This window comes from Pseudonaja textilis, chromosome Z, assembly GCF_049901715.1.
Source record: "Pseudonaja textilis isolate UNSWEBS1 chromosome Z, rPseTex1.2, whole genome shotgun sequence".
NCBI classification, from domain to species: Eukaryota; Metazoa; Chordata; class Lepidosauria; order Squamata; family Elapidae; genus Pseudonaja; species Pseudonaja textilis.
Genome location: NC_142008.1, coordinates 110,750,675 through 110,822,763, shown reverse-complemented (window position 1 = coordinate 110,822,763; position 72,089 = coordinate 110,750,675). Strand labels below are relative to the sequence as shown.

General features: G+C 38.8%; 5 protein-coding genes across 5 annotated transcripts; all 5 read left to right on the top strand.

The window, feature by feature from the left end:
• Positions 1–10,107: 10,107 nt before the first annotated feature.
• LOC113451186 (vomeronasal type-2 receptor 26-like) lies at positions 10,108–19,172 on the top strand. The gene is made up of 6 exons (XM_087916127.1): positions 10,108–10,113; positions 10,773–11,129; positions 13,351–14,211; positions 15,901–16,128; positions 17,064–17,190; positions 18,271–19,172. Exons 1-6 carry the CDS (start codon positions 10,108–10,110, stop codon positions 19,170–19,172), a joined length of 2,481 nt encoding a protein of 826 aa, XP_087772253.1.
• A 16,097-nt stretch (positions 19,173–35,269) lies between these two features.
• LOC113451184 (olfactory receptor 2D3-like) lies at positions 35,270–39,503 on the top strand. Its single transcript, XM_026722547.1, has 2 exons — positions 35,270–35,280; positions 38,561–39,503. Exon 2 carries the CDS (start codon positions 38,574–38,576, stop codon positions 39,501–39,503), a length of 930 nt encoding a protein of 309 aa, XP_026578332.1. The 5' UTR covers positions 35,270–35,280; positions 38,561–38,573.
• Positions 39,504–45,596: 6,093 nt separating this feature from the next.
• LOC113451196 (olfactory receptor 1D2-like) lies at positions 45,597–46,541 on the top strand. The gene has a single exon (XM_026722563.1). It carries the CDS (start codon positions 45,597–45,599, stop codon positions 46,539–46,541), a length of 945 nt encoding a protein of 314 aa, XP_026578348.1.
• A 3,369-nt stretch (positions 46,542–49,910) lies between these two features.
• On the top strand, positions 49,911–50,651 carry LOC113451197 (olfactory receptor 5V1-like). Its single transcript, XM_026722564.2, has one exon. The coding sequence runs from the start codon at positions 49,911–49,913 to the stop codon at positions 50,649–50,651; it is 741 nt and encodes a 246-aa protein (XP_026578349.2).
• Positions 50,652–62,459: 11,808 nt separating this feature from the next.
• On the top strand, positions 62,460–63,404 carry LOC113451198 (olfactory receptor 5P76-like). Its single transcript, XM_026722565.2, has one exon. It carries the CDS (start codon positions 62,460–62,462, stop codon positions 63,402–63,404), a length of 945 nt encoding a protein of 314 aa, XP_026578350.2.
• The last annotated feature ends 8,685 nt before the right edge of the window (positions 63,405–72,089 follow it).

Genomic DNA, 72,089 nt, shown 5'->3' with positions numbered 1-72,089 from the left:
GATGGGCTTTCATCTTAACACCATTTGTGTCATCTTGCTTGTTATGACCCTACTTGAATGTACCACTAAACTGGTCTCTTGTTTTAGGAAGTCACATTATTTTGAAACTTTTTAGGAAAAGAGAAAACCTTTGCTGAAATCACGGGTTAGAGAATTATTTTCTGCTTCTACATAGGAAAGAATTTATAATGATGATGAGTAAGTGTTTGAATTCCCCAAAATTATCCAATTGATGCTAATTATTTGGACAATTCCTTTAGAGGACAAGGGATTTCCTGGTAGTGACCTGGTAGCAAAACAGAGAATCAAGATTGAAGAACCTTCTTAATCTGGGCTTTTGAAATAATTGGGTGCCCTGGATATACTAATGAAGTTGAAATTGCTGGCCATGCAAAAACAACAGCAGTTGGATGATTGGAAAAAGAACAAGTGACATGAAGTTAAGGAGAAGATGTGTATTCATGATGATGAAGTTTATTCTTTTGATATTGCTGCTACTTCCTTGGACAACATGTGACATTCCAGTTGCTAGATGCATAATCAGTGACCCTCGGAAAATCAATCATCAATATTACCAGTCAGGAGATGTTATCATAGCTGGCATTAATTTGCAGAGCTACATGTTTTCCAATCCTCTCAATTTTGAAAGGCATCCCTTTTCTGAAGTCCTTGATGAATTCATGTAAGCAATTGGTGCCTTGTACTAAATGTATAAGGTTGTGAGAATCTCCTTGTTTTCAAATTTTCAATCAAAAAGGATAGCAACACACTATTCTTAAATTTAAATGGGCCAGAATTTTCATCCATTAAAATTATGAACAGTTAATACAGCAATTTAGACAGTATTCCCAAGCAAGTTATCAGCTAAAGATTCACTGGGTGGAGAAATTAAGATGGATTTAAATCCCTTCATTGTGCCATATTATTCTCATACTCATTATTGTCTTTCTGTAACTTACCATTCATTTTAAGAGAATTTATTTATTTATAAAATTTGTTGGCTTGCCCGTCTTACCATAGTAATTTTATTTTAATTTTATAATTTTATGGATGTAAGAACTGTCAATTTCACATTCCTGGTACAACAAAGGAAGACTGACAATTATTTTCTCTTAGAAAAAACATCCTATCTTTCAGTAGGCATGGTGAAATGAAGAGTTAAGTGAAAACTGTCAAAAATGTAAGTTAGAAAAACAATCCCTAACAATCTCAGGGTGGTATTTGAATATTGTGCATGGAATAAACTGAACTTGCAACTAAGTAGTATGCTTGGGTATTGGTTAAAAATGCAGTAATGGGAAGCTCACCTGCCAAAGGTAAGGTGCTCAATTAAGCTAAATCCTATCTCTACACTATTAGTAGGCCATGCTACTAATGACTACACTGTAGTTCCTACTAAAATATACAGTTGTAGAACTCTCTATACATAGCTAAGATCATGTCCCATTTCCTTTCAGATATATTCCCTTAATAGAAATTAAAGTTAACATGGAGTTGATTTTTTTGAAATAAACATCCAGACATTAATTATTACACAGAAGTTTAAGGTCACTTCATTGAAATGTAAACATTTTTGTACCAATTTCTTTTTAAAGCACTATTTTGACAATGATTTGGAAAGTCCTCAGATGGTGGAATACATTTTTTCAAATGAAAATTGTGGAGAACATGAGCCTGGGTGTCATCACTAAGTTGCCCAGATTTCTTATTACCCAGCAACCTTACAAAATACAATGCCTAAAAATTTTAATGTGAATAGGAATTTAGCAAGCCTTAAATCTCTTAAGTAGAGACAATTCAATGGTGTAGGTAAATCTCATTCCAGATTTTTGACTCAGACCTACCAGCATGTCTTAGCTTTTCTATTTGCTGTAAAGGAGATCAATGAAGATACACAGATGTTGCACAATTTCTCCTTGGGTTTCAGCATTTATAATGACTACTTCACTGGAAGCTTAACTTATCTTGCTTCTCTGGAGCTCCTTTCCACGTGGGACAAGTTCATTCCAAACTATAAATGTGATGCCCAAAGTACTAACGTGGCTGTGATTGGGGGACCTGACTCCCAGACATGTCTTTCCATGGCAACCATTTTGACCATCTGCAAGATGCCACAGGTAAAGTGGACATTTGAAGAATGAAATTGTAACAAACCAGGTTGTGATGGAATGTAGTAGGCTAGATTTCCAGGAGAAGGTGAAATCATTCTAGAGGAATAAAAGGACATGCAATTGAGATATTTTATGTGAGACAAAGTGGGTGAAGGTAATTCTTCTCTAATAATTCTTGAAGTTTATAGTAGATGCAGATAGTAAAGTGCTTTTCTTTGGCAAAATTGTCAAAAATTCTGCTGAGGAACAATAAAGAACTCTGCTTGAAGTATTACATGCCTTTCTTGGTTTTTATTGGTCTGACACAGGTAGACCTTACCTGTTTTGTTTAGTAAGTCATTGTATTAACAGGGACAAAGAAGGTGTCATCAACCTAGAGGTGATGAGATTTTTCTGTTCCTTGAGTGTCAATCCTAACCCCAAAAGGAAAACTGCTAGGAATAACATAGGTTACCTAACGTGGTTTGGGTAAAATAATATATGTAAACTATGATAGTAAGTTTAAGTGTGTGTCACTTTAAACTGCAAAGCATGTAATTTTGGGTGCGGTGTGAAACCGCCATAAGAGGGAGCAAGAGAACCTGATTGATTGCTGATGATTCCTGACTATACTGGCTTGATGATTTGTTAACTGCGTGTTTCCCTACTGCTGAGTTGCTGAAGGAAGAGAGGAGTTTTTGACTTCTTCATATCTCTACTGCGAGGAGATATATTACTGGACTGATATTTGTAAGTTTACTGACCTCTCTTTTTCGACACTGGAATTTGCAACTGAATAATCCCTGGATGGACTGAACTAGTGAATGATATATGGACTGTTTGACTATGCTATAACTCTTACTGGAATAAACTATTTAACTAGCACTGTGTATCTGTTTTACTGAGGGTAAGCTACAAAAACGTTTATCTCACATATTTTGCCTGACTGCCTGACTGCCGTGCAGATTCTGCTAGGGTGTATCCCTAACACTGGTTATGGGCCCAGCTGCACAGTCAGACTAACCAGGATATAACAGACTTATATAAAGTGAGAGTTAGTGTAGTTACACAATACTGTAAACAGACAGCTGTGCTTTATTAATTATAGTTTAATATCCAGAGAAAGATGGCACAAGTCAATTTACCAAGTTTGTCTCTAATATCCAAACTGGATGGAACAAACTATGTTTCATGGTCTATGAAATGCAGCCTACTTCTACGCAGAGAAGGTTTGTGGAGTATAATTCAAAACCCACCAGAGGTAGATGCTTGGGATCCGGAGAATGAAGACGATGCCCAGAAAATACAAGAATATAAACTGAAGAATGAGCAAGCTCTCTGTATAATAGGACTGACACTCTGTGACCAGCAGCTTGTCCATATTCACGGAGAAGAAACAGCTGCTAAGTGTTGGGAGAATTTAAAGAAGATTTATGTTCGAGACAGTGTAGGAGCACATATAAATCTTACACGAAAGCTGTTCAGAACACATCTTCAAAAGAATGGAGACATGTTGACTCATATAAACACTATGAAGAGGATTTTTCAGGAACTGCATGAAAAAGAGCTTATCTTCACTGAACTACATCAGGTTTATATAATTTTGTCTTCGTTAGATGAGAGCTATGATGACTATGTAACTTCACTGGAAGTTCTGCCAAAAGATAACCTCACATTAACTGACATTACTGGCAGATTAATTGAAGAAGCCAGGAGAAGGCTTGAAAGGGATCAACTGAGAAGGGAACAACCACAAGAAGAGAAATTATCTTCATCAGCCTACACAATTAGAAAATGTTTTAATTGTGGAAGAAAAGGACATTTGGCTAGATTCTGCAAGAAAGAAAAACGCCACAATGCCAGCCGGAATGCAAAAAGGCATCAAAAGGATAAAAAATGCTTAGAGTTAGCCATGTATAGCAACGAAACTGTGGACAATAATAATTTTTGGGTGGTAGATAGTGGAGCATCGCACTGCATAACAAAAGATAAGAAAAGATTTATTAAGATGTCCACGAGTTCACAGCAGATATCATTAGCTAATGGCTGGAAACTTAAAGCAAAAGCTGAAGGTACTGCATATTGTTCTTGCATACAAGAAAATGTAAAAATGTTATATGTACCACAACTTAAGTTTAATTTGCTTTCGGTTAGAGTTTTGATTAAACTAGGTTATGTAGTTACCTTTAGGGGAGAAAACTGCATAATAGAAAAGGAAGGTAAAAAAGTGACTGCAACTTTAAAAGCTGAATTGTATATGTGTTAAAAGATAATCAGTTAGAGGTGGCTAACACAGTGTATAATAACGTTAAACCTCATGATGAATGCATACATTTGTTACACAAACGTTTAGGGCATATAAATTTTAAAATGCTCAAGCAAACGGTTGAACTGTCTAAAGGTATAAAACTGAAGCCTTGCAGTAAGTATTTGCACTGCAATGCTTGCAGTCAAGAAAAAAGCAAGGTAATCGACTTCAATGGCACCAAAACCCTAGCCACTATTGAAAACCCCAGCTACAGAATTATCAGAGAAGCCATAGAGATTGAAAAAAGACCTGAAAGCATGAATAGAAGAGATGACTCCACCAGACTGTCAATTACCTGGAAGCCTGCACTCTCAAACAAAAAAATATCCACATCACAAGTCAGGCAAACACCTGGGCACAAACAGACTCCCCCTGATACCTCCAGCTCAAACACACCCCAAACAGGCAACAGATGAAACCTAGTTTCCTAATAAATGATAGCCATCCATTTACTTGGAGCCAAGCCACACTAAAAGCCTCCAATACAGGGAATATAATGTTGCCAGCCAATCAAGATCAAAAAAAGTTACAAAACAGACAGAAGATATTAGAAACACCAATCAAGCAGAACACAGCAAACTACAAGACCAATAAACACAGACCAACCCAAATAATTGCCAGTGAAATAGAAAAGAGAATTTTACGAAACATGGATTGTAATACCCATAATGTGAGTTCTAAAAAGAAGAGCATGATTCTCAAGCAATTGTGTTTTCATTAGCTATTATGCAGGACTTAACATCAATTTTGTAGTGCTTTCCTGCTCTTTCATTCAAACTAGTCTCTGTACTGTGTGGCTGGTGGTCTCTGTTCCCTTCCCAGATCTTGACATGCATTCTCTGCCTACAGAAATGGTCCTAGAGTGAAATGAGGGCTCCACTGTCATGTTTTATTGTGTCTTGGGTTTCATTGGCCTCTTGGCCATGATCAGCTTTACAGTGGCTTTTCTTGGAAGGAACCTCCCAGACAGTTTCAATGAAGCCAAATTTATCACCCTCAGTATGCTGCTCTTTTGCAGTGTCTGGATCTCTTTTGTTCCAGCTTACCAGAGCACCAAAGGGAAATATATGGTGGCTATGGAGATCTTCTCCATTTTAACCTCAAGTGCTGGATTATTGGTCCTCATTTTCTCACCCAAAGTTTACATCATCTTGATAAGACCTGAGCTGAATAACAGGCAACAGGTCATGCAAAAAATCCACTTAAAGTAAGTTATAGCGATCAGTTTTCTATACACAGTAGGATTTAGATTTGTGACCAAACTCTGATTTAAGTGCTCATTTAAATAAAAGACTGGGCATCAGTGTAATCATAACATATGTTATATTCTCTGTTTCCCTATTTCATCATGCCTCTGATGTAGTACTCATCAATAATTGTAAGCTATAAATCATCTTTTTCCTTGAACCTATAACATTCATGAGTCACAATATGTAAACATTGCAGTTCCTGAACAAAACAACTTCCAAACAATTTTCTGAGGATTGTAAACAGGAATAATTATTAAACTATATATGTTTGTAGTCAACCAAGGGTAATTGTTCCATTTGAGAGGATTTGTCTCTTCAGTGATGGGTGCAGATGTCCAAGACAATCAAAATATAAAAGAAACTCAAGCCTGCCCAAATTGTTAAGTTGTCTAACAGCTGATAGTTAAGAAACTCTCTTCTGGTTGCAGAAACCTAGACCTTGATGATCTAGAACTTCTAGTTACCTTTCCCTGCAGACCTGGGAGCTTTTTAAATTAGGATATGAAGAAGAAAGAGATTGCAACCAAAACTGCATGGAGGAAAATTGAGGAACTTAATATGTTGGTATATATTGATGGTATATATAGATGATTTGGTGGCTAGGAACCTGAATTTCTAGCAACTCCAGGAAACAATGGAGGACTGGGTGTGCTATGGTTTATGGGGTCGTAAAGTATCAAACATGACTTAGCAACTGAACAACAAAGTTCTAAATACGTGTGATTACTAGCTAACTTGCACTAAGTGAAATAAACCACCCAATTTGGGCCCTCAATCTGCAGGTCACATCTGCAATCTGCAGATAAGGGAAGGCTCTTAACTGAGTCTACTTTTTCTAGTTCCTATCTTCAATCTCCTCAGGAAGAAAATGAAGAGAATTATTGGAATATCATTTCTTATCAAGTTGATTTCTGAACTTGGATCTGGGAAACAGTAGACAGTTGCATGCAATCTTTATTCTTTCCTGAAGAGCAATAACAGCAAGCTGTTTAGATTTGGATACCATTGATGTGTATCTTTCTCTCTCTCTCACTAGTGTGGCTGCAAAATTAATATTCCGACTCAGCTCCAGATCTGGATACTATTGATGTGTGTGCGTGTGTAGATATATAGAATTAAGAGAGAGGGTGGAGAGGGAGAGGGAGAGATAGACATAGATATAGTCATAGACATACTGGTAGATAGAGATGATAGAGATAGTGATATATAGATATGGATGGATGTAGATATGATATAAAGATAGATAAATATAGATAGAGATACACTGATAGATAGAGATAGAGACAGAGATGATAGTGATAGAGATGCTAGAGAGAAAGAGAGAGAAAGACAGGGATGATAGAGAGAGAGAAACGGAGAGAGTCAGAGACAGAGAGAGACACATACACACACACACACAGAGAGAGAGAGAGAGAGAGAGAGAGAGAGAGAGAGAGAAATAGAAATAGCACGTTTAGTTTAGTTTAATTTAGTTTAATTTATTGTCATTACACCTTGTACAATGAAATCAAACACCATCTTCAGTGCACTTCATGACCATGACCATGAAAATAAACGCAAACACACATCTTTCACCCTTCACACATTGAACCAGAAACCCCCAACACCACACCAACACTGGCAGTAGTCAAGCTGTAAGATGTCCAGTGCAAAAGTGAATGTCTGAAGGACCCCCAATTTAGGAAAGGATACTACGGGAACATTAGAAAGTATTAATGCTAAATAAAATAATCCTAAAATAACCCTGGCCTCTTGACACTTTAATAAAGTGAAAGAAAACTTCATGTTGAAATATGCAATTAAGTTGTTTTCTTCTATGATAGTACCAAGAACCCCTAATTTTGTAAAGGCAATCATCTCCCCTATAGTTACAACCTGACTTCTACTTCACCTCCCAAAGGATAACAAATACACCTTGGCAAAAAAGAACCAAGATCAAAGTTATATTACTAAAATAGGTTTTGCAATTCAAGAAAGGAGCCCAACACAGATTGTTTGGTGACTTTTGAAGATTCCTATTGCAGAGAGGGCATTAAATTCATCCTGAACTTCTTAAACACACTTAAGACAGGAACTGATGTGCAAACGATGTTTCTATCTATTGCCACCCTTTGTGTTCCTGATATTACTTCTACTGCCTCAGAGTGTTTCCAGTATCCCAAGTCGTACATGCCATATTCGTTACCCACTGCCAATAAGTCATCAGTATTATCAGCCAGGGGACCTGAGCATTGCTGGTATTATATCTCAAGTTTTCACATTTTCCAACCCTGTGACTTACAACCAACATCCATCTCATAACCTCCTGGATGAGATTGGGTAAGTTAAGAGTTTTGTTAACTCTTAACTAAAGAGTTAACTTCATTTTCTAAACTTCATTTTCCATAAAGAACTTTCTCATTTCAAATTGTGTTATCTCAAACAAGTGTTGGGATACAATTGTATTGTGAAAGCATGAATGAGAAAAAATCTCATGCTTTCTTTGGAATAGGATAGGAGTCAACTCCAATCTTCCAGCATTTCTCTCTCCCTCTGTCTCTTCAATAAGAATGTCCCAGTTTTGCTGCAGAAGTTACTTGTTGCAATCTACTAAATGCTCATTCAGTCCTTCCTGATCAAATAGATTATCATCAATTCCACTAGATCATAATCAATCTGCTTGTTATGTTCATTGTTTGTATATTAAGTCCCTCATTCATTCAGCCTATAAGCATGGCAATATTTTTATAATTGTTATGTGTAACTGCTACTCTCATTGGAAAAGACCCTGAGGTTGGGAAAGATTAAAGGCAAAAGGAGAAGACAGCAGAGGATGAGATGGTTAGATAGTGTTGTGACCCAGTGGACATGAATTTGGGTGAAGGGACACAGAGAGGACTGGTTTGCTATGGTCCATTGGGTTGAGAAGAGTCAGACATGACTTAGCAACTGAACAAAAACAATAAATAACAGCTACTATAAAAACCGCTTGTGATATAAGAATTTCCTGTTTGCCAAACGTGAAAGAAAGTTCACTGCATTGTACCGAGAGTAAACCTCAGTTGAATTTGCCTTGACCTGCTATTATTTATTGAGACTATATTCAATGTTAATTTTTTTTTTGAGAGTTTTGATATTTTCTGTTCTGGATTTTGTGTTTCATTTCCTCTCTCTTTCACAGATGATGATGGGATTTATTACATGGACATAATATTTTATGGTGCATTCTTTGCTAACATGTACTAGTAAATAATAAGTACTAGGAATGAGTGGTGGTACTGGTAGCTATAATGCTATCTTTGCCTAGTTTTCTATGAGTATTGATGAACCTTCCTATTGGAGTATTTATCCCCCTGCTCACTCTACATAATATTTCACACTAGGAAGTCCAAATGTGTTCTACCTCAAAATCTTCCATCCACTAGATTCAATATCTTGTGTAGTTGATCTTCTAAAATCCATCAGAAGGTACTGGTTCTGATTCACCAGATACCAGTTGCATATGTCATGTGGAAGTGTCTATATATCTTCAAAGAACTTTGAAGAAATATAGATTTATTTTTTATTTATTTTGATTTGTCAATTGCTTACAAAATGATAAGTATAAGTATAAACATAGTTATGAATACATGAAATGTATACATATGAGAAAAATAAAAAGAAACAATAGGACAGGGATGGTAGGCACTTTGGTGCACTTATGCATGCCTCCTACAGACCTCTTAGGAAAGGGGTGAGGTCAAAAGTAGACATCTAAGGTTAAAGTTTTTGGGGTTTGGGGAAGAAACCAGAGTCAGGTAGAATATTCCAGACATTGACCATTCTGTTGCTGAAATTGTATTTCCTGCAATCGAGTTTGGTGTGGTTAACCTTGAGTTTGTATCTATTGTGTGTTCTTGTATTGTTATGGTTGAAGTATTCATTGACAGGGAGGACATTGCAATATATGATTTTATATACTATACTTAGATCGGACCGAAGGCGGCGTAGTTCTAGATTTTCTAGGTCTAGAATTTCAAGTCTGGTAGCATAAGGTATTCTGCTATGAGTAGAGGAGTGGAGAACTCTTCTTGTGAAATATTTCTGGACTTTCTCAACTGTGTTATTATCAGATACATAATATGGGTTCCAGACTGATGAGCTGTATTCGAGTATTGGTCTAGCAAATGTTTTGTATGCTCTAGTTAGTAGTGTGATATTACCAGAGAAAAAGCTACGTAAGATTAGATTAATTACTCTTAATGCCTTTTGGGCTATATAGTTACAGTGGGCTCTAGCACTTAGATCATTAGAGATGAGTACTCCAAGGTCCTTGACAGAGTTTGGATCATCAACAAGGTCTTGACTGTTCAGCCTGTATTTTATTTTCTGAGTTTTTTCTTGCCAGTATGTAGGGCAGAGCATTTATTTGTTGAGATTTGAAGTTGCCATTTGTTTGGCCATTCTGATACTCGAGAGGTCTTCCCTCTAAGATGCAGAGATGAATGTAAATAAAGCAAAACAATAAAAGGCTGTTCTTTCCACACTCCAGATAAGAATATGAGTCCACTTATAGTTTCTCGTACTCAGGGGTGGGATTCTACCAGTTCGCACCTATTCGCTAGAACCAGTTGTTAACATTCTAAGCAGTTTGGAGAACTGGTTGTTAGAAAAAATTACTGGGCTAATCTTGTAAGGAAGGCAGGAAGGAAACATTCCGGTGTTGCTTACAGAAACTGCCTCTCCATTAACTCTTATTACATTCTTGGCAGGATTAGACTTCCTGTCTCAGGAACTTCTCTGGAGTTTTTTTCTCTCCTTTGCTGGTTGCTTGTGTGGAGTGACCATTCAAAGTTATGGTGGCACTGAAAAAAGTGACTTATGACCATTTTTCACACTTACGACTGTTGCAGCATCCCCACAGTCATGAGAGGCCAGGCGAGGAGATGTGTGCCTTGATGTGGGTGAAGTTGAGTTGGCCACACCCAGCCAGTAACATGACCACCAAGCCATGTCCACCCAGTCACATGACCACCAAGCCATGCCCACCAACTAAGCCATGTCCACAAAACCGGTTGCTAAATTTTTTTTAATCCCACCCCTGCTCGTACTGTATAGCATCTCTGTTAAAGATATGTTTTAACTTTGGACACCTGTGATTTATAGGTATTTGCTCTGAGTGACAAATTAGCAATTCTCTGCACTTATTCATCTTGTAAATCACTCGGCAGACTTGTGACTCAGATCTATCAACATACCCTGGCTTTTGCATTTGCTGTCATGGAGATCAATGAAAATCTTCAGATATTACCCAATATTTCTCTGGGCTTCCACATCTACAATAACCATTTTCTTCCAAGTGGTACCTTACTTGCTTCTCTAGAGCTTCTCTCCACATGGAACAACTTTATCCCAAACTACAAGTGTGATACTAAAGATAATGCTATGGCTGCCATTGGGGGACCCAATTCTGATGTGGGTTTCTTTATGGCAACCATTCTGAGCATCTACAAGATACCACAGGTAAGATGCAAACATGGGACTTGGCTCCTGAACAAATCCACAATATGTCCCATAAATCTTTAATGTAGTTTTGTATGTGTATCATAATATTGTTAATCATTAAACATCACCAAATAATTTGGGATAGAATATATATAAGTAGTTGAACATTGCATGCAGAAGTGATACAATCTATGAATTACATCAGTAGAACTCCATAATTTTGAACAATAAGGAGCCAAATGAATCAAAAGCTTGATTCATTCATTAGGTCTTTATTTGGTAATCATGTCAAAGTGAGATTGGCAACTGCACTTAGACTTACATAATGCTTTACAGAGCTGTACAGCCCTTTCTAAGTGCTTTACAGAGTCAACATATTGTCCCCAACCATCAATTTACAATCATAATTGAGCCCAAATTTTTTGTTGTTAAGTGAGAAATTTGTTAAGTGAGTTTGCTCCATTTTATGACTTTTCTCACCACATTTGTTAAGTGAATCGCTGCAGTTCTTAAATTAGTAACATGATTGAGAAATAAATCTGGTTTCCTCATTGATTTTGCTTGCCGGAAGGTCACAAAAAGGGAACACATGACTGCAAGACACTGCACCTGTCATAAATATGTGTCAGTTGTCAAGCATCTGAATGTAAATCACATGATCATGGGGATGCTTCAGTGATCGTAAGTATGAAAAATGGTCATAAGTCACTTTTTTCAGTGATGTTGTAACTTCAAATGGTCACTAAATGAACTGTTTTAAGTCAAGAACTACCTACACACACCATACTCACTGAACACTAATGCACGAAGTTTTATTAGCACCATGAATTCACAGAGGCTTCTTTTACCGAGATTGAAAGACATTTAAAAGTAGACAATCTTACAGAAACATGATGTTGGATACCATTTAAGCTGCTGACTCCTATCCCTTGTTCAGTTCAAGAATCCATATCGTTCATACTTTAACAAGTGATTCCACACTTTCTGCCTCAACACATCAAATTTTCACCATGCATTTCTCTGAATTATTAGCTCCAGGGTTCAACTGCTCTTATCATTACTAACCTTCAATTAGAATGTACATTCCTGTAATAATGAAACTATTAGTCAGATTTTTATATCCAAGTCCTGACTTTTAACTCAGGACATCATTTCACATACTTCAGGACTGCTACCATGTCCTCCCTCAATCTTCATTTCCCAGGTGTAAGCATTCCTGGTTGCTTCCATATCCCACACAGTATCTGATTTCTAAGGGGATACAGTGGTTCAGTGGCTAAGATGCTGTTTGTCAATCAAAAAGGTTGGCAGTTCAGCAGTTCGAATCCCTAGTGCCGCATAACGGATTGAGCTCCTGTTACTTGTCCCAGCTTCTGCCAACCTAGCAGTTCGAAAGCATGTAAAAAAAAATGCAAGTAGAAAAATACCACCTTTGGTCAGAAGGTAACAGTGTTCCATGCAACTTTGTCATTTAGTCCTGCTGGCCACATGAGCACAGAGATATCTTTGGACAGCGCTGGCTCTTCAGCTTTGTAACAGAAATGAGCAGTGCCCCTTAGAGCTGGAAATGACCAGCATGTATATGTGAGGGGAACCTTTACCTTACTTTATCTGATTTCTAGTTCCTTGATCAGGAACTCAATGTCATCATAGCCCTTCTTTGAAATTAATATTTCAAGCCTATTTAAAGTGGGATGTCCAGAGCTGGATTGATGATGTTTACAGTAGCTAGGAGACCACAATGTTTTTGCAGAGTAAAAGTTTGGCTTCCAAAGTACCAGCCCTTACAGGAAATGCTTGTGTGCTTTCCAAAGTGAGCCACAGTAGGTGAGAGGTTGCACACCAGAGAGAAAGACAAGTGGCTCTTCCTACAGCATCACCCAAGGTCCCCTCTCAAGCAGATGCTGAAACTGGGAATGTTCAGAGCCATCAGGAATCTGACTGACTGTACAGTCTCCCCCACCAAAGTGGTACCTATTTACCTACTCACATAGAACACGCTTTAGAACTGCAAGATGACCAGAAGCTGAGGCAAGTATTCGGAGCTCATCCCACCATGCAGAATTAGGACTCAAATCACTGGAGACAAGATCATCTCTAGCATCATTAAGTCACTGAATCAGTCTCTTGTATTCCATAAACAAAACCATTTATTTCCTGTGATTTGGGTATTATATTTCTTCTGATTTGGATAGAGATTGGGAATTAAATCTCCTTGTTTATTTTTTTTCCATTTCAGTTCACTTATGGTTCTGCTCCAGTAATAAGTGACCCATCCCAAAATGTTTTTTCCTTACGGATGTTCCCTAGTAGGGAGCATCAATATTTGGGAATCCTACAGCTGCTGCTTCTTTTCAGGTGGATATGGATTGGAGTTATTTTTATGTATGATGAGAATGGATTGAGATTTATACACACAATACTGCCCAAGTTTTCCAAGAACGGCATTTGCTTTGATTTTATAGAAACTTTGCCTAACTTGGATTTTGCCTCTGGTGTTGATGAAATGGTGAATAAATGGATCAGAGTATACAAGATACTTGGTGATAGCACAGCCAATGTAGTGCTCATCCATGGAGAAATTCACACTATGATCTTTTTGAGAATGTTCCCTCGTGTTACAGAATTTGAGAACATACCCATCAAGACCAAGAGCAAAGTCTGGATTATGACAGCCCAGATAGAATTCACATCAATTCCCTTTGTCAAAGACTTTGAGGTTGATGTTATTCATGGTGCTCTGTTGGTTGCCCTTCATTCAACTGATGTGAAGGGATTTCAAACATTTCTTAAAAGAAGAAATCCAAATGAGGAAAATGGAGATGGGTTCATCAAGGACTTTTGGCAACAGGTCTTTAACTGTCACTTCTCTTCTTCAAGAGAGCACAAGATTGACACAAATGTCTGCACTGGGAAAGAGAAGGTGGAGACGCTCCCTGGGTCAGTTTTTGAAACCACTATGACTAGTCACAGCTACAGCCTCTATACTGCAATTTACACCATAGCTCACGCTTTGCAATTCATGGATTCATGCCAGTTCCACTCCAGAATGACAGCAGAGATAAAAAGAAGGAATTCTATCAGTAAAGAGCCATGGCAGGTAATGTCTTGAATGGAGAAATTCAGAAGAACTTATCAAACCTCCAAATCACTTCAAATGTTTCTGCTTAGCATAGAAAGCTTTCTCTGCAATAATTTCAGGGGAGTGTCTTTTCATTTTGATGGGGTAATTTGAAGGTGAAAAAGAGTGACATGTACTCTTTAAAAATTGTCTTACTTTCTTATAAAGGAAAGGGATGCAAACAATTATTACAATTGTTTTTGCAGCTTTCTCCCTGTATAAAAAGGTAAAGGTCCCCCTCACACATACGTGCTGGTCGTTTCTGGCTCTAGGGGGTGGTGCTCATGGTCCGTTACAAAGCCAAAGAGCCAATGCTCTCTGAAGATGTCTCCATGGTTATATGGCTGGCATAACTAATCGCTGGAGACGTATGGAATGCTGTTACCTTCTGACCAATGGTGGTCCCTATTTTTCTACTTGCATATTTTAACATGCTTTCAAACTCCTAGATTGGCAGATGCTGGGATAAGTAATGGGAACTCACTCCATTACATGGTGCTAGGGATTCAAACCTGTATAGAATGATGCAAAAGGACCAAAAAGCAGGAAGTTCACATTATGAGTTGAGGCACATGGCATCAAAAATGAACAAAAGTTTTTCTTGATGTGAGGAAGATGCAAAAAGATTTTCTTGATGAACAAGTGGCTTCCTTTTCATGAGTTTATTGCTGATAGAAATTTATCAGCTGTAATCCTAATGTTAAATGCTTGATATAACCTGACTGAAATATTCAAAAAGAATCAGAAGATTGACACAGCAGAAAAAGGCAGCAAAAGGAGGACCTCATAATGAGCCCTAAAATAAACCCTTGTTCCATGGCTGTCCTTTATTAGGAACCCATTGAAGTCAGACTCAGAAGGATCAAGGAACTGATCCCTGTTCCTTAGGTCACCTGATTGATCATCAGTTGGATGAGTTTATGTAGAGTTGCCCAACCTTTCTGGCTTCGCGGACTGGTGTGGGAGGAGGGGATAATTCCATGTGAGCGGTGGGCAAGCATGCATGCATAACTCCATTTGCACAGGTGGAGGGCATGATTGCCTGCTGCTTGCACAAATGGAGCTGTGCAAGTCTATACTCACCCAACACTCATGCAAGTGGAGCTGCACATGCATGCCTGTCCATCACTTGTGCAAATAGATCTGCATGCACATTCATGCAGCTGCTTCCGTGGCCAAGTTCTGAATAGACTACAGCCAAGTACTGAGTTGCAGCCTTGAGGTTCTGGACCCCGGAGTTAATGCAACTGTCTTTTGGCATTTTTCCTTCCTCTGCTCTTTCTACTCAACTCAGTATAATTGTGTAAAGCTTGAAACCACAATGTTTCTTTTATATATATACTGTATACATTTTTTTTATTTATACATAAGGAAAAGGGAACAAGAACTACAAATGAAAGGAGAAAAAAGTGTATACAACAAATATAAGATTAGCAATTTTTCTATCATTTTTCTTCTCCCACCTTTCTGGAGTAATGTATCAGTGGCCAAGTTTAGGAAAAAAGAATGTGCACTGTAGATGAATTAGGTCAGGCATAAACAAATCCATAGGTATTAAGTAAAAGGGCTTTAATATGGTTACAAAACAATCTGAATATTAGAAATACATCATTTATACCTCTTAATGTTGTCGTGTTTTCCCCCTTCTCCCTTTCTTCTTCCATTTAGCTCCATCATTATTTAAGAAGCCTGTCATTTAATAATAGTCTTGAGGAAACTGTTTCTTTTGATGAAAACAGGGAACTGAAAGCTGAGTTTGATATTATCAATTGGGTGGCATTCCCAAATCAGACTTTTCTTCGGGTCAAGGTGGGAAAAATTTATCCCCTTGCTTCCAAGGACAACATCATATCCATTTCTCAGGATTCCATTGTGTGGCCCAGGCCATATCATAAGGTAGAATCGATATAGTGAACCAGGACCATCTAATTTTATTTATTTTTCTAATTTCTAATTTACTGATTCAGGGAAGTTTACAAAACTGACCCTGGGAAGTTCTTCAGGTAAATATTTACTCATGAAAATAACCCTGGTTGCTTGGAAGGCCATTGTTTAATTTATTAATTTCTTAGTGATGACTTCTGATAATTCTATGGAGGAAATGACTTCAGAAAACCTGACCATCTAAAATCCTGTTGTCACATTGCTGTCACATGATGTGTCATGACATTTTTCCCGGTTGCAGAATGGGTGGACGTGGCCTGAGTGTGATTCATCCAGCCTGCGGGCTGCCAGTTTGACACCCGTGCTCTAAAAGATGCCAACATTTTATTATCTCCTTTCCCTTCTCTTTATTAAACCAACAAAGGAGTTTTCTGTCTTCATGAGGACTCAAGAATACATCATAGTCATTGTTGTTAGTTGTGAAGTTGTGTCCGACCCATCCTGACCCCATGGACAATGTTCCTCCAAGCCTTCCTGTCCTCTACCATCCTCTGGAGTCCACTTAAGCTCGTGCCTATTGCTTCAGTGACTCTTTCCAGCCACCTCATTCTCTGTCATCCCCTTCTTCTATTGCCCTCAATCTTTCCCAGCATTAATCTCTTCTTCAGTGAGTCCTTCCTTCTCATTAGGTGGCCAAAGTATTTGAGTTTCATCTACAGGTTCTGGCCTTCTAAAGAGCAGTCAGGGTCGATCTCCTCTAGGACTGACTGGTTTGATCACTTTGCAGTCCAAGGGACTCGCAGGAGTCTTCTCCAGCACCTGAGTTCAAAGCTGTAACTGATATAGCAGTAATAAGAGGTCTTAGCATTCTGATTCCTTTTTTCTTTTTGAGAAATATTATTGTTTTCCCTGTCAGTATCAAAATATCTACTTTCATTTGCACACAGGAACCACCCTCTTCCTTGTGTAATGACCTTTGCTGTTTGGGTCAAAGGCGGATAAAACAGGAAGGCAGTCCTTTCTGCTGTTATGATTGCCTTCCATGCCCAGCTGGAGAGATCTCAAGCCAGATGGGTAAGAGATGATATTTTTGAGTTTCATTGCATCACATTGCATTTGATTTAGGACCCACTGCATGGGGGTGTGAGGATAATCTGACTGTAATGTCTGTACCATTGATTGCTTGATCTGACTGGCCACATGGGTGTCACCTTCCTCCTCTACTGGTTCATGTTGTTACTACTAAACTTGGTGGAAAAGGAAGAACTCATGGGATGTATGTTTTCTTTAGGTTTCGAAAACTATGCCTTTATGAATAGTAGTTTCTGAGAACAGAATATTTGTAGGGTGTTAGTTTAGCTTTATTTGGTTGTAGGAAGTATTATAGATAAATGTATTTAGCATTCAAACTCCTTGTCCTTGTTATCATCCAGAAGAACAAAAACAAAGACAATGTTGTCAGGAACACAGGAATACCAGGAGGCAAGCTAAACAGTATATATTGTAGAATACATGACAGAAAAAATACCCAAGGGAAATTCCCCTTTTATATTTACAGCAACCAATCATAGCATAGATTGCATCATGTGTCGGTACTCTCTAATTACTAAGTCAGTGCTCCTTATCAAAGTACTCACCTACAACTATATGTTCTGCCCTCTTGTACAACTTACTGTTCCAGTTACTAAATTTAACATCCTATCACCTCATTAAAGCAGACTACTTCCAATATAAAATACTCTGGGAACTATTAGGGAGAAGCAGTACTCATCCCCTTTCTTCTACACATCTAAAACATGATGCTTCTCTGGAATGCACTCCCTTCCTCCTGGGAATCCAGGCAACATTCCATCACATTTGATTGGCAAAGTGGGTGTCAGCTTCCCACTTTGCCACTCCATTTTTTTCCTCCCAAGATTGTGTGCTTGGTAGAAGTAGTTCCTGAGAACAATGTATCTGTAGGGAACTCGTTCAGCTTTACTTTCATTGTAGGAAATTCCCAGGTGTAGAATGTTCACATCTATGAATGTTTTTCCTCATGAATCATTGCAAATTGGTTGGGGGCTACTGGTGTAAGATAAAGTATCCCTGGGATACATGATGCAATATATGAAAATCCTTTCTACAGAGAAATTGTCCTTTTCTTTTTTTTAGACATGGATTCCTGCACTCCATGTCCAGAAGATCATTATCCAAACAAAGACCAGGCTCACTGCAATCCCAAAGATGCCAGCTTTTTGAGCTATGGAGAACCTTTGGGGATCAGCCTGACCACACTTTCTCTTTTCTTTTCTGGTGCTACGGGTCAAATATTTTGGATCTTCCTTAAATACAGAGAAACTCCCATTGTCAAAGCCAACAATCGAACCATCACCTATGTTCTGATCATTTCCCTCCTGCTCTCTTTTCTTTGCCCTTTGCTTTTCATTGGTCAGCCAGACCAGGTTAGGTGTCTGCTTCGCCAAACCACTTTTGGCATTATCTTTTCAGTGGCGGTTTCTTGTATTTTGGCCAAAACCCTCATTATAGTTCTGGCCTTTAGGGCCACCAGACCAGGCTCTAGGATCAGGAAATGGGTGGGGAAACCATTGGCCCAATCTGTCGTCTTCTCCTGTTCCCTTACTCAAGTCACCATTTGTGCAGTGTGGCTGGCAATCTTTCCTCCGTTCCCTGATGTTGACATGCACTCTCTGCCTGAAGAAATTGTGTTGGAATGCAATGAGGGTTCAACTATCATGTTCTACTGTGTACTGGGTTTTATGGGCTTCCTGGCCATGATCAGCTTCAGTATGGCTTTCCTAGGAAGAAAGTTACCAGATAATTTCAATGAAGCCAAGTTCATCACCTTCAGCATGATGGTCTTCTGCAGTGCCTGGCTCTCCTTTGTTCCAACCTATCTCAGTGCCAAGGGGAAATATGTGGTAGCTGTGGAGGTCTTCTCCATCTTGGCTTCTAGTGCTGGTTTACTAGGATGCATTTTTCCACCCAAATGTTATATCATTTTGATCAGGCCTGAGCTAAATAACAGGCAGTACTTGATGAGAAGAAAACAGTGATCTCAGATAATCTTGGTCCTGTTAAATTAAACTTTAACTGTTAATCTCATTGTATGGTTTTGAGTGGTCATAAATACATTGTTATTTTAAGATTCAGGGCAAGCCTATATTTTTTGCTTTATTAATTTACATAGCTGTTTTTAATAGATCAATTTCTAAGGGTTTCCTAAATGTTGGTAGTGGTTTCTGGATTTCTACTGAGAAGCTGTTGTACAGGCTTGTACAGGTATTTCTGAGAAACCAGAAATTCTTCTTCTCCTTCAGATCTCACATATGGAGGAAATGTCAGCGTTCCATTCTGGGATACACAAACTGGAGTAATAACCATCTTCATCGACAAATGTTATTGTAAGGAATGTGCATAAGTGCACCATCGTGCCTACTGTCCCTGTCCTATTGTCCCCATTTATTCATACCTATTTCCTGTATTCTTACTCATGTTTATACTTATATCTATTATCTTGTAAGTGATTGACAAATCAAATAAATAAAGCAAATAAATAAACAATTCTTGGCTTAAAAAAACACTAAGATGAGCATGTTTAAATACTTGAATGGGAGGTCATCACAAAATATTCTGTGTTGTAGTTTCATCTGGGAGGTAAAATTGGCAAAATGAATGGATATCATTGTAAGCTGTAAAGAGGAATTTGGTCATTTTTTCTTTACAGCTTACAATGAGATCAATTCATTTTGCCAATTTTTCTCAATTGGTAGAAATCTAGTCTACCACAATTTCTCTATTCCTGAACCTCAAATATGCCTTCACTTTCATAGACACACTTATATATTATTAAAGTAGTTTTTTTTTCAAGTTGGATCTTTACCTTTCAGGCATTTAAGACAACTTTTTCCGGGGAACATGTTTGTTCAAATCCATTTGAGACCATTTATGATAGTGTGATCTAATTCTTGATAGGTCAGTTGAATTCCATTCTTGGTAAGAGCTGCTAAGCATCTGTCCAGATTTATTTGTAAAATTTAGGGTTTTTTCTTTGTGTAACTGATTCAGTTGGCAGTCAGAGATTTTCTATTGCTGGGGTTCAAGGCCATACTGCATAAAATGCTTCTTGTGCTTTTACTGAATTTATTTTACATGCTAATGGTTATTTCTCAACATCATATTGCTTCGTTTTTAAATAAATGCTTAATCACTTTCCTACAGAGAAGACGGAGTTAAATTATTACCTACCCATTCATCCAGAGAGCTACTGGAATATGGTCTACATTTATCTGTAAATATATAAAATAGCCCAAACTGTTATGGATTTGAGTTTATGTTTAATTATACTGAATAACAGTTCCTAGAGCAATAAGGCATAACTTTTATTATGTCCTATTCAAGAGAATTTAAAAATGGACATCTATATTAGAGACAGATGTAATCATGATGGGTTTCTTTCTTTCTAAGTATTCTCTCAATTCTTAGGATTCAAGTTTAAATTTGTGATAACTGTGGCTATATTCCACAAACTTGCAAAAGCTGAATCATGGCAACTCTGAAGCTCCAAAATGGCTTCAGCCAGGTCAGCTTCAGGGTTGACATTATATCTATAGACAAGATGATAGTACTTTAATGAAAGACTTTGACAGTTCAAATAAATACAGCTCATTAATGAATAAAACAAACCTGTCAAAACCTTGCTTCCTTGCAGCACTTCTGGTTGCAAGGCTTCGGCGGTGGCAGGAATCCGCTTCTCTGCGGGTCCCTGCTGCGCTCGCTGTCGAGGTACCCCCGATCCAACTGGATTTGGGGGTTGTCGCTGCCCTGAAGGGGCAGCAGAAGACAGAGGAGATCCGGGCAGGGGTCTGGGGATATTGCACCCCCTTTCCCCAGCCAGCTAGACTCCTTTTTCCTGAGGCGGTGGAGCGGCTGTCAGTAATGGCAGCCACAAAGAAATCTTCAACCAGATAAGATTGCGCAGGATGAAGAGCCAGAAGGAGAAGTTTTCTTGGCTGAACCGGGACATTAAGTTACTTTTAAAACACCCTGGAAACCTGACTTTGGATTGATACATTTGTTTCCAAAAGAATTTGTTACACCGGCAAAAGTGCTGAAGGAAAGCTCACTCCCCTTCCTTACGGAGAAAGCAAAGGAGCACAGAAAAACCTGCTTTTTAAAGGTAAAAATGAGCTCTTTGTTACAAGTGGGAAGGAGAGGACTAAAAAAATTTTTCTTAAACTTTGTTGGAGGAGACGCCTTGAAGATTACAAGACCATCAATTAATTGTAATACGGCTTTTAAAATACATTTGGGATTTTGCCCCTGGAGGAAAAACTGTAAGGAGAAGAAGAGGAAATAATTTTTGTTTGTTTGGATTGTTTGATAACTTTGACATTTGGAAATTACTTTAAGATTGAAAGCATCTGGGTTGTTTTTAAAAAACCTATAATGGTACCATCTGTTGATGAACTGAAAATGGAATATGAAAAATTAAAAGAAAGACAACAAAATGGCAAGGATTCCTTGGGAGCTGCCTTCCATTTTTTAGAAATGGCAGTTTCTACGTACCAGCAAATACTGGAGGAAGGAGAAGGAGAAGAAGAGGAAGAAAAGGAAGAAGCCATCTTTAATGGACTAAAAAGTTCAATTAAGAAAGAAAATGGGAAGAGAGGAAGGAAAAATGAGAATTTAAGATTTAATAAAACAACCAAGAAAAAGAAAAATAGGGTGAAAAGAAGGTACAATGTTAGAAAGCAATTGAAAAGAGAATTACAACAGAGAGGGGAAGTTAAAAAGGGGGAGGCTAGGAGAGGGGGGGCAAAAAGACCAGATTGGAGAAGAAAGGGAGGGAAAAGGGAAAAAAAAGCCAAGGGCTAGAACAAGATTTTAATAAGAAATTTTTTTTTTAGAGATGAAGGATAATGGATAGTGTATAATTAAAGAAGATTCTGCAAGAGTGCATAAGATAGTATTGTAGTATTTGCATTTGAAATAGTTTATTGGAATATTTAATAAAATATTAATGTTTAATAATGATAGATGTTAATATTTAATAAAATATTAAGGAGAATGTGTAAAATGATTAATGCTTAGTTATAGTTTAATTTGTTATTGTTTTAATGTTATTATAACCTTAGTATTTTATTTTCTTATTCTAAAACAATGTACTTATCAGAATTAGAACTAGAATGGAAATTATACATTTAACTATACTATAAGTTTACTATTCTTTTATTTTAAGATTTAATATGTAGAATGTACTAAGCAGAATCAGGATGGAAATTATGTATTATTTTAAGTTTTACTTTAGGGGAAGGCATCATACTTTAAAAGTGATTACAGGGGAATTTTTTTGTTAAAGAGAAGAGATAAATAGATGTTTGGTAAAGAACGGACAAAAGATATAAGCATAATGATTTTGAAATAAGACGAAATAAATAAAACATAATTAAGAGAGTGAAAAGATGGGAGAAGTTATATAGAAAATATAAAATGGTTAATAGGATATGAAGGGTATATAAGGTGGGCATGAATTTGATTTAGGTCTGTCAAAAAAGATGTAACCCAGGGCTAAGTCACTTTTCAAAAGAAGTTCTATGTTTTATGTTTTGTGTGTTGATTAGTTGTGTTTGATTCTAAATTAATAAAATCTTGGAAGAATGAAACCAAAGGGAGAGAAATTGGGAAAAGACATGTATAAATGACAACTAAGGAGGGTTTTTTTTTTTAATGTTTTGCTTTAGGTTATGTATTTTGTGTGCTTATGACTGATTGAGAATTACTAAAACTTTGATAGAAAGAAATATAATTGAACAAAAGTGAAGGGAGAAATAATGAGAAATTTGGAAAAGATATATATGTGTAAATGGAAATGTGATAATGTGGAAGTATGTTTTAAAAAAATAATGCTTTATTTGCCTTGTTAAAATTTATAAGTAATTCTTAGAAAGGAGGTTTTATACTTTTATGTGTTATGTTTTGTTTGTCTTCAAAAATCAATAAAACTTGTTTTTTTTTTAAAAAAAAAAACCTTGCTTCCTTGCTTGTGTATTTATTTATTCTCATTTATTTTAATTGGGAGGAGATGGTGTAGAACACGTGTGTGTGTGTGTGTGTGTGTGTGTGTGTGTGTGTGTAACATGATATAACAGGTGGGGAAGTAACTACGGTGGCACAAACTTTGATTCCTTTATGGTTGATCACTTTGTGCCAGGTTCGCATCATCAGATAAACATTACCACATTGACCTGTGTTGCTGGATTTTATTTATGTGGGACACTGGAATGTGACACTAACATTTCACAATATCATCATTCCCTGTAAGAGGAATTAGAGTAAAATATTCTGTGGAATGTGAGATTCTATGGTACAGGTAATCTTTCAGTTAGGCCCACAATTGAGCCCAACTTCTGTTGTTAAGTGAGTGTTGTCTCATTTTACCACCATTCTTGCCACAGTTGTTAAGTGAATCACTGCAGCTAATAAGTTAGTAACTTGGTTGTTAAATGAATCTGGCTTCCCCATTGACTTTGTTTGTTGAACAATTGCAAAAGGTGATCACATGACCTTAGGACACAGAAATTATCATAAGTATGAAGCCAAGAATCTGAATTTTTATCACCTGATCATGGGAATGCTAAAAAGGTTGTAACTGTGAAAAATAGTCATAAGTCACTTTTTTCAGTGCCATTGTAACATTGAACAGTCACTGAAGGATGACCTCTATTAGGTTTGATGGAATCAATTTTATCACTCACTAGCCTAGGGGTAGCATTAAAATTTTATATCCATTGCTATCATTTGGAGGCAGAATATTCTATATTGTTATCTCATTCATGTTAAGTTTCACTGGCTGCTGCAATCTTTTATCTGTATAATTTGATGTCATTTTATGCTAGTCTCTAAGGATTTAGAATAACAGAATTGGAAGGTACCTTGGAGTACTTACCTAGTCCAACCCTGTGATCAAGCAGAGAACCTATACCATATCAGACAAATGACTGTCCGGTATCTTCTTAACTCCAATGATGGAACTTCCACAATTTTTGAAAGCAAGCTGTTCCACTGATTAATTATTCTCACTTTCAGGAAATTTCTCTTCAGTTCTAGGTTGCTTCTCTCCTTGATTAGCTTCTTGTCTTGCTTCCAGGTGCTTTGGAGAATAGGTTGACCTCCACTTCCTTGTGGCAGCGCCTCAAATATTGGAACAGTGCTATCATGTCATTCCTAATCCCTCCTTTTACCCATTTCCTGCAACTGTTCTTCATATGTTTTAGCCTCCGGCCCCTTTATCATCTTTGTTGTTTTTCTCTGCACTCTTTCTAGAGTCTCAACATCTTTTTTTAGATTGTGGTGACCAAAATTGGTTTCAATATTCCAAGTGTGATCTTACCAAGAAGCAGTATTAACTTGATTTTGATTTTTTCCTTTGTTTGTTTCCTTCCAGGTTATTCATAATTCCTCTTAATTTTTCTCAGTTTCTAGTCTTTTCAGGAAACCAATGAAAGGTAATGCATTTTCCTGCTAAAGTTAGAAAGAACTCAAGAAAGTCAAACCCTCAAATAATCAAGAGAGAAATTGAAGCATGTTTGTTTTGTTTTCAGCCATTCCTTTGAGCAAAATTTGTCGCTCCAGAATTAAACTTGATACCTGTTCACTAATAAGGGCTCCTAATATGCCCTAACTTGAAATGCATGATGGGCGACAAATAAATTTGATAAATGAATAAACTTGTCTGTAAAATCATCAGCTGAAAGCATTTTTATTGTTAACCAGTAGAAATGAACTAAAAATAAACCTATTCATGATTTTCTTTGAAACTTCATCTTTTCAACATTTTGACACAGCCCTATGGACATACCTTGTTCCACAAGGTATAAATGATGGGGTTAAGCAGGGGAGTGACCACAACATATAAAGACTGCAATTTTTTTTCTCTCGATCCAATATTGTGTTTGACTGGGGGAGAATGTATATGGAGATGATGGTGCCATAGAACAAAGTGACCATGATAAGTTGAGAGCCACAAGTGAAGAAAGCCTTACGCCATCCTGCAGCTGAGTGCATTCAGAAAACTGAATACAGGATGCAAGTTTAGAAACATAAGATAACTGAAAAGGGTATCAGAACAATAAATTTTGCTAGACCATTTAGTATAACTTTGGTGCATTTGATGTCACCACAAGCAAGATCTAGCAGAAATTGCAGCTCACAGACAAAGTGGTTAATGTTATTGGGACCATGGGAATGGGAGATGGGAGATGCAAACAGCATTGACCATTGAAAAGAGACAACCTGTGATCCAGCAGGATCTGGCAAGCAGATATTGCCACTTCCTGTCCATAGCAGAGGCATATCTCAAGGGATTGCAGATGGCCAAATAGCGATCATAAACCATGACATCTAATAGCAAACATTCAGTACTACCCATACACAAAGCACTGCATCCTTGCAACATGCAATGTGTTACAGATATTATTCCACTTTCTGCCATGAGAAGAGTTAATAACCAGAGAGAACTGCTAGTGACATACAAAATCTCCATGCCTGCAAGATGGCTGAGAAAGAATTTATTTATTTATTTTATTTGCTTTGTCAATTGCTTACAAGTTAATAGGTATAAGAAAAAACATTGTTATGAATACATGGGTACATATAAGAAAAATAAAAGAAACAATAGGACAGGGACGGTAGGCACGTTGGTGTGCTTATGCACTCCCCCTACAGACCTCTTAGGAAAGGGGTGAGGTCAATAGTAGAAAGTCTAAAGTTAAAGTTTTTGGGGTTTGGGGAAGAAATCACAGAGTCAGGTAGAGTATTCCAGACATTGACCACTCTGTTGCTGAAGTCATATTTCCTGCAGTCAAGTTTGGTGTGATTAACTTTGAGTTTGTATCTATTGTTTGCTCTTGTATTGTTATGGTTGAAGCTGAAGTATTCATTGACAGGTAGGACATTGCAATGTATGTTTTTATATACTATACTTAGATCGGACCAAAGGCGGCGTAATTCTAGGTTTTCTAGGTCTAGAATTTCAAGTCTGGTGGCATAAGGTATTCTGCAATGAGTAGACGAGTGGAGAACTCTTCTTGTGAAATATTTCTGGACTTTCTCAACTGTGTTAATATCAGATACATAAAGTGGGTTCCAGACTGGTGAGCTGTATAAAAGTATTGGTCTAGCAAATGTTTTGTATGCTCTAGTTAGTGTAATATTACCAGAGAAAAAGCTGCATAAGATAAGGTTAACAACTCTTAATGCCTTTTTGTCTATGTAGTTACAGTGGGCTCTAGCACTTAGATCATTAGAGATGAGTACTCCAAGATCCTTGACAGAGTTTGGATCATCAACAAGGTCTTGACTATTCAGCCTGTATTCTATTCCATTCCATTCCATTCTATTCTATTCTATTCTATTTTCTGATTTTTTTTGCCAATATGTAAGACAGAGCATTTATTTGTTGAGATTTGAAGTTGCCATTTGTTTGACCATTCTGATAAATAGTCAAGGTCTTTTTGAAGGGTAGCAGAATTGTCTGTGATGTTGAATAGCTTTCCATCATCAGTGAAGAGAACACAGTTGCTCTTAATATGATCACAGAGGTCATTTATGAAGAGAGTTGGTCTTAGAACACTGTCTTGGGGGACACCATTGTTGACAGGTACAGAATTTGATAGGATGCTCCCAATTTTGACCATTTTTATAAGATTTTAGTTTTAGTAGTAGTTTGTCATGTACCACTGAATCAAAGCTTTAGAGAAATCTATGGAGATTGCGTCTATTGCTTTGCCCTGATCGAATTGTGTAGTCCATATGTTTTTGCAGTATAAGAGTTGCAGATTGCAGGATAGTTTTTTTCTGAAACCAAATTGTTTTTTAGAGAGTAGGTTGTTTGTTTCTAAGTGGAGGATGATGGATTGGTTAATAATTGATTCCATGACTTTACAGGTGATGCAGCATAAAGAGATTGGTCTGTAATTTTCACCTTGGCTGGGGTCTAGTTGAGAAGTACATAGGAGTGTGCAGTTGGGCATCAATCCATACCAATACAATGATCAGGAGGCTACCCAAAACTGTCAGCAACTAAATGATCAAGAAGATCACAAAGAGCAGGATCTGTTCCTTTCAGTGATGGGTGAGTCTTGAGAGGATTAATTTTGTTTCAGTGGTTGTATTTTCAGGTTCTATCTTTGCATCCTGCCTAGAAAATTGAGGCAGAAATACATACTGACAGAGAGGAGAGAGGAGAGATGAGATGAGACAAGATGAGAGGAGAGAAGAGGAGAGGAGAGAGAGAGACAGACAGACATAGAACTACAGTATATCTACTCCAATATAATAAAATCTTAGCTCATTCATTTGTAATCTATAATACATCATCATAAAAATACTGGTCATATATTTGTAAGCAGAATGTATATTGTTGGGTGAAAAGTTCTTTCTCCTTAGGGAAACTTTATCATCTACATCATCTTCAGAGTTTCCTTAGAACCCAGAAACATGTGTTCCTCCCCAGCCTTACACATCAGTTTGCAACTCTCAGAAACTTTTCAGAATTGACTCACATTATAAAATGAAATTCAATGTTAATTTTTGCTACATTTTAACATGAATATTATCTGGAAAATATCAATAGTGCTTAGATTTATATACTGCTTTATTGTGCTTTACAGCTCTCTCTAAGTGGTATACAGAGTCAACATATTGCCCCCAATAATTTTGGGTCCTCATTTTACTACTTCGGAAAGGATAAAAAGCTGAGTCAACCTTGAGCCAGGTGAGATTTGAACTGTTAAATTGCAGGCAGCCAACAGTAAGCAGAAGTAGTCTGCAATACTGCACTCTAACCACTGCATCACCAAGGTTCATCATACATAGCTAATACACTGCGCCACCGAGGCTCATCAGACGTGGCTAATAAAAAGCAGGTATATTGATATAAATACAAAAAGTGGGCTAGGTAGAGCAATAGTGTTATGTCCTGAGAACTCTAGGAGTTCTCACTCAGGTCCGCTCACTATGCGTGGGCGTTCTTCCCTTCACTCATTGGTTGGTTCTCCCCAGCAGCCAGCTATAAAAGCAGGCTGCGGGGTCCCACCAGTTGCTGATTGCTGCGAGCCAGTTCCCAGGCGTGGCAAGCACGATCAGCCCTTTATTGTTATAATAAAGTATTGTTGCACTCATGCTCTGGTTCAGCCTCTCTTTTCCCAAACTTAACACTGGCGACGAGGATGGGATGGCTACCAGAAGCACCATGCAACCGCTGAGTCACTAGCCGCCGATCCGCAGCCAGAGAGAGCGATCGGCCGGCGATAAGAGCAACGCTGATCCGCAGCCAGAGAGAGCGGTCAGTAAGCAAAAAGAGCAAACAAAAAGAGCAAACGCTGACCCGCTGACAGAGAAAGCGGCCAGCAAGCGATAAGAAGAACGCTGATCCGCGCCAGAGAGAGCGGTCAGAATCGAAAGTTAGAAGCGTCTGTAGCCGCTTGTTAGCCCAGCTACAGGGAAAGTGAAGCGCTGCGAGCTGCAGCCACTCAGTATTAGGCACGAAATTCAAACGGTTGTCATTTGAATTTCAAACCTAAAAGGCACAGCACAGCACTGTAGTCCAGTCACTGACGCCCACACAGGCGCGAATCCAAACGCCGCCAACGGCTAACAGCCAAACGTGGTTAGCCCAGAGAGAAAGAGAGGATTGCGAAAAGCCTCTCCTGAGCTGAAATCACTTGCCTGCCACAGGCACTAAAACATTGTCTGCTGCCCCAGAGAGATTTTTTTTCCACAGGTTGTTCTACCGGTCCCAGCACCATGAGTTCCAATCCAGTCTTCCCAGTGTTCAAACCAGACGAGGAGAAGTGGGAATCGTATAAGAACCGCTTTAATCATTATATCGATGCAGTTGGCCTGGCGGATGCTGGAGAGCATCGGAAAAATCGTATTTCCTAATCTACTGTGGAGCCACCGCTCACGATACTGCCACAGCACTCGTGGCTCCACGGGAGTTGAAAACGTTCCGTGGTCTGAGTTACTTGAAATCCTCACTAACCACTATTCTCCCAGACCCTCACAGATTGCCAGGAGATTCACCTTCCGTATGCGGAAGCAATCGGGCAAGGAGACCATCAATCAATATATGGCCGCTCTCAGAACAGCAGCACTGCATTGTGGGTTTGGAACCTACCTGGAGGACATGCTCCTCGATCAACTAGTCTGCGGGGTCAAGGACCTCCACCTGCAGAGGCGCCTTCTCGCCAAAAAAGACCTCAACCTCGCACAAGCAGTCGAGGAGGCCTTAGCAGCGGAGCTGGCAGCGAACTCAGCCACCGAAATCCAGGGCCCAAGCGCCAAGCTGACATCACTTCCAGTCCACTCCGAGGAGGTGGTAGCCGAGGAAACCATCAGTGATGAAAGCGACATCCACCGCCTCCAACGACAGACGGCCGCAGGTAGGAGCCAAACAAGAAAACATCGGTCCACCCAAGCATATCACCCTGTGCCTAGCCTGTGGGGATCTCATCAGAGGGCCACCTGCAAGTTTAAAGGAGCCACCTGCAATAACTGCCATAAAAGGGGACACATCGCGAGAGTCTGCCAAGCCCCCAAAGCTCAGCACAAAGATACCCCCTCGCACTCGGGACCACAGAGGCAAGTATTGAACTGTCGCACGCACCACCTTGCCAAGCACACTTGCCACACTGTTAGTAAAATTTCTCTCTCCGTTTCCCTAGAAGGTAAACCATGCCACATGGAGGTTGACACAGGGTCAGCGCTCTCAATTATCTCGTGGAACACCCTCAAGAGGCTCCAACCAAGCCTATCCACTAGCCGGCTCCAGAGATGCCAGTTTAGCCTGAAGGACTACCAGGGGAAGACCATTCCTGTAATCGGCAGAGGCAAGTTCCTTGTCAGTTTTAAAGCTTTTAAAGGTCACCTACCTCTAGTGGTAGTTAACGGCAATCTACCCACCTTATTGGGGCTCGATTGGTTTCCCCATCTCGGCCTAGGGCTAACAGGAGTCCATGCTGTCTCAACCTCAGACACTGACTCCTTATTCGCTGATTACTCAGATGTATTCAGTGAGGAGCTGGGGTGTTATAACGGTACCCCATCTCATTCTCAGTTGACCCCCAGGCAGTCCCAATCAGGCTAAAACCGCGTAGGGTCCCATTTGCTATCCGGCCAAAACTAGATGCGGAATTGGATAAACTGTTAAAACAAGGGGTCATTGAGCCAACAGATTTCGCCAAATGGGAGACGCCCATTGTCACTCCCCTCAAAAAGACGGTAGCCTGAGAATTTGCTCGGACTACAAGACGACAATCAATAAATTTTTACAAGTTAGCGCTTATCCTGTGCCCGCTATTCAGCATTTATTACACACATTCGAACCGGGCAGCATTTTTGCTAAATTGGACATGTCTCAAGCATATCAGCAGTTCCCGTAGATAACCAAACAGCGGAACTCCAGACCATTGTCACTCACAGGGGTGCCTTCCGATGCAAGCGTCTCCAATTTGGCGTAAGTGTTGCCCCAGGTATTTTTCAATCCCTCATGGAGCGGATTTTGCAGGGCCTCCCTGGTGTAGTACCCTACTTCGACGACATCTTAGTCTCGGCCAGAGACAGACCCCAACTCTTCCAGAGAGTTCGAGCAGTGTTAGAGAGGTTCAGACAGCATGGCCTCAAGTTGAAAAAAAGAAAAATGTGCCATTGCCACTAGACAGGTGGACTTTCTAGGTTATAAAATTGACGCCTCTGGCATTCACCCCCTGAGTCCAAGGTTAAGGCAATCCACGAGGCACCCACTCCAACCTCCAAAACTGAGCTACAGGCTTTCTTGGGGCTATTGAACTTTTACGCATCCTTCTTGCCCCATAAAGCATCAGTAGCTGAACCCCACACAGATTACTGGATAAAAAGTCACCGTGGCACTGGGGGCACAAAGAAGACCATGCTTTTCATGCCGTCAAATCACTACTCACGTCAGAGGCGGTACTTATTCAATTCGACCCTAACCTCCCTTTAGTGCTGGCAGCAGACGCATCCCCTTTTGGAATTGGGGCGGTACTAAGTCACAGGCTCCCCAATGGCGCTGAGGCTCCCATCGCCTTTTTCTCAAGGACGCTCTCTGCAACGGAGCGCAATTACAGCCAGATCGATAAGGAAGCCCTAGCAGCTGTTGCAGCCTTGAAAAAATTTCACAAATTTCTTTTTGGCCATTTTTTTGAGCTGATCATGGACCACAAGCCCCTCCTGGGCCTACTAGCCAGGGACAAACAGACCCCTCAAGTCCTTTCCCCTAGGATGACAAGGTGGACCTCTTCCTAGCAGCCTATTCCTACAGACTTATACACGCCCGGGAAAACACTGTCCCACGCTGACGCTCTCAGTCGCTGCCCTTGCCGGCCCGGCTGAAGACCCCGCCCCTGTCCACGCTATTTTCGAGATCACCCAGTTGGACCTACCCATCACTGCCCTTGACATTGCTGCTAAAACCAAGGCAGATCAAACGCCGCCCAGGTGCTCGACTGGGTGAGGAGGGGTGGCCAGGGGGCAATGTTGAAAACAAATTCACACCTTTCAAGACTCGCATGCAGGAGTTGTCCAGTTTGCAGGGCTGTCTACTATGGGGCACTCGAGTGGTCATCCCGACCTCACTGCGCACCCGAGTTCTGGAAGCGTTGCACGAGGGACACCCTGGCATCGTGAGAATGAAGGCATTAGCACGCAGCTACGTGTGGTGGCCGGGTCTCGACGAGGACGTTGTCAATTGGGTAAGTTCCTGCAGCATTTGCCAGGAATCCCGTCCTGCTCCCCATCGCCACCCCTACTAGATGGGAAAACGCCAGCGCTCCTTGGTCCAGAATTCACATCGACCTGGCCGCCCCTTGCATGGGAAGATGTTCCTAGTGGTCGTGGACGCCTATTCTAAATGGATTGATGTAGCACAGCTATCCACGACCACCACACTAGCAATCACCAACGTGTTAACACGCCTGTTCATAACGCACGGGCTACCCGACTCCATTGTCTCTGACAATGGCCCACAGTTCGCATCGACTGAGTTCAGCCGTTTCGTGGCCAACCTGGGCATCCGCCACATTTTCACAGCCCCATTTCATCCTGCCAGTAACGGATTGGCTGAAAGGGCCGTCAGGACCACTAAAGAAGCCCTGGCTAGGTTCAGCAGGGATGACTGGCACCACAAACTCTCGCGGTTCCTGATGAGCCAGCACTCAACTCCCTGCTCAGCCACCAATAAGTCCCCAGCTGAGCTCCTGATGGGCAGGCGCCTGAGGGCTGTATTGGACAGACTTCACCCACAATACTGCCCTGACTCTCCCCTCGCTTCCACATCGGGGGTTAGACATTTTATCTAACAGGAGCCAGTATTCGTGAGGAACTTCGCTGGAGACCCCCTGTGGATCCCGGGCGAGATCGTAGCCATCACCGGTCCACGGTCATATCGGGTCAGACTGGAGGATGGCCGCGTCTGGAGAAGGCACATAGACCAACTACGGAGGCGCCTCAGCACCCTCGCCAGCAGAGATCCAGAGTCACACGATGAAAGGAGACCTCATCTGCAGCCCCACATCCACATCATGCCCGCCACCAGTTCACACCAACAGCCGATCCCAAGGCCCGAACACGGACAGCGGCACCCAGACAGTTGACCAGCCCGATCCAGTCTACGGGAGCTCATCTCCAGTGACCAACCCTACGAGTCCCAGGAATGCCCGAACCGAGGGGCATACTGATGACACTTTGCCGGCTCTGCCTTCCTAGGCAGACCCCGAACGGACAGACAGTGTTCCAGAGCTGCGCCATTCCGGGCGCCAACATAAACCTCCTGCCTACCTCAAAGACTATGCGTGTTCGCATCTGGGGGAAGGGGTGTTATGTCCTGAGAACTCTAGGAGTTCTCACTCAGGTCCGCCACTATGCGTGGGCGTTCTTCCTTCACTCATTGGTTGGTTCTCCCCAGCAGCCAGCTATAAAAGCAGGCTGTGGGGTCCCACCAGTTGCTGATTGCTGCGAGCCAGTTCCCAGGCGTGGCAAGCACGATCAGCCCTTTATTGTTATAATAAAGTATTGTTGCACTCATGCTCTGGTTCAGCCTCTCTTTTCCCAAACTTAACAAATAGTCTTCCCTATAATGATGTATGGGTGTGAGAATTGGATGCTATGAACAGTTGATGAAAGAAGAATAAATGTCTTGAATTACGGTGCTAGTGTAAATTATTGCATATACCATGGACAGTCAGAACAAACAAGAGAGAAGTGTTGAATGATGTAAAACTAGCCACTTCACTAGAAGCCAAAATCACAAGGCTGCGTCTGTTTTATTTTGGCCAAATCATGGATGCAAATTCATTGGATAAGTCAATGATGCTAGGAAGGGTTAGTGGAAGAAGAAAAAGGGACAAGCTGAAATAAGCTGTGCTTAGCAGGGTAGCATAGAGAGCACTTGTCTATAAAGTCACCAAGACTTGGACAGGATTGAATGGGTTAAAACAACAACATGTATTTGTTTCCCACTTTTATTATTTTTACAAATAATTTAAGGTGCTAGACATAGCCATCACATCTTGGTCTCATCTTTGGACCTGGTTTCATGTAGATCTCACAAACTAAGTATTATCCAGCTTTTTGAGATCTTGCAAGGCAATTGGCTGATCCTTCATCCATAAACATTTACAAGTAATAAATTAGAACATTTACCTCTGTGCCTTCCCCAGGCATTCATCATCAGTCAGCAAACTGCTTCTTCCTACTAGTTTCAGATAAGGTGCTAAGTTCTAAGTAGATGTTTGTTTGATTTCCAGGGCATGATGCTGAAATATAGTGATTTATACTGACATCCATAAACCCTAAAAATGCTACCTGAGCCAATGCAAGGAGCTTCATTGAGCAAATAAGTAAACAACCTAATAAAAGGCAGTGGCAAAACACATCCAAAGTGTTGTCATGAATTGCATTACATCAGTAGGCACTGAACATAATTTGAAGGTGACTTTACTTTACTGAAGCTTTTATTCCTCAGTTACCTTGCCATCTGTTGCAGAGGTGGGATACAAAAGGGTTAACTACCGGTTCCGGATTTACGAGCTTCCCTGCCCGCTGTGTGCCATGCACCTATAAATCATCATAAATCATTATTAGCACGTCATCAGCACACTGCCTGCCTAGAAGCAGCCTTTGAAACAGCCCTCTTTTCTTGTTTTTTTAACTGCAGCTGTGCCTCGTTCAGAAGCTGAAGTTGAAAAATCAGGAAATAAAGATCAGGTAAGAGCCCAGGTGGGTGGGTGGGCAAAAAAATCAGCAGACATAGCAGCGGTTCTATGTCTGCTGCTCTTCAGAGTTACCGGTTCTACAGAGGTGGACAGAACTGCTAGAAACCCACCCCTTATCTGTTGATAAATAAAACTTTAAATCTTTCTGTGGTGAGGAGTAAAGCACTACCTGAATCCACCTAGAAACTATTTAGTATTTGAAAGGAATGGAACAGCAGATTGGCCTCTTTTGCAAGTTAATAGATGGAAATAACTCCATGAGAATTGGTTCACTCCTTTCTGTACATCATTACCACTGTTTTTCTCCTTCCTTAAATCTCAGAGGCATATGTGAAAATAGTCTCAAAAGATAAGGTTAACATGATAAAATTGTTCCAGCAACTCCAGATTTGAATCTGGTGTCTCTACCTGAGCAGGAGAAAGCCTCATGATTGATCCCTTTTTCCTTAAATTGTGATGTTGTCTCCAAAACTATCATTCTAAGATGGTTTTGTGCAGAACAATGGTCATTGACTACTTCAATCCTGTTTCTGTTCATGAGAAAATAGTTCCCTTGTCATGAGAAATGCTGGCTTTCCAACTCCATTTTAAATTAAAGTATCCTAGAAAGCTGCACTAAGCAATCAACTGCCAGAACCTTCCAGTTATTCAACAAAGACTTTGGCAAAGTTTAAGACTCAAGAAAAATCTAGAAAAATTTTCTAAAGTAAACTTCTCTAACTGGGCATTCTGCAGATGTATTTTCTGTCAAAGTTATTACAGGGATTATGTTGTGTTTTAATGTATTTAATTTATTTTTTATTTGATGTTCATGTTTCATCTTGCTTTTTCATGATTTTATTCGTTAGTACCTTCTGTGTGAAAGTGGACAGTAAATATCTTAGACAAATAAGCAAGTAAAAGGATCTTCTGTGTCATGAGTGAACTATTAATGTCCTAAACAAATAAACAAACATTTCTGCCAGCTGCAGAAACTTCATCAGATGGATGGAGTATTTAAATTTGAGATGGGATTTAACTAAGAATTGTTCTGCTTCTAGTTTCAAACACCCAGAGGTACACACATAGTTGCTATGGTGATTAGTGCTTTCCTCAAGGTTACAATGATAACAGTCAAGGAATGAAAATCAAACCAGAGTCTCTGAAAAGAGCTTGCCTAAATGTTCGGTTTTAATAAGAATCAAAAATCCAGTCTAAGGTTTTGAGAGCCAAGTCAGGATGATCATCCAAGTCTAGAAATCAGAACACTGCAAGCAGAATCTAAACACCACATGAGATCCAGAGATCAGACAGTTGCTTTCAACAAGAGATCAGGGCTCCCTCTTAAATCAGACTTCAGCCAGCTGTCACTGTGATTCTTGGTTTTGTGTTTCCCAAGGTTGCCATTCCACAGGTCCTGCTGAAGTAGCTTCTATGCGGTCAGAGTCATCATCTGGTTTCTAGGGGAAGGGAGAAAATAAATTGGTTATACAGATGCAACTTGCATGTGGTAAACGTTATGAGTACCTGGTCATTTCACAGCTTCAAGTGTTAAACTTCATTGTGCTTGTTAAGATAGTCTGAAACTTTTTTATATTTGTGTAGGGGAGTTCTACAATTTCTTACTCTGTTGTTCTATTAAAGTCTTGTTTTCCCTCCAAATGAACACATGGAGATGTGCAATAGAACTTCCTGGAAAGCTAAAATGTTCTGACATTATTTGGCCTTGTTTAGAGTCCTGAAGTCAAACTTATATCCATCAATTTCCTTGTGTGGAATTTATTCCTATGTAGAATTCTGAGGTGGTAAATACTCCTAATTTTAGTATATAAATGAATAGGTTTCTGTCAATATCATCCTCCCCAATATATCGTTATCATCGTCAGTCTCTCTACCATTGGAATATAAGCCTACCCATATGAACATTGTGAGAATTCTTTTGATCTATAATAGAATTACAGAGCAGTGATTCAAGGACATAGCTGTTTAATTAGTAGTTTTATGTAAGTACCAAGAAAGCAATTCATGGAAAGAAAAGAGGGCAACCAGCAGCAAGCTTGGTAGTCTTAGTTACAGTGGCAATGGAATTGCCGTTAGAAGAGCCAGGATGATTTGTTAGGAACAAATCATCATGGAGATGATTCATCTTTGTGGCCATTCAAATGGAGGGGGGGGGGGATTATTCAACTATCCATTAATCTTCCTATTCTACTCAACTTTTTCCATTAATTGGCCTGGCTAAGAAATTATAAGTGGTCTTCTTCCAGTCATGATGGAAGAAAAGCATGGAAATTCTTTCAGTATTTCTATCAATTCTAATGTGACTATTTTTATGTTTTAACATTGTCATCTTCATCTTTGGTTTAAAGTTGACAGAACTCTAGAAATCCTGCAATAACAATATATAAAGCAAGTTGGCTTTCTACATTGCAAGCCTCCTACTTAAAAAACCATCTACTTTTGTGTTCTCAGTTAAAGAAAATCCCAATGGGATAAGTTAATATTGTGAAGAATTGAAAAGAAAATTAAAGAAATCCCTATAGATTAAATTCAGTCTTTATTATTCTCAGAGATTCAGCCAGATAATGATTTAAAGACAAGCATTGACAGAGAATGAACAAGCAGTTAAATGATGCAGGTTTGATTAAGCTATCTCCCATATAATGTAATTTTTGAAAACTCTGGTAAAAATTATATCCAAGTAATTTAGCAAAATAAATATATTGACATTGGACATAGTTTGTATGGTTAAGATTGGTAGAAATTCCAGTTCAGAAATGGGATATAGAGAAGATTTTCTGGAGAGCTATTATTGGCATAAGGAAATATTTGCCTCCCTTAGGCTATAAAGACAGGACTAAATGAAATATTGTTTTATCTAACCACCAATGGTAGAACGAAGGGTCACCACTTATTTGCAAGTACTTATTTTGGCTGGCAATATTACAGTAGATCCATCCTGTCCTTACTAAGATCAAAATTGTTACTATTCGAATTTCAATTAAGGGTCTTATTTGGCAGGAGATTCCCTTTTAAATTCTTCTTCTTCTTCTTCTTCTTCTTCTTCTTCTTCTTCTTCTTCTTCTTCTTCTTCTTCTTCTTCTTCTTCTTCTTCTTCTTCTTCTTCTTCTTCTTCTTCTTCTTCTGCTTCTGCTTCTGCTTCTGCTTCTGCTTCTGCTTCTGCTTCTTCCCCTTCCCCCTTTTCTTCCTCATTCAAAATGTTTTAATTTACATATTCTACCTTGAGATAAACCAAAGTTTAAATAACTTTTGACTTTCTCTGTTCTCAATTGCAAATGAAAGACCAGTTTTCCGTAAGTTGCATCCACCAGATGTATGGAGTTTTACTTCTATATTGCTCCTTCTGATTGCAGATTATAAAAGTTATAATAGAATAGCAACAGCACTTAGACTTACATACCACTTTATGGTTCTTTACAGCACTCTCTAAGTGGTTTACAGAGTCAGCATATGTCCCCCAACAATCTGGGTCCTCATTTTACCCACCTCGAAAGGATGGAAGACTGAGTCAACCTTGAGCCTGGTGAGATTCGATCTGCCAAATTGCAGGAAGCCGGCAGGTAGCAGAAGTAGCTTGCAGTACTGCCACTGCACCACCACATTTCTTTCTTTCTTTCTTTCTTTCTTTCTTTCTTTCTTTCTTTCTTTCTTTCTTTCTTTCTTTCTTTCTTTCTTTCTTTCTTTCTTTTTAGAGTGCCACTTGTCCAGATATCACTTGATATTGATCAAGGGGAATATATTTTGTTCAAAGGTTTCAGGATATTTTCATGCCTTTTTTTAAAAAAAAGCAAAGAAAGAAAACAACACACAAATCAGTTATCTGTTTAAAAAGTGATTCCATTCTGTCCGTCTAATAATCCTTTGCTCATAACTATTTTTCTTCCATTCAATCTAATGCTCTGCTTTAACTAATAGCAAAGCCAGGAATTCTTATACTGTGCTGTATCTCTGGCTATATGGTTTTCTTTGCACTTCATGAGTTAATTTTAACTGAGGTTCATTTTGGATAGGCTTTGATCCCTCAAATAGTTTTGTGGGATGTGACAGCTGTCATCCAAGAAATGTCAGGAGTACAGGGAAGGGAAGATTAAGAGTGATATAATAAGAGAAAATTTCACTAACTAATGGTTGGTTGTTGTTTTTTTGTCCAGGCAGAAGCTGATAATGGAGGTTGAAAACTTCACTATGGTGTCAAAATTTGTCTTATTAGGACTCACTAATGACCGTAAGACCCAGATTTTGCTTTTTGTGGTCATCCTCATTTTCTATCTATTTATTCTTGTGGGAAACTTTGTGATCATCATACTGGTGTTAGCTGACTCCAAGCTTCATACACCTATGTACTTCTTCTTGACTCACCTCTCCAGTCTGGAGATCTGTTATGTCTCCAGCACTGTGCCCCAGATGCTGGCTCATCTCTTCTCTGGAAATGGAACCATTTCTTTCATACGTTGTACAACTCAGATGTACATTGCTTTGTCCTTAGGTAGTACTGAAGGATTTCTGTTGGGGGTCATGGCCTATGATCGCTATTTGGCCATCTGTCATCCTTTCATGTATACTGTTGCCATGGACAAGTGGCGCCAAATGCAACTCACCATAGCTTCATGGGTTGGTGGCTTTCTCCTGTCTGTGATGAATGTGGGCTGTACATTACGCCTCCCCTTTTGTGGCCCCAATCGTATCAACCATTTCTTCTGTGAACTGCCAGTGGTGTTAAAACTTGCCTGTGCTGATACCTATGTTACTGAGAGCATAATTTTTGGAGCAGCGGTTCTGATCCTGTTGATTCCTCTTTCAGTTATCCTGACTTCCTATGGGCTCATTCTATCAACTGTATTACAGATGCAGTCAGCAGCTGGCCGAAGCAAAGCCTTTTCCACTTGTGCTTCCCATTTGGCGGTGGTCACGCTGTTCTATGGCACTGTCATAGCTATGTATATGAGACCTCGGTCAAGCACAACTCCAGACAGTGACAAGAAAATTGCTGTCTTTTACATTGTAGTCACCCCTCTGCTCAACCCTATTATCTATACCCTGAGAAACAAGGATGTTCATGGGGCATTGGCCAAGATGCTAAATACCAAACACTAAAAAGTACAAGCACTTAGGCTCTCCTTGGTTTAGAGGTTAATATCAACCCGTAAATCATTCCTATGCCTGTTTCCGAGTTTCTATAAGAAGGAAGGGAGGGAGGGCCTGAGGGAGCAGTGCAGCAGATGAAGGCTAAAAGCACATTCCATGCTTATCTTGTGGAGATTGTAGCATAGGCTACTGGATCGTCTGAACTCGTAAATCCTTCATTCGAGAATGTGATTGATGACACCCAGCAAATGAATATGTTTCATTGGAAAATCTGATGTATGACACATGGGGGTGGGTGGGGGGAAACAGAGTCATAGGTGATAGTAAATTATGTGTCTTGGAGTTGGCTTCATATGGATTAATGTTTTACATGATGCTCCTAATAAATCTTTTGGATTCTTTTGAAGCTTGGCTCAAGGCTCATGATTTAATTAGGGCTATCTCTGGAATCCTGACAGCAATCTTGTTGCATGCTGAATTGAGCATCATGTTTTGGAGAGACAAGAGAGAATAAAGGTTTGCACAATATTAACATCTCCTCAGCAAATCTGGAGGCCGGGCACCATTTCTCAGTTTTATGTTCATCATGTGGAAACCATCTGATATGTCCAACTTCATCATTTTAAAAAAATGAACAAAGAGATTGACAATGTTATGTATTATTGTTGGTAAAGTGATACTGTTCCATTTCCTGTCCCCAGTTCTTATTCACTTTTATAAGAAAATATTTGTTTTTTAAAAATTGTTTTAAATGAGTCAAACATTATAGAAAAGTTTTGTCGGTAAGCACCCTTGTATTTATTTACTTTCAAGGTGGATAAGAAGTGGGTATGAATGTCCTCCAAATTAAAATCTGAAATGGACAACATGAGGGAACTACTCAAGATTTGTGTAAGTTATTTATAAAGGGAAATTCTGTCTTTGAGAAAACATTGGATCAATCATTGTTCTCCTTAATTTTGACTTGTGTGATATTATTTCTCAGTCCCTGTTGATCAGAGGTGGTATTCAGCAGGTTCTGGCCAGTTCTGGAGAACCGATAGTGGAAAATTTGAGTAGTTCACAGAGTCGGCAAATACCACCTCTGACTGGAGACTTTACAGTATCCTTCCCTTGCCATGCCTACCAAGCCACACTCACAGAACCAGTAGGAAAAAAAATTGAATCAACTGCTGTTGATGTTCAATCAATATTTGAAGCAGATCCTCTCTTCACCTTCAGTTGAAACCAGTTAATTCTCCTTTCAGAATATGCCATTCAATAATATACCGTGTTTCTCCAACAATACAGCCTCCACCAATAGGAAGGCCCAGCATGTTTTATTGGCATAAAATCAAATTAAGGTCTATATTAAACATGCAAAATGGGGGGGAATGGCGGGGGAGCTTGCCATTAGGAAATACTTTTGTTGCATACCCAGATACCAATGCCATGGCATTTGGCACAGCCACACGCAGCCAGCCAGGGCTCCTCCCTGCAACCAGAGCCCAGCGGAGACACTCGGCTTCAGGCGCTCCTGTCGCCACCTTCCCTTTGCCTTCAAAGACAAAGCCAATTCTTTTAAAAACAACACCCTACTACCGGTACAACAAAGCCTCCCCTGCCCAAGCGGGCAGCCCAACCCCACTTGGGGAGGCAAATCTCCCTGCGCTGCAGTGCAGGATCGGCCCACCCCAGGAGAAGCACCCAGCCACCATCCCTGCCTGGCGCTGGGCAGAGTGCGAAGAGCTTCACCTGGGGTGTGCGGCGCAGCTGACAGGTGGGCCCTCCTACCCAGCAACAGAGCTCTTGCCAAGGCAGCAAGTGCCTCCCTGCCGGACCCTCTGCTCATCCTGTCAGGGCTGCGCCAAAGCTGTGCGGGCTGGGCAGAGCCGGGAAAGCAAGCCATGGGTGCGCGCCCACCTGCCAAGCGAAAGAGCTGGGCCGACCCAAGCTTGGCTTCCTTCCCAAGTCCCTCCAGTCCCAACCCAAAGGGGCCATCGGGAAAGGCTGCCTGAGGCAGTGAGAGCGCCCACCCATCCGTGGACAGGGAGGCAAGGTGATGGCCTGTGCTGCGTCCTCCTCTGAGCTGAGCCCCGCTGAGTCAGCACCTCTTCCTGATGCCCATTCTGCTGCAGCGTTTGGAGCTTCCGGCACATTTGGAGATGCATGGGGATGGGGAGGTTCTGGGTGAGGGGTGGAAAGGCCAGGAAGCTTCAGGCTCTCTCCACTGGCCAGGGAAGCAGTGCTGCCATCACCTCACCTCCCTGTCCATGGATGGGTGGGAGCTATCACTGACTCTCCTAGTAGCCCCTTCGGGTTTGTGCTGGAGGGACTTGGGAAGGAAGCCAAGCTCAGGTCAGATGGCTCTTTTGCTTGGCCAGGGCGTGCACCCACGGCTCACTTTCCTGGCTCTGCCCAGCCCGCACGGCTCTGGCGTGGCCCTGGCGTGGCCCTGGCAGGATGAGTGGAGGGTCCGGTGGGGAGGCACTCGCTGCTTTGGTGAGAGCTCTGCTACCAGGAAGGAGGGCCCACCTGTCAGCTATGCTGGGCGCCCCAGGCAAAGCTCTTTGTGCTCTGCATGGCACCAGGCAGGGATGGCAGCTGGGCGCTTCTCCCGAGGTGGGCTGATCCTGCGCTGCGGCACTGGGAGATTTGCCTCCCCATGTGGGGTTGGGCTGCCCTCTCAGGCAGGGGAGTCTTTGTTGTAGTAGGGTGTCATTTTTAAAATAATTGGCTTTACCTTCGAAGGCAAAGGGAAGGTGGTGACAGGAGCACCTCAAGCCGAGTGTCTCTGCTGGGCTCTGGTTGCAGGGAGGAGCCCTGGCTGGCCACACGTGGCTCGCAAAATGCCACAGCGTTGCTCTAAATGCCACAGCAGAAAGGAGAAGGGAAAGCAATGGTGGCAGAAGGTCTCCTGATATGAAGTGCCCCACCAACGCCAATGTCAGCATCCAAGCTGTCACTGCCCGCCCACCCGAGGATGCAAGGGGGGGAATTAAGTCACCCCCGAAAAGATGACCTAGGCATTTTTTCAGGGGTCAAAAAAAAAATAAGGCCTGGATTTATTTTGTGAGAAACATGGTAGGTATTTTTTATTTAAATCAGAATGACATATCTGCAGCAATAGAAACCCATCCTCCATCCCTTTTGTGTCAGAAGCAGTATTTAAGGAACCCACTGAATGATTAAAATTGTTCTTCAGAGGACTTAGTTTACAAACAAATATTTCCCCAACCTGGTTAAATGTCTCACATTCTTTCTTAAAATGTGGTGCCCAAAATTTTCCACTTTCTCATTATCTATAGACAATTCATACATTTGGGTATTTTTTCCCCTTGATCTCATCCTCACGTCTTCAGTTTTGTTGCATATGAATGGGAAACCAAGAAAGAAGTCAATGAAGGTTTCACTTCTGGTTAATTAGATTAGTCTTTATTTCTTTGGTCCTACTTCCCTTGGGCTCTACCCAATCATAGATAAAGTTCTTCTTATCTTGTCCACTTCTCTTCAATCATTGTGTGTATTTCCATAGCAATCACCCATCCAGTTCCAAAATATATATTACGGGTTGCATAAGCGTATTGAGGGCAGACTAATTTAGCCTCTTGAATGAAACTGTCCTGAAGCTTTCTAGATACCAACATCTTAGAACATAGGACAATTGATTCTGAAGACCCTCAAATCCATATTACAAAGTGATGTAGGCACCATTTCCCCACCAGCACCAACAGCATTGAAGAAGGAGATGGCCCAGAAAGCAATGTTTGTTTGTTTGTGTGTTTATTTATTTGTCAAACATGTACAAGATAACAAACGTAAGTATGAACATAAACATGAACAAAGGGAGTAAATACAGTAAGACAGGGACGATAGGCATACGGGTGCATTTATACATGGCCCCTTTAAGGACTTCTTAGGAATGGGGTGAGGTCCACAGTAGACAGTTTGAGGTTGAAGCTGTGAGGGTTTGAGGCTGTAACAACTGAGTCGGGTAGGTCATTCCAGGTGTTGACCACTCTGTTGCTGAAGTCGTATTTTCTGCAATTGAGTTTCTAAAGGAAGCAGACTCATTAAGTTTACATCATTTATTTTAAATTAGTCTCTCAGGTTCCCATGAAAAGCAAACACATATAATGACCTACAGAAGATCACTCAAAGGAGTTAAGCAATTCTACATCAACAAATCCACCTGTAAATAATTTTACAAATCTTCTTGTAAAATCTTAACAAAGAAGGAAGCCAGTGTGCTGTTCCTTTCCCCTTAGGCATTGAATCAAGGTAAAGAGTATTTCAAGTTCAGTTTAGTTCATGAGGACTTTATGAAATCATCTAAGCAGCTATCTCAGAACCCTTAGCCTGTCTCTTCTTTCCCAGTATGTTCTTTGACTTCCCACTCCACATTTAGCTCCATTTCTAAAAGATTACTGGGAACCTATTTCCAGCAGTATACTTGAGGACGGAAGTTTGTGATAAACCATGCTCAAATACTTATAGTATATTATATATTATATGGAGCTTATAGTGGATTATAGAAGGAACAGATCAGACATCCAGCCCTTGCTTATCAATGGAGACCGAGTGGAGGAAGTGGCCAGTTCGAAGTTTCTGGGTGTTACACTAAAAGAGGACCTGACCTGGGGTGCCCACATTGCAGCCCTGGTCAAAAGGGCCCAGCAGAGGTTATACTACCTGAGACTTCTCAGAAAACAACAACTGAATGAAAAACTGCTGATGACCTTCTACCGATGCACCATAGAGAGCATTTTAACATACTGCACCTCTGTATGGTTTGCCAATTGCACAGTGGCAGATAGGAAAGCACTCCAGAGAGTTAATGTCATTGCCCAGAAGATCATTGGTTGCCCTCTCCCCTTTATAGCTCCCACTGCCTTAAGAAAGTTCAAAACATTCTCAAAGATCCATCTCATCCTGGGAACCCTTTTTTTGAACTATTACCATCTGGCAGACAGTACAGAATAATAAAAACAAGGATAAATAGGCTGGAAAACAGCTTCTATCCCAGGACAGTAGCTCTTTTGAATTCTGCTGTATAGTGCAGTGTTGGTGTGGTGTTGGGGGTTTCTGGTTCAATGTGTAAAGGGTGAAGGATGTGTGTTTGGGATTATTTTCATGGTTGTGATGTACACTGAAAATGGTGTTTGATTTTGTTGTACGAGATGCAATGACAATAAACTAAACTAAACTAAACTTCTTTAAAATACAGGGTTGGTAAGTGGAAATTAAACTTTCACCAACCAAGTTTTGGCACAATTCTTCAGGAGTGACAAATTCCTGGGAGAAGCACAGAGGTAAAATTTATTTCATCTTTTTATCAGTTTATGGATGAAGGACCAGGTAAATGGCCTATAACCTTAACTGGTCTCCAAAGGGAAAAACAGTCAGATCAGATAAAAATAAAATAGGAAATCAGTAGGCCATCCTACAGTTATACACTGGACTGGGAAGTTGATGAAACATCTCAGAAGAAGACAATGGCAAATTATTCCAAATAATAGGAACTGGTCAGCCAAATCACTCTTTACTTTCCTCTTTTCAACGCAATTTTTTTTCTTGATGAAATTCTAGCTTGTTGAATGATTTGTCTTTAGGATAAACCATAGGTTGATTGTTGAGTTCCATAGCAACTCTCCCAAGATAGTAGTCAAAACATTGTTTGCCAAAAGGAAGGCACTACTCTATTATGTAGAGAGGGTTTCTAAAATCATTTGATATTACTGAAAACATACAATTTTCCTGCTAACAAACTATAATCCCAATAGAAGAGAATATTTGCAGCTCAGAATTGAATTGTGGGGTCCTTAGTGCTGTGTGAGCTTTGTGGTTTGCTTGCAGGTGTTTCATTATCAAACTAGGTAACATCATGATGTTGGTAATGAAACTACCAAGCTCAGAGAGCACTAAGGACCCTACAAATCTATGATCAGTAATGGCCACTAACTTGGATTGAAAATTAAGGAATTCAGAGCTTAGATTATACTATAGTATAATGCTTTGGGGAAAAAAAAAGGTTTTTTCTCCCTCTTCTATTGTTTCTTGGTTTTTGGTTTTTGTTTTGATCTCAGTATCCATCAATATCTCCACTCTCCTCAGGATGCCCAAATGAGATCTGAGAACTTCACCATGGGAAAAGGGTTTATCCTTTTGGGACTTACCCATCAGCGAAACGAACAGATTTTGCTCTTCATGATCTTCCTCATAATCTACTTGCTTACAGTATTAGGTAACCTATTGATCATCATACTAGTATGTTTTGATGCTCAACTACACACACCTATGTACTACTTCCTCAGCCATCTTGCAGGCACAGAGATTGTGTATGTCACTACCACTTTGCCTCAGACACTAGCCCATCTCTTGGCTGGAAATGGAATGCTATCCTCGATACGTTGCATGTTACAAGGAGGCAGTGCACTGAGCATGGGCAGTACAGAATGCCTGCTCTTGGGAGTCATGGCTTATGATCGCTACTTGGCCATCTGCAATCCCTTAAAATATGCTTCTGCCATGGACAAGAAACTCCAACATCTGCTTGCCAGCTCCTGCTGGATCATTGGTTGCCTCTTCTCAATGGTCAATGCCGTTTGCATCTTTCGTCATTCTTTCTGTGGTCGTAATTCCATTAACCACTTCACGTGTGAGTTGCAATTTGTCCTGAAGTTGGCATGTGGCAATATAAAATGCACCACAGCCATTCTTAATGGTCTGTCAGCATTTATTGTTCTGGTTCCTTTTTCTATTATTTTATATTCCTATAGTTGCATCCTGTATTCCATTTGTCAAATGCAATCAGCTGCGGGTTGGCAGAAAGCTGTCTCTACCTGTGGCTCCCACCTTGCTGTGGTCACCTTGTTCTATGGTACAATTATCTCTATATACATAATCCCTCAATCAAGTTCATATCCTGACCGGGAGAAAAAAATTGCAGTCTTGTACATTGTGGTGACCCCTCTACTTAACCCTATCATCTATACCCTGCGGAACAAGGATGTCCATAAGGCTATGAGTAAGGTGTTGAAAAGAAGTAGATTAGAGAAAAAGCCATGAATATACTTCTTTTGCTCAATTTGTTTGTTTTAACAAAAATCTGCTTGCTTTTACTCTTAATATGGCACCAAAATATTTCCAGCTGATGACCTAAGGGGAGGTACTTGATTGTGTGGAATGACATTTAAATCTGGATCTTCAAATGTTGCTGACATGAACAAAACTCAGGGAAATCTAAATGTGGTTGAACTGTAGGTAGTCCTCGACTTACAACCATTTGTAATAGTTGTCATGAGGCATGGTAGCACAGTGGTTAGAATGCAGTACTGCAGGCTACTTCTGCTGACTGCCAGCTGACTGCAGTTTGGCAATTCAATTCTCACTGGCTCAAGGTTGACTCAGCCTTCCATCCTTCTGAGGTGGGTAAAATGAGGACCCAGTTTGTTGGGGGCAATATGCTGACTTTGTAAACTGCTTAGAGGGGTCTGTAAAGCAATGAGAAGCAATATATAATGTCCTATTGCTGTTTTATAAGGAACATTCAAAGTTACACTGAACACTGAAAAAGCAACTTATGACTGTTTTTCATACTTATGACCATTGCAGCATCCTTGTGTTAGATGCTTAGCAACTGACTCATATTTATGATGTGTCCTGGGGTGATGTGGTGACCTTTTGTGACCTGGGAAGCAAAGTCAATGAGGAAATCGAATTCACCTAACAACTGTGTTAGTAACTTAACTATAGCAGTGATTCACTTAATAAATGTGGCAAGAAAAATCCTTAAAAGGGGCAAGGCTCACTAAACAATTGTCTTACTAAACAATAGAAATTTGGGGCTCAATTATGGTCACAAGTTGAGGACTACCTGTAGTCTATTTATTATTGAGAAAGTGTTGGCATTTTTTTTACTAAGTAACACTGCATAATTGTGGTATAGCATATCGGAAGAATGAAGAGAGTAGGGCTATATTAAGTAAGACTTTAAAACAGACAGATTCTTAGTTGTCAATGTCTAGAATAAAGTGACAAAGCTATAGAGATAGAAGGACTGCATCAATTTCAGCATGAATTACAATGTAGATGATAATTTGTCTAGTTAAATTTATTTCTCCTTATGAAGCAACCCTGGGTGGCTTACATGAAAAACAATAAAATCAACAAAAATAAATATCCCTAACTCCATAAAGAGACAATCCAATCAAAACCAAAATGCAATCAAAATAAAACCATTGTGACAAAATAATGGAGAAGGAGGGAGCTAGATGTGTGCATTTGGGGGGAGAGATGGGATTAGATCCTAGTTAATCAATCACTTCCAATGTAAAAGCTTCCCCTTTGGGGTCCCAAGTCATCTGCCAGAACCAGGTTTTAAGGCTCTTGCAGAAGGTCAGAAGAGTGGGAGCCAATCTCACCTCACAAGGTAAGATGTTCCAGAGGGCAGGAGCCATGGCAGAGAAGGCTCTTCTCTTGATCTCTGCTAGCTGAAATTTCTTGATTGACAGGATCTGCATTGTGCCACCATTGCTACTGTGGGTGGGCCAGTAATCTGGACCAAGCTTTAAAGGTGATAGGCATCACTTTCAATTTCACCTGGAAGCAAATTGGCAACCAGTGGAGCTCAAAGAGCAGTGGTATAAGATGGGGTACTTCAATACTGTGTTCTATGCCACCTGTAGCTTCTGAATACTCTTCAAAGGTAGCCCTGATGTAGAGCACATTGCAGTAGTCCAAATGTGAGATGACCAAAGCTTGAATGACTCCTGGGGGCTCCTGATCTGGGAACTCTAACTCTGAATGACGCACAGGGATTCCTGATCCAGAAAAGTTGCAACTGGCACACAAGATGAAGATAATAGAATAGAATAGAATAGAATAGAATAGAATAGAATAGAATAGAATAGAATAGAATAGAATAGAATAGAGTTGGAAGGGACCTTGGAGGTCTTCTAGTCCAACCCCCTGCCTAGGCAGGAAACCCTATACCACTTCAGACAAATGGTTGTCCAATCTCTTCTTAAAATCTTCCAGTGTTGAAGCATTCACAACTTCTGGAGGCAAGTTGTTCCACTGATTAATTGTTCTAACCGTTAAGAAATTTCTCCTTAGTTCTACGTTGGTTCTCTCCTTGATTAGTTTCCACCCATTGCTCCTTCTCCTGCCCTCAGGTACTTTGGAGAATTGCTTGATACCCTCTTCTTTGTGGCAGCCCTTGAGATATTGGAACACTGCTATCATGTCTCTCCTGGTCCTTCTCTTCACTAGACTAGCCATGTCCAGTTCCTGCAACCATTTTTCTCTCCTCCCCCCCTTCTCCCCCCCCTCTCTCCATTCATTCCTCTCTCTCTCTTCAGGATGTTCCTTTGACTCCCAAGTCCAGCTATGACACAATTTCTATTAGATTACCAAGAAACTACATCTCAGGTAGAGCAGCAAAAATGTTCCAAAAGCAAATCATGGAGTAGCTGCTCATACAATTCCTACTGAATGATGCCTACCTAAATATAGACAAATATTATCATTTCAGAACCCATTAAGATATTGTCACCATAATTCACACATGATAGTAGGGTCTATCGAACAGACCTTCAATATCTACATCCCTGTAAGGTAACAAGACAATATAAGTAATGTATAAATAACAATATACTTGGTATACAATACAAAGGAACTGCTCAAAAGACTTTGAGAACTGTTCAAAAGATTTTGATTGGTATGAGTTATAAGTTTCTATATTATTGGTAATTTTGAATGAAGAACATCCTGCCTGCATTCTTTCCCAAAGGACAAAGGACTTCTTACACAACTACTGTAGATCATTTAGGTGTGGTGTATCACCCCTTACTGTCCTTCCAGTATTTCTCACTTTTTCTAATACTAGCCTATAGCCCTCCTATAAGTATTAGGCAGAAGTTCCAGATTCTATTAATGCATTGATTTCTGTCGGAGGATAAATTGTGTGTGATCATTTCAACATTTATGTTTCATAACAGCACTCTTTGATTCATTATCTGGCAAATACAACAGGTTATAATAATCCATTGACAATGTCTTTGTACTATTCAGAACTAATCAAACGGTAGAATCCAGACAGATGCATTGGAAATCAAGATTTCTCAGCTGATATTGAGTTATAGTGGATGTACAGATTATTCTTCCTTTTCTCTCTCCGTGTTTTGTATTTAAACTCATTGTCCAACAATTGCTCTGTAGGCAGAATGCCAAGATGCATGCTGAGAACTTCACTTCAGAAACAGGGTTCTTCTCTTAGGACTCACATCTCATCAAACTCAATGCATTGTGCTATTTGTGGTCTTCCTAACAATGTACTTACTCACAGTTTTGGGTAACCTGCTAATTATCATATTGGTAAACATTGATGCTCAACTGCACACACCTATGTACTTCTTCCTCAGCCACCTTGCAAGCATGGACATAGGGTATGTCACCAGCTCTGTGCCTCAGACTTTAGCCCACCTCTTGGCTGGAAAGGGAGTGCTTTCCTCAATAGGTTGCATCTTACAGGGAGACACTACTCTGAGCTTGGGCATTACTGAATGTTTGCTGTTGGGTGTCATGGCTTATGATCGCTACATGGCCATCTGCAACCCCTTGAGATATGCCTCTGCTATGGACAGAAAGCACCAACATCTCCTTGCCACCTCCTGCTGGATCATAGGCTGTCTTCTCTCAACTGTCACTATTGTTTGCATCTTTCATCATTCCTTCTGTGGTCCCAATTTCATTAACCACTTTTTCTGTGAGCTGCGTTTTTTGCTAGATCTTACATGTGATGATGTAAAGCACACCAAAGACATACTTAATGGCCTATTAGTATTTGAAGTTTTGGTTCCCTTTTCAGTTATCTTGTGTTCCTATAGTTGCATCCTCCATTCAATTTTTCAAATGCAGTCAGTTGCGGGACGTTATAAGGTTTTCTCCACCTGTGGCTCCCACCTTACTGTGGTTAGCTTGTTCTATGGTACCATCATGTCTATATACATAATCCCCCAATCAAACTCATCTCCTGATCAGAACAAAAAGGTTGCAGTTATGTATCTTGTGGTCACTCCCCTGCTTAACACCATCATTTACACTTTGTGGAATAAGGATGTCCACAGGGCTGTGATCAAGGTGTTGAAAAGAAGGAACTTTGAAGAAAAACCATGAAGATTCATATCCTGTTGAATTCATCTCTTTTGACTCAAAGCCTATTTTTTAAAGTCATTATCAATATTTCACTAAGATGATCCAGCTGTTTATTTCTGAGAAGTTTCTGAAACATCAGACATGATTATCAATTGACTGGAATGCAATTTAACTCTGTTAATAAAATGACATAGCACTGCAAATATTGTACCTTTTTCATGACTCAGTGCAATCTAATACTGATATAATGGTTTAAAACTGTAGGTCTACACTTTTTCAGCTACGATAATATTTGTACTGTTAATTTATGCTACCTAACAAGATAAAAAATATTGTTTGTGAAAGGTATCCCTGGGAAATTCTGAATAGAAGTTATAATAAAAATTGTTGAATCTATGTCTAAAATTTGCTAGATAGCCAATATCAGTTTAACTCTGGAAGTGAAACAAAAATGACAAAGAAGGTCAGGTAAAATTATAATCATTATTTTAATTTAATATCATTTATTTAGATTATAGAATAAAATACAAAAATACAAAAGGAAATGGTAGGACACAGTGGGAAGGGGAAAAAGTAACAAAAGTGAGGAGGGGGGGGAGAAAAGATTAAAACCCCATTGATTTCTGACTTCCTCTTTTGCAGTAGACTAAAGCAATACCATCAAACCTTGACTTTTTATTTTTATTTTTTATTTTTTTTTTCAATCGCTTGCAAGATAACATGTATAAGTATAAACATAGTTTTGAATACATGAGATGGATATCTATAAGAAAAATAAAAAGAAACAATAGGACATGGGTGATAGGCACATTTGTGCACTTATGCACATCCCCTACAGACCTCTTAGCAAGGGGGTGAGGTCAATAGTAGACAGTCTAAGGTTAAAGTTTTGGGGGTTTGGGGAAAAATAACCACAGAGTCAGGTAGAGTATTCCAGACATTGACCACTTTGTTGCTGAAGTCGTATTTTCTGCAGTCAAGTTTGGTGTGGTTAACCTTGAGTTTGTATCTGTTGTGTGCTCTTGTATTGTTATGGCTGAAGCTGAAGTATTCATTTGCAGGTAGGACATTGTAAAGTATGATTTTATATATTATATTTAGATCGGACCGAAGGCAGAGTAGTTCTAAGTTTTCTAGGTCTAGAGTTTCAAGTCTGGTGGTATAAGGTATTCTGTAATGAGTAGAGGAGTGGAGAACTCTTCTTGACTTTTTACTTTTCTGTAATTGTATAAAGTAACCATTTCTATAACAAGAAATGAATCAAGTCAGTAAAACTCAAAATCAAAGTTTCATTTATTTCACCTCAAACAGAAAATCCAGAAGCATTCTCTATGTAACAACAAAAGTACTTATATTCTTTATTTTGAACAAAACAGTCAATTTAACCATTTCTGCCAACTCCATCAGCTTCTGTAGCCATTCATCCATGGTGGAAATCAAAATGTCTTTCCATTTTTGTGCATATCATACTCTGTCTGCAGTCAACATATATAAGATCAGAGTTCCAATTATTTCCAAGTCTTTTTCCATTAAATCCCAAAGAAAAGTTTATAGTTTCATCTTTCTCTTTATTATAAGAATATCTCTATTAAAATACGAATCCTACTCCAATATTCTACCACACATAAAAATAACAATACTGTCCTGAACACAACACAAAAACCTGAACACAGAATACAACACAAAAACCTGAAATCCAATAGCTAAAACCAACAACTGCAACCCAATCCACAAAACACCATAAATCCAACAAATAATGATAACCCAATCCTCATCAGAAAAGCTGTCAAGTGCGAACAAAAGCATCCTAATGCCATCTTATTTGGTCTAAAGCAGAGGCCCCCAACCTTTTTTGTGCCACAGCCCGGTACCAGCATCACAAAATAATCCACAGCCCGGTACCAGCATCAGGTCACATGACAAGGCAAGGCGAGCCAAGCGACCGGCCAGCCAGCCATCCCCTTCTTCTCCCTGCCACCTTCAACTCCTTCTTTGTACCTTTGTCGATGGGCTTCACTTTGGGACAGCTTCAGGACGGTCGCTCGGCTTGCCTTGCCTTGGGTGCTGAAAGAATCCTCGTGCCTTAGTTTCATTCGAAGCCCCCCACTTCAATGAAACTAAGGCGCGAGGATTCCTTCAGGACCCAAATGCCGCTTTCTAACTGGAAAAGCTCACCCAGAAGCACTTTCTCATCAAACAAGATGGCGGCACCCCGCAAACCGGCGGCCCAGTAGGAAATGTTCCACGGAGCGGTACCAGTCCGTGGCCCAGTGGTTGGGGACCCCTGGTCTAGAGGACATTAATAACAATGATGATATCACAATTGCCTGGAACATCATCAGTGGCTATCAAGCATCAAGCATCTATCTCCCCTGATGAAATACTTGATATTTCTCGCATTGGCGGGGAACTAAAAAACAGAGATGGCTCTGTGGCCCCACGCTTCTGCAGAGTCATTTGCAAAAATGAATTAAGCAAACATGAATTCATTTATACTATAAATTCACTCACAAAAACAACACCAACCATAAAAACCTCCAATCTCATCCTAACCTGACTTTATAGCTATGTGCCCGCTCCCATATACTACGCACAGAATTCAAAAATTGTCTAGACAATGGAGAGAAGGACCTGTACATTGATTACCATCAAATTTTGATTACTACAAGATTTTTTCAAAAGAAAGTCACACAACCCACAACTCAGCATCCAAACCTTCTTCAACCAATCCACCATCACCCAAGACTAGGCATGCCCACCCCCAACTACCTCAATTCAAACTACAACTGGCCTTAAGTGCAAGCTACTCAATTCAAGAAGCCTTGTAAATAAAATACCTGAATTTCTCCTCTTACTAAATACAGCTAAACTCGACATCATATTTGTCTGTGAAACATGGCTCAGCACATCTCTCCCTGACTCCATTACCCCAGTATCATCTTTACTGATCTGATCGTGAAATCCGTAGAGGAGGTGGTGTTGCTATCTTCTATAAAAAGTCCTTACATCTAAAAAACATCCAAGTTACCCAAGAGCTTGCTCTTCCTGAGACCATTATCTATGAACTGACCTTAAATATCACATTTCGGTTCTTACTATGTTACAGAGCCTCTGATTATGACATTGAACACATAAACAAGCTAAATATACTACTAACATGGGCAGCATCCTGCCCACACACTTTTATCTTTCTTGGTGACTTCAATCTACCTCATATTAACTGGATCCTAAATGAATGTACAATTGAACCCATACATGCAACCTTCTACAATGCTGTAACAAATCTGGGACTGGAACAACTAGTAACCAACAATACTAGGCTTAACAAATGCCTTGATCTCATCTTCTGCAACAGTTTGAATTCAATTTATGGAATACAAATTAAAGAACCCTTTTCCAACAGTGACCACAACATGATTGACTTTTGTCTCAACATACATCCATACAAAAATCATCACAATGACAAAATCCCCAATTATAATTTCAAAAAAGGCAACTATGATCTTACAATCAACAATCTCTCTTCCCTTGATTGGTAATTTCTATTGATTGGATTAAATACTTAGAAGACCATTACAACATATTTTTACTTGAAGTCAAAAGAGTCATCAAACTATATGTACCAATAACAACTCCCAAAACCAGTAAAAACAGATTACCCATAACAATAAGGAAGCTTCAATCCAAAAAGAGATCACTTTGGCAAAAAAACAGATCTGCTCATGTTGCCAACTTCAAAAGCCGATACAAAAATCTATGTTACCCGATAAAAACTGAATGCACTAATTATCACATTAAACAAGAGGAAAACCTTCTATGCACAAATTCCACCCACGCTTTCTACAATTTTGTAAACTACAAACTAAAAGAATCAAGGTCCATCCCACCCCTGAAAGGACCTAATGGCAAAGACTGCAATAATGACACCTTCAAAGCAAACCTTTTTAACACATTCTTTGGCTCAGTATTTGTAAACAGCAATGGATCAAGCCCAGTACTTCCTAGTCAAACCACAGACAACTACAATGATCTAATACATATTGATTTTACAGAAGACATTGTTGAAAAAGCACTGCGCAATCTAAAACTATCCCTATCTATTGGACCAGACAGAATATGTGCCTACTTCTTAGAAAAGCTATCCACTGCCATAGCCAAACCTCTAAGCATAATCTTTGAAAAATCTTTCAGGACCAGCTCCTTGCCAAAACTATGGTCACAGGCCAGGGTCATCCCCATCTTGAAAAAGGGAGACGCCAGCCTAGTTGAAAATTACAGACCAATCTCCTTATGTTGTGTCACCTTTAAAGTCGTGGAATCAATTATTAACCAATCCATTATCCTCCACTTAGACTCAAACAACCTACTCTCTAATAAACAATTTGTTTTCAGAAAAAAACTATCATGTAATCTGCAGCTCTTGCACTGCAGAAACATATGGACTACCCAACTCGATCAAAGAAAGCAATAGACGCAATCTACAAAGACTTCAGTAAAGCCTTTGATTCAGTGGTACAAGACAAACTACTCCTAAAACTAAAATCTTATGGTATCTCTGGACATCTGCATAATTGGATAGAAGCATTCCTGTCAAACAGACAACAAATGGTCAAAATTGGGAGCATCCTATCAAATTCTTTACCTGTCAGCAATGGTGTCCCCCAAGGCAGTGTTTTAGGACCAACTCTCTTCATACTCTACATAAATGACCTCTGTGATCATATTAAGAGCAACTGCATTCTCTTCGCTGATGATGTAAAGCAATTCAACACCACAGACAATAATACTACCCTCCAAAAAGACCTTGGCTATGTATCAGAATGGTCAATCAAATGGCAACTTCAAATCTCAACAAATAAATGCTCCGTCTTACATATTGGTAGAAAAAAATCAGAAAATAAAATACAAGCTAAATAGTCAAGACCTTGTTGAGGATCTAAACTTTGTCAAGGACCTTGGAGTACTCATCTAAAATGATCTAAGTGCTAGAGTCCACTGTAACTACATAGCCAAAAAGGCATTAAGAGTTGTCAGTTTAATTCTACATAGCTTCTTCTCTGGTAATATCACACTACTAACTAGAGCATACAAAACATTCGCTAGACCTATTCTTGAATGCAGCTCATCAGTTTGGAACCTATATCATGTATCTGATAGTAACACAATTGGAAAAAGTCCAGAAATATTTCACAAGAAGAGTTCTCCGCTCCTCTACTCTTTGCAGAATACCTGATGCCACCAGACTTGAAACACTAGTCCTAGAAAACCTAGAACTACGCCGCCTCTGGTCCAATCTAAATATAGCATGTAAAATCATACATTTCAATGTCCTACATGCAAATGAATACTTCCGCTTTAATCATAACAATACAAGAGCACACAATAGATGTAAACTATTGTAATACTCTACCTGACTCTGTGGTTTCTTCCCCCAACCCCAAAACCTTTAACCTTAGACTGTCTACTATTGACCTCACCCTCCTCCTAAGAGGCCTGTAGGGGGCATGCATCAGCGCATCAATCATGCCTACCATCCCTGTCCTATTGTTGTTTTTTTTCTTATAAGTATCTATCTCATGTATTCAAAACTATATTTATTCTTATACTTTATCTTGTAAGCAATTGACAAAACAAATAAATACTAAAATACTAAATATAAAAGCCACATTCACACAACTTTGCTGTGTATGCTCATAGACATATACCTCTGCTGCTAAAATCATTGTATGCCCAAAGTGAAAAAAATTAAATTGGGACCATTTCAAACTCAAGCAGTTAGTTCAGTTTAGTCCCAGTTGTTATCTGGTGTCACCTTCTTCACTGGAGGAGATCTTTGAATTCATTTTCTAAATCTTTGCCTTCCTAATATTCTCAATCAGAGATCCTTCCAAATTTATGGAAAGTTTTTGCTGATCAGTACTGAAGCAGATCATTGTAAGACCATATGGCAGGAGTAGGCAGGTTGGCATGTTAAGAGAAAGGGAGATGAAATTGGAGCAGTAACTTCTTCTATCAGCATCTCTATACTTCAACAAGTGTGCTGAAATGGGAATATTGAGATGGAAAGAGACTTTGATCTTCTCCTGTCTGCTGTTAAAAGTAAGGAATCAAAAGTATATCTCACAGTGACAATCCAGTTTTTGCTAATCAATCTATAACAAAGGTGAGTCCATAACTTTCTAGAGCAGAAATTGATTTCCATCCAAGTCCAACAGGAAGAAGTCTTTGGAGATTGAAAAGATGCTGCTGTGTTTCCATGGCTTATTCTATTCTGTTTATAATTTCCAAACAGCTTAACCTTTGATGATGTCCCTTTTCTCAACCCATAGCATATAAAAATATATAATAAGATAATTTTTATATACATAATGCAGACTTCCTTCATCTGAATTTGATCCTTTTAATAAGTTTGCTTTTAGTAGCTGCAAAGGAGTCCTTTGATTGACATAAAGTGTAAGCAATAAAATAAAATAATGTTATGTTGTACATTGTAAATATTTGTATTGTAAACTGCCCAGAGCTACCTTATGCTTAAATGGGTAATCAAAAAATTTAATAAAACAAATAAATAAAATAAACATTTTGTTTTATTATTGTGTTTTTAAAATATTTTTTTCATTATTTCCTTTTTAAAAAAATACCTGCTTTTGACTATATGCTGGACAAAGACCACTATATTTTAAAATGATATTTATTTTATATAAAAGCAAACTTATTAAAAGGATCTGAAAAGTCAAAACACTAGCAACATTTGTACATCCTGTGGAAAATCTAAAAAATATTGGCCTATTATATTTTGCAAAAAGAGTCATTTATTCCCAAACTGAATCAAAGGTAACTTTTCTGGTACATCACATAAAATCATTTCTTTTTCTTTATTTTTGATTACAAGAATTTTGGCTAAGGAGCAACTCTTGTATATAAATCTTTAAAAATTTACAATGAATACTGATACAAGAGATCACAATGTTATTTGCATCTGCCAAGTTAATAATTTGATTGACAATATTGGTGTCTGTTTAGTTTGATTTTTTTTTTTTTTTGAGTTTCAAAATCTACAATTAAAAAGTTAAAAAATAATGAAGAAATATTGTCTGGCTAGAATTTTCCTGGCTAGTATATTAACTAAAACTGGAATTCCATGACCTTTTGTAGTGCTGATTGAAAAGCAACTCCAGGGGACACTTCCGCTTGCCAGCCTTGGTGGCAGCAGGGATTTGCGTCTCTTCACGATCCCTGCTGTGCTCACCGTCTTGGTGCCTCCAATCCTGATGGATTTGGAGGATAAGGCTGCTTTGTAGAATCAGCCGAAGACAGGGAAGATCTGGGGAAGGGTATGGGGATGTCGCAGATCCCCCCCCATCCAGTTTTAAACTTCCTTTTCTCAAGACGATGCAGCGGCGGTCTTATGGCCGCCATGAAGAGGCTGGCATCCGGGAAAAGATTGCGCAGGAGGGGTGCTGAATAAAGAAAAAACAGAGAAAGCTTTTGGCTGAGCCGGGACAACAATTAACATCTGAATACCCTGGAACTTTGGCTTTTCAAGTGATTTATTGTCTTCCAAAGGATCGGTAAGCTGCGGTGGATGAGAAAGGGAAAACCTTTTCTTTTTCTCATTTTCCTTCCCATGGAGGCAGCAGATGGAAACCTGAAACACCCGTATTGGCAATAGAAAGGTATTTACTTTCAAAATTGAAGCCAAGGGGAAATTATATCTTCAAATATTGATTCTTTAAAACTTAAATCTTTTTGCTTTAAGGGGAAGGAAGAGAGATAAATGATTTATACTAACGTTTGTTGAAGAAGACTGCTTGGAGCTTTATAAGATTAGAGACTAAACTGTAATTAAACTTCCAAACTTCCAAAAAATGTCTTGGAATTATCTAATTGAATTCTCCCCAGGAAGAGCAAATGACTTTGGGACTTTAACTATCTTTGGAAAGACTAAGAAAACATTTGGACTGCTTAAAAAAAAAAAATCTTTTTCTGCTCATAATGGTGTCCTTTGAAGAATTGAAAATGCAGTTTGAAAAACTTCAGGGGGAAGATGGCTCTCTTGGATCTATTTTTTTGGCTTTTTAGAAATGGCGATTTGTGCTTACCAGGAAATGCAACAAGAAAGAGGCTGGGACGATGAAGAAGAACCCATCTTGAATGGACATTGATTTCAAAAAGGGTAAAAAGGAGAAGAAAATCAAGAATTTAAGCTCTAAAAAACAATTAAGAAAGGGAAAAGAAAGGTGAAAAATCGATATAATGATAGAAAGCAATGGAAAAAAGGAATGCAACAGAGAGGGGAGATTAAAAAGTGGAAGATTGAGAGGTGGGGGGGTAAAAAGGCTAGATTTGATAAGGAAGGAAGAGACAAAGCAAAGGGAAGTTATAAGGAATTTAAACAAGATGTTGTTTGTTTTGTTTATAAGCAACTTTTTTTTAGAGATAAAGGGTAAAATAAAGTTTTAATAGAGATTCTGCAAAGGTACACAAGATTGCATTTTATATTTGTATTTGAAATATGTGTCAATAAAATATTGTAGGGATTGTGTAATTGATGTGTATTTAACTAATTTGTTAGGGAATACTATTTTTAATATTTATAAGAATATTACGTCTGTTTTTTTTTCTTTAAATGGTATTTAGAATGTACTAAGCAGAATCAGAATAGAAATAATGTTTAATTTTAAGCATTGAATCTGGGGGGGAAATAGAAAGGTGTCATACTTCAACCAGTTATTACAGGGACAAGATTGTGTTTAAGAGAAAGATAAATGGATGATTGAAAAAGAACGGACAAAAAATACAAGTGAAATGATTTAAATTGAGATTAAATAAATAAAGTAGAATTAAGAGAGTGAAAAAAGGGGAGAAGATATCCGTAAAATGTAGAATCTTTAATAGAATATGAAATAGTATATAAGCTGAGCATGAATTTAATTTAAGTCTGTATCAAAAGTTAAAACCCGGGGTTAAGCCACTTTCTAAAAAGAAGTTTTATACTTTTTTCTATGTTATGTGTTTGTTAGTTTATATTTGTTTTTTGAGGAGTAATATCGGATAAGAACATATAAAATAGTAACAATATGAAATATAGTAAGATGAAATATATGAATGAATAAAACTGAATAGAAATAAAGGAAGAAATAGTAAGAAGGTGGAAAACAGTAATAAGATATGAAGTTGAATATATAAGAAGTTATGTGTTGAAATGTGATAATTTAGAATTATATTGTATTCAAATGAGATGTTTTATTTGTTTTTCTTAAGTAGTTGTTGAAAAAGATGTTTTATGTTCTTATGTCTTATGTTTTGTTTGTGTATTGTTTTTTGTAAATTAATAAAACTTTACAAAAAAAAAAGCAACTCCTCTCACAGTTCTACAACAGAGATTAACTAAAAAGCACCATGGAGAATGTTCCTCCAACCACTTTTAATCAACCCTCTAAAGAGTAGAATGTGTCAGAATAAGAAATAGTAGAACTAATAGGCATTAACTTCCTATTTCTTAGGGATATCATTTTCTCCATGGCTTATTATTTATTCTGGAACATCTAACAATTATTCATCAAAGGTGAAGATGTCTTGCCTTCCATAAGTGTGACTTCATCAAGCTCTAATCATTGTGATGGAATCTGAAGCAAGACAGGAGGGAGATGTCAAGAGGGGCTCAAGTTTAGAGTTGTTGCACTGCAGTGAGCAGCACAAGCCAGTCCTCCCCGAGAATCCTTGAACCCTTAGTGCAGGAGTCCCCAAACTTGGCAACTTTAAGACTTACCTCTCAGAAGTCCTCAGCCAGCATAGCATGGCTGCATGGTATAGCTGGCTGAGGAAATCTGGGAGTTGAAGTCCACAAGTCTTAAAGTTGCCAAGTTTTGAGATCTCTGTCTTAGTGTGTCATTCCCAAGGAAATGCAGCCATTGTGGTAAGAGTCTTGAAACATGATTGTATAACAATAAAGTTTATGCTCGAGACTCTTAACATGTAGTTCTGGTTGGTTTCCTTGGAAAATCATGGAGAATTTTTTTTCTCAGGGACATCTCATAAAAATGGGAAAAAAATCATCTTAGTGTGGGAGGAGGAGGAGAGCTGTGGCTCTCCTTGAGCCAGCTGGCAGTCTCCCCCTTCTTAACCACCACTACAGGATAGCTCTGCTCCCAAAAGCTGACACTCAGGGCCCTCTAATAGGAGAGCATGGATCAAAGCCATGGACAATTGCAGTCTCCGGTTCATCAGTGAGGAGGACACCACCGGAAGTCCTTAAAATCATCATATTTGATTTAGGTAAATATAGTAACAGAAGCCCAATATATGTCCATATCTGTATTCCTTTCTTAATTAATGATATTAATTTTGAATTCAAAAAACTTTTCATCATCCATATTTACTTGGAAACCAGCTCATAAAAACCCCCAAAGATTTAACACTATTGATTAGGGGAAGATTTGTTTTCTTTAAACCCCATAACATTAATTAAGCAGTTTAAAGAAGGAGCAAAACATTTATAATGATTTACTGAAGAGGATCAAGGGGAATGGAATAATTTCCATTAAGTGGGCCACTAGTTAATAAAAGCTCCCCTTATATTAAGGAAGGAAATGATGCCATTTCTCTTCTGTTCCTGAACAATTGCTTCATAAAGGTAAAGTATGTTTCAAGTTGAATTCTGCTCCTGTGGATTTAACTGATACTGTTTTGTTGGCAATCAAAGCTGATCCCCCCCTCCCTCTCCCTCTCCCTCTCTCTTCATCCATCCCCCTCTCTCTTTTTTCAGGATGCTTCTTTGACAGTCCAGCTTTGGTATCATTTCTGTTAAGTTACCAGGAAACTACATCTCATGTAGAGCAGCAAAAAAGCTTCCAAAAGCAAGCTGTGTGGTGGCTGCTCATACAATTCCCACTGAATGATCCCTATCTCAATATAAACAAATCTTATCATTTCAAAACTCCCTGAGATATTGTCACCGTAATTCACCTATAATAGCATGTTTTATGAAATAGACCTTAGACATCTATGATCTGTAAAGAGTCACAAGTCAATCTAAGAATGCATAAATAACAATATACTTAGTTTATAAACTAAGGGAACTCTTCAAAATGTATTGAGCATTTTGAAATGATTGTATGAGTTAAGTTTATAAGTTTCTATGTTATTGATAACTTTGGCAGAAGAGGATCCTAACTTAATTGTTTCCCAATGGACAAAGGATTTCTTACAAAGCTACTTAAGAACATACAATATATTCATTCCGTGGAGGTTACAGATAAAGGAATATAGTGTGTCATGCCACCCTTTAGCCCTCCCTAAATGGTTTACAGAGACAGCATATTGCCCCCAATAATTTTGGATCCCCATTTTACCCACCATGGAAGGAGGGAAGACTGAGTCAACCTTGAGCCTGGGGGTATTTGAACTGCCAAATTGCAGTCAGTCGACAGTCAGCAGAAGTAGCCTACAGTACTATACTCTAACCACTGCACCACCAAGGCTCAACCGAGATTCTATTAATGCATTGATTTCTGTCTGGAGGACAAATTGTGTGTGAATCATTCCAACATTCAGGTTTCATAATGGCAATCCTGAGATAGGAGTTGGTTCATTATCTAGGATTATCACAATGTATATCTAGGATATACATTGTGATGATCAATTGATAATGTTTTGGTCCTGTTCTGACCTAATCAAAAGGTAGAATCCAGACAGTTGGATTGGAAATCAAGCATACTCAGCTGATATTGAGTTATAGTGGATGTACAGATTATTCTTCCTTTTCTCTCTCCGTGTTTTGTATTTAAACTCATTGTCTAACAATTGCTCTGTAGGCAGAATGCCAAGATGCGTGCTGAGAATTTCACTTCAGAAACAGGGTTCGTTCTCTTAGGACTCACATCTTATCAAAATCAATGCATTGTGCTATTTGTGGTCTTCCTAACAATGTACTTACTCACAGTTTTGGGTAACCTGCTAATTATCATATTGGTAAACATTGATGCTCAACTGCACACACCTATGTACTTCTTCCTCAGCCATCTTGCAATTCTGGACATAACGTATGTCACCAGCTCTGTGCCTCAGACTTTAGCCCACCTGTTGGCTGGAAAAGGAGTGCTTTCCTCAATAGGTTGCATCTTACAGGGAGGCACTGCTCTGAGTTTGGGCAGTACTGAATGCCTGCTCTTGGGTGTCATGGCTTATGATCGCTACTTGGCCATCTGCAACCCCTTGAGATATGCCTCTGCCATGAACAGAAAGTGCCAACATCTGCTTGCCATCTCCTGCTGGATCATAGGCTTCCTTTTCTCAATGGTCACTACTGTTTGCATCTTTCGTCATTCCTTCTGTGGTCCCAATTTCATTAACCACTTTTTCTGTGAGCTGCATTTTTTGCTAGATCTTGCATGTGATGATGTAAAGCATACCAAAGACATACTTAATGGTCTATCAGCATTTGTAGTTCTGGTTCCCTTTTTGGTTATCTTGTGTTCCTATAGTTGTATCCTCCATTCAATTTTTCAAATGCAGTCAGTTGCAAGACGTTATAAGGTTTTCTCGACCTGTGGCTCCCATCTTGCTGTGGTCATTGTGTTCTATGGAACCATCATCTCTATATACATAATCCCGCAATCACACTTATCTCCTGATAGGAACAAAAAGGTTGCAGTTATGTATCTTGTGGTCACTCCCCTGCTTAACCCTATCATTTACACTTTGCGGAATAAGGATGTCCACAGGGCTGTGATCAAGGTGTTGAAAAGAAGGAACTTTGAAGAAAAACCATGAAGATTCATATCCTGTTGAATTCATCTCTTTTGACTCAAAGCTTATTTTTTAAATCATTATCAATACTTCACTGAAATAATTCAGCGTTTTATTTCTGATAAGTTTTTGAAACATCAGACATGATTATCAATTGACTGGGATGCAATTTAACTCTGATTCCTCCAACTTTGTTCAAAGAAAGCCTTGTAATTGAAAGCTATGAAAGCTCAATCTTTTTCAATTACTGAAAAGCTACTGCAGAAGAGGAACTGCATAACCTCTCAGAGATAAGGTAACAAAAGTAGAACAACATTAAGGTAAGAAAAGGTAAGAAAAGTAGAACAACATTGAGAAAAATCTTCAGGCAAATGTTATTAATTTGGTTGAAACACACAATAAAATGACATAGCCCTGCAAAGATTGTACCTTTTTCATCACTCAATGCAATCTAATACTAATGGTTTAAAAATTGTAGCTCTACATTGTATCAGCCATAAAAATATTGTACTGCCTAACATATATAGCTAATATGTGATGAACATGTTGTTTTTTTAAATATAACCCTGGAAAATGCTAAATAGGAATTGCAACAGAAGTTGTTGAATCCTATGTCTAAAATTTGCCAGGCAGCCAATATTAATTTAACCCTGGAAATGAAAAAAAGATAATGAAGAAGAAAGTGAGGAAGATTTATAACCAAATCTAACCATACCAAAAATTAACAATACTGTTCTAAATTGCAATATAAAACATACAATCACACAATTTTGCTCTGTATGCTCATAGACATATATCTTTGCAATTAAAACACTGTATGCTCAAAATGTAAGATTTAAATTGGAGCCATATAAAACTACTTCCTAAAGCTACTTCCTAAAGGCCAAGGTGTTATCACATCTCACCTTCTTCACTGAAGGATATTTTAGAATTCATCTTCTAAATCTGCTTACTCATATAAAGAAAATCAGTATAAAATGTTCTATAGATGGCATTTAGCGCCAGTGAGATTGGCAAAAATATATCCAAATACAAAATTATAGTGCTGGAAATGTAAATAAAAAGATGGAACATTTTTTCACATGTGGTGGCAATGCCCAAAAGCTAGAAAATATTGGATGAAGATACAAAGATGGTGACAGGAGATAACAGAACACCAAACAGAATTTAAACCTGAAATATTCTTATTGGGAATAATTAAAGAGAAATTTAGCAAGCAAACCCAATACATCATATTGCATATAATAACAGTGGTGAGGATAATTTTTGCACAGGGGTTGGAAATCAGAAAATATACACCATCAGAAGAGATGTTGATACAAAAAATATTAGATTGTGCTGAAATGGACAAACTTATAACAGAACTAAAAGGCAAGGGGGAAATCAGAATAGTACACGGTTTGGGATAGATGGTATAAGTGGATAGAACATAAGAATAAGAATTAAATGTAAATGTTTTCTGAGGTTCTCATGGGTATTTGTATATGGATCTTTTATTATCTGGCTTTCCCCACATAAGATTGAAGTATCTAGGCAACGCTTTCAATGAAGCCTTCATTCATCATCTTCAGGCTTGTGTCTTCTGCTCAGTGCTTCAGAGTGATGTGAGCTTGCAGCTGCTCTCTTCCTTTTAACTGCTAGTGGGGGTGTGTGACTTGATTGGGTGGGGTTGGCTGGGAACGTGCCTCTGATTGTCTGGAGGTGTGTTCTGTCTGGGGGGGGCTTGGTTGTGCTCAGGTTAGTCTTAGTTGTTGTGGGATTTGAGCTGGTGAGCTGTGATCCTGCTGTTTGGCTTCTCGAGTTCGTGGTCGGCAGCATCTTTCATGTGGGTGTCAGTTCGCTTCATGTATGGCTCGGAGGGGTTTGAAGTCGGTAGTGATGAAGCTGCAGTGCAGCTTCTGGTCCGTGGTCATGTCTCATCTTTTGTGTGGATGTGAGTCTGCTTTCTACATCTGCTTTCTACCTCTTCCCTGGTCCAACACCTCAAAGCCACAAACTTGAGATTGACTTTAAAAATACTAGAACTATCGCCAAAACTGAACACTTCAACAACAGAATAATCAGAGAAGCCATAGAGATAGAAAAACGCCCACACAGCATGAATAAATGAGATGACACCTCCCGCCTACCAGCCATTTGAAAACCTGACATAATGTGTACCCAAGAAAACAAAATAATGTTATGTTGTATATTGTAAATATATGTATTATAAACTGCCTGTTACTTTATGCTAAGATAGGTGGTCAATACATTTAATAAAATAAATGATTAAAATAAACATTTTTTTCTTTATGATTTTACTTTTATACTTAAAAATCAAAATATTTATTTTTATTTTTATTTATTTCCTTTTTAAAAGAATGTATGACTTTGACTAAATGTTTGTGAAAAACCACTGTATTTTAAATGATATTTATTGCATATGAAAGCACACTTGCTAAAAGAATCTAACAGCAAGTTAAGATTTGAGCAACACTGGTACATCTTGTGGTAAACATATAATATATTAGCCTATTATGTTTTACAAAAAACCTGTCCTTTATTCCCAAATTGAATCAAATGCAACTTTTCTGGTACATCACATAAAATCATTTCTGTTTCTTTGTTTCCAATTATACGAAGTTTGGAACAATTCTTGTATATAAATCTTTTGAAAATTTTTATGAATACTAAGATAAGAGATCAGAATGTTATTTGCATTTCCCAAGTTAATAATTTGATTGACAATATCGGTGTCTGTGAAGTTTGAAGTGTTTTATTATTATCATTATTTTTGTTGTTATTATTTATTAAAATATACATCAGCATCAGTACATGAACAGTGTGGCATCTTGGTATTATTCATTTTGGTACAAGTGGCAATAATAATATTAATAATATTTGTTATATTAGTCAAATTTATGTAAACCTAGAATTAATGTACATGTTTGTTTAAAGGAGTTATTCAATATTTCAATGTTCCATTTTAATGCCAATCACAATATTATTTGAGCTTACATAGTAGTGCCATATTTCAACCTCTAATCTTTCCCTCTAGTCATTGCTTTTATTCTATAATATAAAAAATATGTGTGCTAATATTCCCCCTATTTCTTATTTCTACTTCTATTCTGGCTTTTAGTCAGGCAACTGTTACTAATCCTAGTGTTAGTAACCAGGTTTATATTAAGATATAGTCCTTCATTATTTAATTATTCAATGTTTCAGTGTACCATTCTAGTGTCAATCTCCATATTGTTTAAATATACATAATAATACCATCTTTCAACCTCTTATCTTTCCATCTAGCTATTACGTTATATATATAAAAGTGTGTATTCTTATTTCTACCGCTATTCTAGTTTTTTATCAGGTCATCATTATATAAGAAAGAAAGAAAGAAAGAAAGAAAGAAAGAAAGAAAGAAAGAAAGAAAGAAAGAAAGAAAGAAAGAAAGAAAGAAAGAAAGATTTCCTTTCTATCTATCATCTCTTGGTCATTTTAATACTTCAATTCTTATTCATTTTTAGCTTGCCTCCCATACTCTTCTCTGCAATTCAATCTCTATCTACATCTGGGTCTTCACTGTTCAGTCTAAACATTTCTGCCATTTCTACCCTCCTATGCTGCCAGATCTTCACAGTAGATCTTCACAGTATCTACCCAAGCCCCTTTCAGAAGTATCTTTCCTGCTTATCCAATTCCATTTTTAAATCTCTTAAAGTATTTTCCCCTTGGTTTATTTCATCAGTCATTATTATGTGTCTTGTCTTTTCCTTCTCATCTTCTTGCTCTATTTGTTGGTTTGTCTGTTCTATCTTTTCCTCCATTTTTTTGGTTGTCTCCTCTCTTTCCTGGAATTTTTGGTCTTCATTCATTATCAGTTGCAGGGTACTTTCTATTTTCTCATTTATGCCATGCAATAGGTTCTGTATCTCCTGTGATTCTTTCGCATAGTATCCTTAAAGCTTTGGAACATCAACACCATTTCTTTTGAAATTTCACTTATTTCCCCCGATGGAGCATCTTGTGTTATTTTAGTAAGTCCCGCTTTTACTCAATAGTCCAAAAACAATATATTCAAGCCTACTGTTGCTCCTCAGAAAGTATAATACTCATAGTTCTTTATATTTCAGGATTATTCAATCAGATCCATTTAGATAGTCCAGGAAGCATTTCAAAAGTCAGAAGTCAGTTTACTTTCCTTAAGAGTCTTCCTTATTCCCACAGTTGAGTCTCCAGTAATCATAAAGTAGATAATTATAGATCAGTAGGTGTCACCACAGTCCTCCAGATGAGCATTGTTTATTTCTCTTATCAGAAACTTTCCCAGGCTTGGAAAGTTGGATATATTTTCCATTCATCAGTAGGTGATGCCCTCAACTTAGGTTTCAGCATTGTTGGAAATGTAACCAATTTTAATTCAATTTATAGAAGCAAAGTCAGTTATTCAAGTAGATAGTTCCAGCATTTTAAAATGCCTTTCCAAAACAACACCTACTCAGTTTGAAAGTCCAATTTTCTATGTTTTAAAAAGTTTTTAGTTTCTCTCTCCTTAGTTCTTTCTTTAGGGTCTAGGATTTTTCTCTGTATAATTATTTGCCTCTTTAGCAAACAGTTATAAGAGTCTCTTTTTCCTGATTTTCTTTCTTTTTTCCTTTTAAAGTTAGGTTCTAAATAAAAAAGGAATCATCTCACCCAGCTCCAGTCACTGTCTATCTACACTGCTCCTGCACTTTCTTTGTTCCCTCAGCTGTCCTAGCTTCATGGCAGCCATGATGGCTACCTCTTGTCCTCATCATGGATGAAAGGGAAGAAGTCCTGAGTCAAGCAAAGGAGTTGCGGGTCTCTGCAACCTCTTTTCTTCACCACCCATACTGGGTGGATTTAGCTTCTTTCAAAGCCTTCCAATGGAGAGAACTCAGCATGGGGGTGTGGAGATTCATTCCTCACATTTGATCTCACTGCAATGTCAGCCAGAAGTCAAAAGTTTGAAGTTTTTTGAACTTCAAAATGTATAATTAAAAGTTCTCAAATAATAATGAAGAAATATTGTCCAGCTAGAATTTTTCTACCCAATATGTTAAATAAAACTCAAAGTCCATGACCCTTTGTAATACCTAGAAAAACAACGCCTATCACAGTTCAGTAACAGGGACTAACTACAATGCACCATGTAGAATGTTCCTCCAACCCCTTCTAACCAACCCTCTGAAGAGTAGAATGTGTGGGAACAAGGAATAGTAGAACTCATAACCATGTTCTTCCTATTTCTCAGAGATACTTCTTTCTCCATGGCTTATTATTTATTCTGGAACATCTAACATTTATTCCTCAAAGGTATTCTAGACATCTTGCCTTCCATAAGTGTGACTTCATCAAACTTTAATCATTGTGGTGGAATCTCCAGCTAGACAGGAGCGAGAAGTCAAGAGTGGCCCAAGTTTAGAGTTGTTGCACTGCAGTAAGCAGCACAAGCGTGTCCTCCCCCAGAATCCTTGAACCCTTAATGTGTCAACCCCAAGGGAATGCAGCCATTGTGGTGGGAGTCTTGTTACATTATTTGTGGCAATAAAGTTTCTGTTTGAGACTCTTCACAAGTAGTTCTGGTTGCTTTCACCTGACAATCATGGAGAAATTTCTCCTGAAGGACATCTCATGAAAATTGAAGTGTGACTGAAAGTTTAGTAACAGGCATATATTTTCCCTCCTATTTAGTCCACATTACCAGGACAATCATTCTAAATTGTTATATTTGGTTTATGTAAATACGATATCAGAAGCCCAATGTAAGTCTATATCTGTATTCTTCCCTAATTCACTGAATTTCCAAACTCTTCATCATCCATACTTATTTGGAAACCAGTTCATAGCAACCTAAAAATTTAACACAAATTGATTAGATGAAGATTTATTTTCTTTATACCTCCTAACATCAATTATGTGGTTTAAAAAAAGAGCAAAACATTTATAATGATTTACTGATGAGGACCAAGGGGAGAAGAGTAATTTCCATTAAGTGAGCCTCTAGTTGAAAAAAGCTTAAAGAAGGAAGATAACATGTTCCCACTTCTCTTCAGATCCTGAATAATTTCTTCATAAAGGTAAAGTATGTTTCAAGTTGAATTCAGCTCCTGTGGATTTAACTGATACTGTATTCTTGGCAATCATATTATTTGTATGTGGATCTTTGGTTATTTGGGTTTTCTCCCATGTAAAATTGGAAGTATCTAGGCGACGTTTCGATGAAGTCTCATTCATCACCACTAAGACTAACCTGAGCACAACCAAGCCCCCACCTGAACAGAACACACACCCCAGCCAATCAGAACACAGCCAACCCCTCAACCAATCAGAATACAGCCAAGTCCCCACCAAATCAAGTCACACCCTGACTAGCAGTTAAAAGGAAGAAGCAGCTGCAAGCTCACATTACTCCTAGATACTTCCAATTTTACACGGGAGAAAACCTGAATAACCAAATAGCATTCAGCTTTGTAAGGGTATTTTCCCACGTCATTGCAGTTGTGCTTTTAAAGCTGTAGCAACGTTTTGGCAGAATCTCATCTGCCATCATCAGGCTTCTGTATTGTGTTCGTCTGTGAGTCAGACTATCACAGCCGTTTCAGTTTATATATATATATCCCTATCCCTATCCCCCTCTCTCTCTCCCTTTTTTTTGTCCAGGATGTATTATTATTATATTTCACTAATTTATTATATTATTATATTTCACTAATCTTGTTTTAATTCATTAACTGAATTTAAAAATCTTACTCTGCTATGTTCTTCCTAATCAATAAGTAAAATAAAGTACTTTAAATATAAATTGTTTCTCATCTAGACCAATGATGCAGACATTATAGATAATTATGTGTGTAACTGGTAAAGTTCTATTAAAAGGCAGAGACATCATGTTGCTGGCAACGATTCGTATTTTCAAACCTAGGGTTTTTCCCAGTAGTAATATAAACCAGTGAGAGTTGGACCATAAGGAAGGATGAGCACCAAAAAATTGTTGCTTTTGAATTGTGTTGTTGGAGAAGACTCTTCAGAGTCACTTGGACTACAAGGTGTTCAAATCCATCAAAGGAAATCAACCCTGAATGTTCTTTGGAAGGACAGATACTGATGCTGAAGCTCAAATACTTTGGCCATCAAATGAGAAGAGAGAAGGCTTATTGAAAAATATCCTGATGTTGGAAAAGATAGAAGGCAAAAGGAGAAGGTGATGGTAGAGGATGACATGGTTAAATAGTGTCATCTATGCAGAAGATGGTAGAGGACAGGAAGGCCTAGAGGAACATTGCCCATGGGGTCGCAATGGGTCAGACACAACTTCACAACTAACAACAACAACAATGCAACAAACATAAATTTGGGCAAACTTCAGGAGACACTGGAAGATGTGAGACCTTTCTGCTTGGTCTTTTTTGTCAACATATAGGAAATGTTCTCTTTGGAAGATTTAATATCTATATGTTGCTGTCACATGTTTTCCATCACATTTTTCCAGTCAAATAATATCAAAAATTTTCTTCAGAAAGAAAGAACTTTTTAGCTTTTATTATTCATTGTTCAAAAGAGAAAGCCTTTTTCTTCATTTTGCCATCTTAAGCTATTTCAGATTCCCAGGAGGTTTAATTATGGAGCGATACAACTATAATAATTTTTGGGGATTCTGTAAATGAATAGCTATTTGTTTATGAAATCCACAAATTTATTCCAAGTACTCAAATAAAGAAGACAATGTAGCACAACATGTCTATCCTGCCACACACTACATAATTTTACTGGCAATTTTACTAAGTGGGTGAGAACATCTCAGTGGACGACATATGACTGACTGAAAAAGCTGCCACCAAAGTCAATGAGGGTCTGAAACATAGAAGTGTTGCAAAGTTCTTGTGTGATGATTTCATTTGCCCATTGAAAATAAATCTCATAGAATTATCAAAGAATTGTGTCTTTTTGCCCAATACATACAATAAATCAGAGCCGGGCTCTTAGTTTCCAAGGACAGAATCTCTTCTCCCAGGACTATTGCAAAAAGTTGCATGACACAATGACTCTCTCACCTCTTTCTAATCAACATTCTGAAGATAAGAAATAGTCCGGGAATTGCCATTCAGACAGCTTTATTATTGTTGTTGTTGTACACAAAAATGACATTATACACAGCAGACGAGATAACCATGCTGGGTTTCGTATCATAAATCTCCAGTCAAACACTTCCCAAGCATTTAGGACTGTGTGATGTATCGGCAGATTATGGGAGCAGATCCCACTAAGGTGGTCTTCTGCAGCTGACCAATAGTGATCTTGTCAGCACCAATTGTTTTTAAGTGCTTGCCTAGGTCTTTAGGCACAGCACCCAGTGTGCCGAGTACCACTGGAACCACCTGCACTGGTTTATGCCAGAGTCTCTGCAGTTCAATTCTCAAATCCTGATATCTGGTGACTTTTTCAAGTTGTTTCTCATTGATTCTGCTATCACCAGGTATGGCAATATTGATGATCCAAAACTTTTTTCTTCTCCACAATTGAAATATAAATACAAGTAATAAATCTTATACATACAATAACTATAATTATTATTCTCAAAACCTATTCACCATGATCTTCATTTATCCTTATTAAATATTCCCCATTATTTAATTAAAACTCTATTCAGCTTTATCCATAATTGGTTAATAATATCAAACATTATAAACATCATTTGAACATCAC

Coding starts and splice junctions, on each gene's coding strand:
- LOC113451184 (XM_026722547.1), top strand. CDS start 38,574: ATGGAGGTTGAAAACTTCACTATGGTGTCAAAATTTGTCTTATTAGGA.
- LOC113451196 (XM_026722563.1), top strand. CDS start 45,597: ATGAGATCTGAGAACTTCACCATGGGAAAAGGGTTTATCCTTTTGGGA.
- LOC113451186 (XM_087916127.1), top strand. Junction 11,130..13,350: donor GCATCTACAAGATACCACAG/GTAAGATGCAAA, acceptor TTTCCATTTCAG/TTCACTTATGGTTCTGCTCC. Junction 17,191..18,270: donor AGAGATCTCAAGCCAGATGG/GTAAGAGATGAT, acceptor TCTTTTTTTTAG/ACATGGATTCCTGCACTCCA.
- LOC113451198 (XM_026722565.2), top strand. CDS start 62,460: ATGCGTGCTGAGAATTTCACTTCAGAAACAGGGTTCGTTCTCTTAGGA.
- LOC113451197 (XM_026722564.2), top strand. CDS start 49,911: ATGGACATAGGGTATGTCACCAGCTCTGTGCCTCAGACTTTAGCCCAC.